The sequence below is a fragment of the Vigna unguiculata genome, chromosome 6 (assembly GCF_037176805.1).
Source record: "Vigna unguiculata cultivar grain cowpea cultivar isolate G323 ecotype 2 chromosome 6, ASM3717680v1, whole genome shotgun sequence".
NCBI classification, from domain to species: domain Eukaryota; kingdom Viridiplantae; phylum Streptophyta; class Magnoliopsida; order Fabales; family Fabaceae; genus Vigna; species Vigna unguiculata.
In genome coordinates, this window is record NC_140797.1 from 46,591,937 (window position 1) to 46,644,111 (window position 52,175).

Here is a 52,175-nt window from a genome sequence, read left to right on the forward strand (position 1 = left end):
TTCTTAATTTAAGTAAAGTAAGTTTTTTTTGCCGGCGTTTAAAAAATTGCAAATACCACCTACGTAGAAGAATTGATGAAGTTATTCTGAAAAAAATAATTAATGAAGTTAGTAATCTAAATATATTTATTATACAATATATACCGGTAATAATATATAATTTAAGAACATATTGTATTTTGCCTCGGCTATTTAGGTAACCCTTGCTAAGGTCAATGGTTAGTCCCTTTCAGATTGCAACATTTTGGAGTACCAAACTTGTTTCTTCTTGGCAACAGCTTCTGTTTCCCTTAAGTCATTTTCTTTCTTCCATTCATTGGTGTTGTACTAATCAATAATTCTCTATAAGATAAGGTTGGAAAAATTTTCAAGTTGCCATAGGTTGTCAAATCATGAAAGGTCAATAATCCTTGTTAATTATTGGAAGGATGAGAAAGGAATTCCTCCTAGTTTTGTAATTTATAGCTACAGATTTTGGTAATAAAACCTCAATCAGTACTCCTAGGAAGGAACAACGACATAAACATGAAGTTCCATAAGGAGTACCTGGATTTAATTTTGGTCCCTTCAGGTTTGCTAATCATGTTTGCTTATCACCTCTTCCTGCTTTACAAATATATCAATCAGCCTCACACCACAGTCATGGGATTTGAGAACAATGACAAAAGAATTTGGGTTGAAAGAATTATGCAGGCAAGTGATTAATCCTTATGACCCTTTTCTTTTATTTGATTGAAAACCCTTTGAATTGTTTTTAACATTGTAATGATCAGGCAGACAAAAGGGATGTTAGCACGGCTCTGTCTGTAATTCAATCAAACACCACAGCTGCAACATTCTTGGCCTCGGTCTCTTTGACTCTTAGTTCACTTATTGGAGCTTGGGTTGCCAACACTTCCAACATTTTCTTCCAGCGTGAATTGATCTATGGTGACACTACACCAACAACCATTACTATCAAGTACATTTGCCTGCTAACATGCTTCCTTCTAGCTTTCTCATGCTTTGTTCAATCAGCAAGACACTTTGTTCATGCAAACTATTTGATAAGCACTCCAGATAGTTTTGTCCCTGTCAGTAGTGTGGAAATAGCTGTCATAAGGGGAGGTGATTTCTGGTCACTTGGTCTTCGAGCCCTCTATTTTGCTCTTGATTTGTTACTTTGGTTCTTTGGACCAATACCTATGTTTATTTCCTCACTGGCCATGGTGCTTGTCCTCAATTATCTTGACTCTAATGCAAGGCCATTGCATCCTAATGTGTCTCAGGGAACCCAGATTCATATGGCAAAGAGGGGCTTTAACTTGTGAAGATGTACCCTATCCTTTCAAGCAAGGACCTGGCATTGGTTTATAATTTTTTATTGATCCGATGTCACAATATTGAGAGACACAAAAAGAAATAAATGTGATGAAAAGAAAAAAGATAAATGAAGAATAGAGTAAAAGTGAAACGGAAAAGGAAGTAAATATATAAGTTAATTATCTGCATAGTACAATACAAAATTTGAATAGGTGTTTAATTAGAAACATTAAGTAGTTAAAATCATGTGCTTTATCCACTCCTAATCTAAACTTATCCACGCAATTACGTGTTTTTTTCTTTAATAAATGTAATTAGAGTGATGAAAAAGCAAGAATATTTGTCTTACAAGCAAAGTTATGTTTTAGACTTGTAATTGTGAATGACATTAGCGTAGGAGCTGCTGAATGCCTCGTTCTGTGGCAAGCGATTAGTGCCACTCACTTTCTTTCTTGCACGCAATTCGATAAGAAAACTGAGATCATAAATGATGTATGCAAATACTGCAACTTTTTTCTTGTGTTTGGCCAAAAATGGAAATGGGAATGGAGATAAATAAGCCTGTCTGCTGCGTCTTACTGTGCAACTTATGTTAAGCTTATGTTTTATATACACGAAATCAGCATTGCTAAATTATTTTGTTCCTTAAATATATGATATTTAGACAATAGATTCGCACAGTTCACTTAATAAAATATAATTGTTGTATTAAATTCATACTACAATGTCTTAAAATCAACTGTATGGCACTCTAATTAAATTCTAAAGTTTGTTAATCTATTCACAATTTTAGCTTCATCAGTTTATTCCAAAGTGTTTCTAAACATATTTTTTAAAAGGTTTCACAGTTGATTAAATATACGTGTTACTGAGCGTGTACCATATCTTTAAAGAACAGGATTACATTAACTTTCATAAATTTCGTGGATCTCACAAGACATGTTCGAAATTTAAATTAGAAAGAGTAAATCACGCTCCCGCTTTTTAAAATCATGACCAACTTTAAGCTTTAGAAAAAAAAACATTTATTATCAAACATATTATATAAATTTCCATTTATATAGCCAAACACTTAGCAAATGAGTCTTGAAAAATATTAGTGTTGATTTTAAAATGAGACATTTATTTATTTTATTAAAAAAAAAACAACACCCCATTTTTGGTTCTCTAGTGGTAATCATTATGGGCCTTGTCGCTGTTCTGGGTTTGAGTTTGGGCTAAATGGACCGTGGAAGTGACCTACATTTCGAAGTTTTAAAAGTAATTTTGCAGTGTGTGTTTTGTTTTTAAGAGTTAAGCATATGCATATGCATGGAGTTAGTTTATCGAGGAGGAAGAAGAGAATGTGAAAATTAGAAAAAGAAGAAGAGATAGCAATGAATAATAATTTGTTTGCATGGTCCATGGGTCGGAAAGAAGAGAGGGAGACAGAGACTATGATCATAGGTGGTAGTGAGACATGCGTGTGACGTAGACTACTCAAGTTCCACAACACACAAATTAATAATTATAATTCTGATGACTGCAAAAGCTCAACCAGACCATTGAAAACGACATATTCTGTTTCTCAGAAAAATTTAAGAACATAACAATACAAGTGCCACAGGCAGTGGGAGGGACCAGTTCCTCAAACCAATTCGGTGAAAAACTCAGATTCCAGGGTGGGCCAACACCACCATATAAAATGGAAAATACAACGTCATATCATAAATTATCAACTGTCAATCTATTTATAAGATCACACAACTTAGTACAACTTTATCATTTACTTTTAATGTTTTTGTTTTTTTTTTTTCATTTCTCAATTTGATTAACTCAAAAAATACTACTGTTCAATTTTACATCAACAAATACTAAAAAAATAATTATACTTTAACATATTCTTTTTATCCAGTTTTAACTTATCATTTTTAATCATCACATCAGGTTATTATAAAAAATTTAAATAATAAATGAATAAGAATGATAAATTAAAAATGGATTAAAAAAATAGGTTAAAATATTATTTTTCTACTCCAAAATCATCTAACTAAACTAACTTTCTTTTATATAAAACATAGTCTTACTTGTCGCGATGAAGTTAATATTTAAAAGTAATACCGAAGAAACTTCAAACTAAACAATAATAATGATAATTTTATTATTAAACGTTAAATCATATAAAATAATTAAATTGTAATGTTATTTTTCCTTTCATTTTTATCTTTCTATTCTGGTGTCCAGATTTTTTATTGAATATTTTCAATTTTGCGCGCGCTTTATCTTTTATTCTAATATAATCTAACATATTAATTTGGAATAGTATAAAATAATATAATTAGTTAACATATATGCATAATTGAGATTTTGACAATATCCATGGATTCATTGACATGCATTGACCATAATCACACACAAAAACAGAAGGCCAGTTTTTCGGACAAAAAAAGAAAAGAAAAGAAATGAAAGAATAGCAAAAGAAAATTGTATTTTTATATTCTCTGTAAGATTCTAAATGAAAAAGAAAGAAAAAGGTAGAATTTGATTGACCGTATGAGCGTCACACAGCCAAACATGGTACATCAATCACAAATTCAATAAATTGTCAAGAAACTTTGCCCCTCTTAAATCTTGTTTTGGCAATTCAAGAAAATAAAAATAAATAATAAATCGTTTTCAAATGTGTTATATTTGGTAAATAACTTGATTTTTTTATTCATATATTCTTAGAAGTCATATTTTTCTAATGATTTTTATTAAAACATATAAAATTTATTTTAACGTTAGAAAGGAAGTAGCTTGGATAAGTATTGTTTTCAGATGTTGATAGGATTGTATTGCAAAATAGAAAAATAATGCATTAATAATAGTTTGAATTTGAAACATTATTGTGTGAATAAATGTGAAAGAGAAAAATTGAAATGTTAATTAGTTGTGATTCCCCTGACAAGAAGAGTCCCACCTATGGTGGTAGACCTGTGGCCGAGCCTTTGCATTGCAGTGTACTTCACTCTATTTCCCTATCTCAACAACCATCCAATCTTCAAAAACCAAAACAAAAATACAACTCTCAATACAAACATATAATAAATAAATTCAACTTTTTTGTATATACACTTTTCAACCTCTTTTGGGTTGGTGTGTTAGATTTTATAGATAAAAGAGAAATTGAGTGACTTCAAATTAAAATAAGTACAAATAAAATAAAGAGTTGAGATAAGATTTATGTCCTCACTTTATATATTTGTTTATAGTATCTATTAATTCTTTTACCTAACAAGTTAAATATTTCCATTATGTCTTTTCTTTTATATGTGTCGATATAATGTATTTTTAAGTTTAATCATATATTAATGAAAGCTATATCATGCATATTATTATATGGACAAAATAAGTACATGGAGTAAAATAAAAATTTTAAAAGTTACATATAACTAAATATCTAATTTACGAAATTTACTAATATGTAGAAAAAAGTTGTTGTATATTAATATCTTAAACTTATTTAAATTAAACAGAAATAAAAATTGTTGAATTAAATAAAAATGAATGAGAAATAGAACGATAAAGGAAATAGGTAAAAAATAATGTTCTGCTATAATTAAAAGGGATATATATATATATATATATATATATATATATATATATATATATATAGAGAGAGAGAGAGAGATAGATGCACAAAAAGTTACACAGAAATTAAAAATTGTTTTGGTGTGAAATAAAAAATAGAGTATTTTTTATAAGTTGTTTTTTAAAATATTACTGTTGCTATTATTATTATTAAGTGATTAAAATTACTACTATCTTCAATGTTATTATTTATGTATTGTAGTGTATTCTTTATTCAAATAAATTGATGCAATGTGCTTGGTGGAACATAAGTCATACACAAAGTGAGGATTACTGAATAAACTATTCTTATGCAATAATGGAACATCATAGCCGGTTAAAGATATCAAGTATATTAATTTAAGGGTTAAATATGTTTTTGGTCCCTTAAGTTTCAGTGAATTTTGGAATTAGTCTCTCATCAAAACTTTATATCAATTTAGTCATTCATCTTTCAAAATGCGTGAATTTAGTCCTTTTAACCAAATTTTATTAAGTTTATCTAAAGTTTCAAGCACATTTCATGATAATATTTAAGTTAACATTGAAGCAAAAATGTGTCAAACAGTGTAAATAATTTAAATACTATCATGAAATGCGTTTGAGACCTCAGATAAACTTAACAAAATTTAGTTAAAGGGACTAAATTCATGCATTTTGAAAAATAAAGGACTAAATTGGTCAAAAGTTTTGATGAGGGACTAATTCCAAATTTGGCTGAAACTTGAGGAACCAAAAACATATTTAACCCTTGATTTAATGTAATTTAAATAAAAAAAAAACTATATTTCTACTTCATTGAATCAACAATAATCTTTTACTTTCTATCTTTTCTTTTCCTTCTTTGTTTTTAACCTCCTAAACAAATGATAATGCTTTATATAATTTATGAATGAAAAAAAAAAATATATATATATATATATAGAGTCCAAAACAAGACTTGTTTCTATAGACGAAAATAAGAGTTAAAAATTATTTAAAAAAAGTATCCACATGTTTAGATGAGTAAAAACCGAAAAAAATAAATAAAATTAAATGTTTCTATGTTAATTAAAAATATAGTTATTTATTATTTTGATTTTATATTAAAATTGTAAATAATTAAAAAAAAACTGCTTTAATTCTATTTATTTCCTTAGTGTTCTTTTAGTGTTCTCTTTTACCTCAGTCTTATAATAAAGACCATACAAGTAGGTCTTAAAAGGGCATTTTTGTTTAAAGATGTCAAAATGGATTTCAATTCGTGAGTTAATCCCGCTCACCACGACTTCAAATTGGGTTGGATTAATGCAAAAATCAATTTTTTTAAAAGTGGATTAAATTCAACTCGGCTTACTTAATCCACAGGTTAAACGAGTTTGAGTCGGGTTGACTCACTTAACCCACTAACATTTTTTTTTATAATTATTTACTATTCCTAATTACATGGGTTCACATATTCATATTTTTAAATGCTAGAATGTTACTTAATAATATTTGAATAATTTGAATGTTTAATTAATTTGATTGTCAAATTATATACATCAATATTTTAATCTTTAACTATAATCTTTATAATAAATTACTCAAGCAACTGTAATATTATCAATGTTTTAATGTTTTCTTGAACTATATGGATACTTTATTGAAAATAATTTATCATATATTGATGGCTAGCATGATGAAAACATTGATTTTTGATTTTACTGTGATTGTCATTTTATGAGTTACTTAAAAATTATTTAAATATTTGAATACTTAATTAAATAAATAAAATAAATTTTTTTAGATGGGTTGGTGAGTCAACTCACATAATCTACCAACATCATATTGTGGTGAGTTGAGTCATGTTACAAAATTTATGATTCATCATAAAATAAACTAGATTAAAGTCATCTATTTTTAACCCGACTCATGATGAACCGATACGTGTAACTTTAATTGGTTTTCTTTTACATGTGTAATTTATTACACTTGGAAATATAGGGAAAATACGAAGGAGTGAAAAGTGTGGAATAATCTGCTTTTACCATATCATTTGGTTCCCTTCGTAACATAATGACCGCAAGTTTACTTGAGGCCCACAACAATCTTGATTTTTTCCAAAGTAAAAAGAAAGTGCTTAAAAGAAATTTTTTTATTATATATAAGACAAAATGGAGGTACATGCTTCTTTATTCTCTTTCTTGATACATCTGGTTTAGTAAATGTTTTCCCTTAACTAATTTAATTTTTTTTGTCTGTTTGTATTTTCTACATTTACTTGTTACACCAAATACACACATTTATTTCATGGAAAATAATGTTGCAATACTCTTATAACCACATGAAAACATGCTTTTAGATTTGAGAGGACCGAAAAATAATCGAAAATAAAATTCCAACATCCCCAATATATATATATATATATATATATATATATATATATATATATATATATATATATATATATATATATATATATATATACTTGAGATATTTTCAAATAATAAACTGATTTGACTTATTATAAATTTGATCTAATAGAGTTAAAAAAAATAATTTTTTTTCCTTTTAAATGTAAGTCAAACCGAACATAACTTACTTAATTCATGAGTTTAACATATTTGAGACAAATATATAATAACTTTTTGTTAGTCTTTTATCATTTGATATTTGAAATTCTGTAATATTGTTTAATAATATTTGAATGTTTAGATGTTTATTTTGTTTATTTGTCAAAGTTATGTATGATATCAATTTAAATTTTAACTATTGATTTTATAATAATATTTGGTGAAATAAATGATTATTTTAATTGTACAATTATAAGAAAAATAAATTGGATAAACCTACTTTGATTGAACTATTATGACAAAATTAGTAGAATCAATCTGTCTTAACTATACTTCAATAAATATGTAAAATAAATGAAAAGAACAAAGCATTATTAAGTGAGACAACTCACTATCCCATTAACATATTGTGAGTTGAGTCGACTACAACTTGTTTATAATTCAATATATGATAAGTCAAGACGTAAAAATCAATAAAAGTTAACATTTAAAAAAAAAACATATCAACATTTAAAAGGACTAAGAATTAATTTAGACTTTTATTTGAATAATAGAGTTTACTTATTCTTGAACTACAGTTGTTATAAAAAAATAACTAAATAAACATATAATACTAAACTAGTGAAATTAAACATAATATCATACACATCATCATTCATATATACGAAATTAACTAACATTTATGCACACAACATGTACGAACAAATGCATGTATGAACTCACATTTATTAGTGTTAATGTATAACAGAGAAAAAAATGAGATAAAAGTAAAATAAACTGTATATCTATTAATTATTGTAGTTTATTATATAATTTTTACAATTCCCGGTATGCATTGACAGTGATGTATATCTATTGTTAATTTTGCCCAACAAATAAAACAAGCTAAAGAACCCACTTAGTGGTATAATTAACGTTGACAAATGTCTGCTAAATTTATTTTCATAATTGATAATCTATTTTATGAATACTAATACTTTCTTAACTTTTTTTATTACAATAATAATTATTTTGTTTACTGCTATTTTAGATTTCGCATTTATTAAACATATGATTAAATTATAAATGGAATATAAATTTTACTTGATAAAAAAAAAAGAATTGATTTAAAAATTGTGGTGTTGATCTAAAGATCTAAAAATGGAGCTTAGAGTGAGGTGAGGAGTAGTGGTGGGCCTGGGCTAGGGCATGTGATGTGTGTTTGGGTAAGATAAGAAAATGAAGGAGGTTTTGGAAGATACATATTATGGTGAAGAGTGGTTGGGAATGGGAACCAGAGACTGTAACTCACTGTGGGGTTTCCTCACCTCATGTATTGTAATATCATACAACTTGCACCCAACCAGTGTGGGCCTCTTCACATTTTTCTTTTTTTATTTCTTTTTTTCATTTATATAATATTAAATATTTATAATATCTCAATAAACAATAATAATTAAATATACCCCTTTGTTTAGGGACAGACTCAAAAAAGAACCATGATGACAACCCTTGTATGCCATCTTGTTGGGTATTGGGCTCCCTTCCTATGTGGAGAAAAGGCCCAAAATTTGAGAAGCCCATGTCTCACTTAAACCTAGTGGAGAGGAGGCTATAAAATAAAGAGAGAGGCAGAACAATAGAGTCAGAATACACTGAAAGCCCTAACACATAGAGGGAGAGGTAGAGGGAAAATTCTGTTCACGTTTTTCATAGAGCTGTCGCAGTAAATTCGGCGCTGCGGATTCGTTCACCGTTGGATCGGGCTGAAATTTTTACAGCAGGTTCGGAACTCATTGCTCTTCATTCTGACCAGTCGGATCTTTGATACGAGGTCTGAGTTGGGAGATATTAATTTCGCACTGCAGCAGTGATTTGTAGAGGTTTTCCTCTCTTGTTCTTCTCTATTTGAAAGCTTTGTTGCTTTGTTATTTGGTTGGGTGTTGGCACTAATTTGTGCTATTGATTGAGACTCTTTTGTACTCTTGTTGATCATAGTGAAGCTATTTCTTTGGTCTGGACGACTCGTGGTTTTTACCCTTGATTTGAGGGGTTTTCCACGTTAAAAATCTTGGTGCCTTTATTTGTGCTTTTGGTGATTTATTATTGCTGCTCTTTGATTATTGCTCCTCATAGATTCTTGCAAGTTAGGGGAAATTATATCCGCTGCATTCTCTGGTATATTGTTTGTTGTTGTTTTCCCCATCAGAGTGGCATCAGAGCTCTTGGTTGGGCTATATTTACTTGCTTGAATGATGGAGGCAAATGCAAAGATGGTTGCTTTGAATGGTACAAATTATCATTTGTGGAAGGGCAAGATGAAAGATTTATTATTTGTCAAGAAATTGCATCTTCCGGTCTTTGCTACACAGAAGCCAGATTCTATGTCTGAAGAAGAATGGGACTTTGAGCACCAACAGGTATGTGGTTTTATTCGGCAATATGTTGAAGATAATGTTTATAATCATATTGCTAATGAGACACATGCCAGAGCTTTGTGGGAGAAGATTGAGTCTTTGTATGCTTCTAAGTCGGGCAATAATAAATTGTATTTGTTAAATTGCTTGATGAATTTGAGGTACAGGGAGAATTCTTCTATTTCTGATCACTTAAATGAGTTTCAAGGGCTCCTAGATCAATTGTCAGGAATGAGCATAAAGTTTGATGACGAAGTTATGGGATTATGGTTGCTTAATACTCTACCAGAGTCTTGGGAGGTATTTCGGGTTTCAATTACAAACTCTGCCTCGAATGGTGTTGTTTCTTTTCAGATGGCAAAGAGCGGTGCTCTTAATGAAGAGATGAGAAGGAAGGCACATGGTTCTTCATCTCAGTCTGAGATGCTTGTTACAGAAGCTAGGGGGAGAAGTCAGAAAAAGGAACATAAAGGTGGTAGAGAGAAGAGTAGGAGCAAGTCCAAGTCAAGATACAAGAATTTAGAGTGTCATTTTTGTCATAAAACTGGGCACATTCAGAAATATTGTTTTAAGTGGAAAAAGGAGAACAAAGACAAGAAGGGCAAACAGAGAGAGAATGATCATGATGATGATGATCGTGTCACTACTGCTACAGATGGTGATCTTGTTCTTCTTCGTAACTTTGAGTCTGTTAATCTTGTATCTGATGAGAGCATGTGGATTATTGATAGTGGTGCTACACTGCATGTTACACCTAGGAAGGAGTTCTTCACATCTTACACTTCTGGTGATTTTGGAGTGTTGAAGATGGGTAATGATGGTGAGTCTAAAGTGATTGGTGTTGGTGATGTTTGCCTGCAAACCAACATGGGAGTGCAGTTGTTGCTTAAAGGAGTCAAACATGCTCCAGATGTTCGTTTTAATTTAATCTCTGTGCAGTTGCTTGATGATTGTGGTTATGACAATCACTTTGGTTCTAGTAAATGGAAGCTCACTAAAGGTAACTTGGTTATGGCCAGAGGGGAGAGACAATCTAAATTGTATTGGACTAAAGCTTTGGTTGCTAAAGACAGTGTGAATGCTATGTATATGGAGGCATCTTTGTGGCACCGGAGGCTTGGTCATATAAGTGAGAAAGGGCTTAACTGCTTAGCTAAAAAGGATGTGCTTATGGGATTGAGAAATGCAGAATTGGAGAAATGTTCTCATTGCATGGCTGGTAAACAAACCAGAGTATCTTTTAAGAAGCATCCTCCCTCAAGGAAGTCAGAATTGCTTGAATTGGTGCATTCTGACGTTTGTGGCCCATTAAAGGTAAAGTCATTTAGTGGTGCACTTTACTTTGTTACTTTTATTGATGATTGTTCCAGGAAGCTATGGGTCTATGCTCTTCAGCGGAAAGGTCAAGTACTTGAAAAGTTCAAGGAATTTCATGCTATGGTTGAGAGGCAATCAGGTAAGAAGCTGAAATGCATCCGTAGTGATAATGGTGGTGAGTACCGTGGACCTTTTGATGTTTATTGCAGGCAGCATGGTATTAGACACGAGAAGACTCCTCCTAAAACTCCTCAGTTGAATGGTCTAGCGGAGAGGATGAACAGGACCTTGGCTGAAAGGGTTACATGTATGCTTTCAGAAGCAAAGTTGCCTAAGCACTTTTGGGGAGAGGCATTGCTTGCAGCTGTGCATGTTATTAATCTCAGTCCCGCAGTTGCTTTGAATACTGAGGTGCCAGACAAAATTTGGTTTGGTAAGAATGTTAGCTATGATCATTTGCGTGTCTTTGGTTGCAGGGCATTTGTTCATGTTCCTAAGGATGAAAGATCCAAGTTAGATAAAAAGACAAGGCAATGTATCTTTATTGGCTATGGTGAGGATGAATTTGGCTACAGGTTTTATGATCCTGTTGAGAAGAAGCTTGTTAGAAGTCGTGATGTACAATTCATGGAAGACCAGACCATTGAAGACATTGATAAGGTGGAGAAGACCACACCCGAGAAAGATAGTAATCTCACTGATGGTAATCCGATGAGGTTGCCCGCTCACAATTTGGAGAATGTTGAAACGGAAGCTCAAGACAATGAGCAACATGGTGATGTTGATGATCAACAGTTTGGAAGTGGAGTAGAGGTTCCAATTGATGATGCTCAAGAGGAACATGATGATGATGACGATCTTGGTGATATACCTGAATCACCTCAAGTCCAACTCAGGAGGTCTAATAGACAAAAACAACCTTCTACAAGGTATTCCTGTGATGAGTACATAACCTTGACTGACGGTGGAGAACCTGAGTGTTTTGAAGAGGCTTTGGATAGTGAAGAGAAGAAACAGTGGCTGGATGCAATGCAAGATGAGATGAAATCTTTGCATGATAATCACACTTACGACTTGGTGAAATTGCCTAAGGGCAAAAGGGCATTGGAAACTAGGTGGATTTTCAGGGTGAAACAAGATTCAAATTCTACGCTTCCAAGGTACAAGGCCAGATTAGTGGTGAAAGGTTTCAGACAGAAAAAGGGTGTTGATTTCAATGAGATTTTCTCACCTGTGGTGAAAATGTCATCCATCAGAACTGTGCTAAGTTTAGCTGCTACTCTTGATTTGGAGGTTGAGCAGATGGATGTGAAGACAGCTTTCCTTCATGGTAATTTGGAGGAAGAGATATACATGAAGCAACCTGATGGTTTTCTTGTTAAAGGCAAGGAAGATTATGTGTGTAGACTAAGAAAGAGTCTATACGGTTTGAAGCAGGCTCCAAGGCAGTGGTATAAGAAGTTTGAGTCTTTTATGTGTGAGCAGGGTTACATGAAGACTACTTCTGATCATTGTGTCTTTGTTAAAAGTTTTTCTAATGATGACTTTATTATCCTGTTATTATATGTTGATGACATGCTTATTGTTGGGAAAGATATTTCCAGAATTGACAGGTTAAAGAAGACACTTGGCGAGTCTTTTGCCATGAAAGACTTGGGAGCTGCTAAAAGGATTCTTGGCATACATATCTCACGTGATAGGAGAGAAAAGAAGATTTATCTATCACAAGAGCAATACATTAGGAAGGTGTTGCAGAGATTCCAGATGGAAAATGCTAAAGCTGTGAGTACTCCTCTTGCTACTCATTTTAAACTGAGTGTTAAACAGAGTCCTTCAAATGAAGTTGAGAAGACCAATATGAGTAGAGTTCCTTATGCATCTGCGGTGGGCAGTTTGATGTATGCGATGGTGTGTACAAGACCAGATATTGCACATGCTGTTGGTACAGTTAGTCGATTTTTGTCAAACCCAGGTAGAGAGCATTGGAATGCTGTGAAATGGATTTTGAGGTATCTTCATGGTACAGTTGATATGAAGCTTTGTTTTGGAGGTGATAAACCTACTTTGATGGGTTACTCAGACTCAGATTTGGCTGGGGATATTGATTCCAGAAAGTCCACTTCGGGCTATTTGATAAAGTTTGCAGGGGGAGCTGTGGCTTGGCAATCAAGACTACAAAGGTGTGTAGCGTTGTCTACTACAGAAGCAGAGTTCATTGCTATTACTGAAGCATGCAAGGAGGTGTTATGGTTGAAGAAATTCTTGCAGGAGCTTGGTTTTAGGCAAGATAACTATTCATTGTTTGTTGATAGCCAAAGTGCTATCCATCTTGGTAAGAATCCAACTTTTCATTCTAGATCCAAACATATTGATGTGAGGTATCATTGGATACGTGATGCTTTGGATGCTAAGTTGTTGGAGTTGAAAAAGGTTCATACAGATGATAATGGTGCTGATATGATGACTAAAGCATTGCCAAGAGGAAAGTTTGAAGTTTGTTGTGAGATCGCCGGTTTGGCGGTTATCTCCACATAGTTGTGAGGGGGAGATTTGTTGGGTATTGGGCTCCCTTCCTATGTGGAGAAAAGGCCCAAAATTTGAGAAGCCCATGTCTCACTTAAACCTAGTGGAGAGGAGGCTATAAAATAAAGAGAGAGGCAGAACAATAGAGTCAGAATACACTGAAAGCCCTAACACATAGAGGGAGAGGTAGAGGGAAAATTCTGTTCACGTTTTTCATAGAGCTGTCGCAGTAAATTCGGCGCTGCGGATTCGTTCACCGTTGGATCGGGCTGAAATTTTTACAGCAGGTTCGGAACTCATTGCTCTTCATTCTGACCGGTCGGATCTTTGATACGAGGTCTGAGTTGGGAGATATTAATTTCGCACTGCAGCAGTGATTTGTAGAGGTTTTCCTCTCTTGTTCTTCTCTATTTGAAAGCTTTGTTGCTTTGTTATTTGGTTGGGTGTTGGCACTAATTTGTGCTATTGATTGAGACTCTTTTGTACTCTTGTTGATCATAGTGAAGCTATTTCTTTGGTCTGGACGACTCGTGGTTTTTACCCTTGATTTGAGGGGTTTTCCACGTTAAAAATCTTGGTGCCTTTATTTGTGCTTTTGGTGATTTATTATTGCTGCTCTTTGATTATTGCTCCTCATAGATTCTTGCAAGTTAGGGGAAATTATATCCGCTGCATTCTCTGGTATATTGTTTGTTGTTGTTTTCCCCATCACATCTCCACATGCTCCCATACATACATCCTAACATTTCTTCATCATCCAACATTTTAATTCAAAATAACCCCACTAATCAATGCCTGGTGGGGAACTCTCTTCTTCAATAATTTCATCAATAATCGAATACATGGGGCTCATGTTCATCTTTCAAATCAATCTTTTTTTCATTCCCAAATTCAATTCCCACGTTCCTTTCTTTTAAACATTAGCATTGTCAAACAAAAAGTAAAAAATAAATAAATTAAAAAAACCCAATTTATTCCACTGAGTTCATGCTATTTAGAGTATGACATAATCAACATAGAGAAAAGTACCTGTCCTAAGGAATAATCATGCGTACTTTATTTCCTTAAAAAAATCTCATCCATACTTTCTTTCACATGTTAATTGATAGGGATGTTAATCATTCATTTAATCTTTATAATAATGCCCCAGATTTAATAATTCAATCAGATGGATTCCCCGAGTTCAAAATTCTATCGACAAAATATAATTTAATTCTTTATTTGTTTCATTATTATTTTTTTACGTAACATTGTCACATATATTATTGAACACTAATTTAGCCAATTTTAATTATAGTATCCCACGTGAATGTAATAAGTTTTAAAATATACAAAATGAAACATTTTTCGACTTATAGATATGAGATAAAAATATATTTAAAGTATACACTGATTTCACGAAAGAAAATATCTTGTTATGCAACAAACTAAGTTAAATATCTTACAGAAGAAATATCTTACACACTGCACTAACTTTATATTAATATAGAATGTCAAACCATTTTAGGGTTTAAGAAGTCGTTTTTCTTACGTAGTGGACATGTCACTAAGGCACGCCCTACTAATTACTATCAAACCAAAAGCACGTCCCACAAAACAATCCTACTTACATTTTTGGATATGAAATTATTTTCAAAAGTTTGACTTTAAGAAGTTTCAGATACAATGGTGGTTGAATAAATTTATATAGTTTCTGTGTTAGACTAATTACTTTGAATTGGTTCATTTAAAAATGCTATAATCTTCAAATATAAACTAGTGACGAATATATCTTAAATGATTAAACATTTGCATTTTTTTTCCCGAATAAATGATTTGGTATTAACGTAGTGTATTAAGATTGCTCACAACGAGAAAAAAAAAAAATCCAAACCATCAAATCACTTGAAAAAGGTGTTTGAAGACACTACGTACATTAGACGTATTTCTTTTCAAGTTCAGCCGATAAAACATCATTTAAAAAGTATGTTGCGTAGGTTGATTGATTGATTTGGTTTAGATTAAAGTATTGTTTTTTTTTTTTCAAACTCTTTTATAGATTCTTCTTGAAAGATCATTTTTCCACACGCGAATCAGACAAATGCTATGTATATTAAAAGAATGGTATAAAGGTATTAATTGCACATTATAATATATGTATGTACACGTGGGTATTTTTTTTTAAGTACCGTTAATTTATTTTATTTTACATTTGTATTTAATAATAATTCTCACGGTTTACCTACGAGAAGTTATTGAAACAAATTTTCCATATATTTTTTTCTATCACCTACGAAATGATATTGCATCTCCACCATCTTCTTTACATGGTTACCGTTATTTATTTGCGATGATGATTTGCTGAAAACTCAAGTGTCATAAAGTGTTTCACTAAAAGGGGAATAATTTTTGAAATTAATGTTTGGTATCTGTGTATTCCAATAACCACTTGATGGTGTCATGTGGATATGGGTAATCATCCATTTCTCTCTCAATTGATCCTTTTCTTCATTTTCTTTTTCACCATATAACGGAAACATTCCTTGCTAAATCACACACAATTTTGACAAAAAAAGTTATACGTGTAGTGGAAGAAATCTGAATAACAAGTTATATCAATGGTGACTGCAACTAATTCTTTGAACAAACATGATTCAGTGAAGTAGACAACAAATTCTCTAACCTAATGCTTCCAAGACACAACAATTATCTCAAGCCTTCTGAGATTTGAAGCATCGGCATGTTAATAATGTTGTCCTGTTGCAGTTGTTTTAGAAAAGAACCGTGGTATTGATAAACATAAGACAAGAAAATGTTGGAGGATTTGTTTATTAATAGTGAAGAAAATAAAGAAGGTTTGTTGGAGATGTTAAAAGCGGGAAAGTGAGAATTGAACCCACTTATATATTATGAATTTGTTTTATTTCTAATGTAAGACTTCCAATACTTCCTGATGTCAAGGTATATTTATCTTATAATGCGTGAGACAAGAAATTAGTTGGTTAGGATAGTTTTTAATTTGACTCTATATCATATTAAAAGTGAACTTTAAACCCAATTTAATTTTACAAAACCTACTTATAAGATGAGAATAATATCTACTTATATATCATAAATTGAATCGATGTGAAATTTCAAAATACTGAAAAAAAAAATAAAGGAAAATTCATGTAAACTAGGGTATACGAAAATAAAAGGAAGAAAGGGTAGAAAGGTTTATAAAGGTGGTGATTAATTTAGTGGATGCAGAATTGGTTAGGGAGAGTGATCTGGTTTTGTCATTACTTTTTGTCTAAGAAAACAGCTAATAATGATGACAAGACCCTAATGGCAAAGTCAAAACCTGAGCAGACAAAGCAAGTGGGCGTTTCAAAAGCCAAAAGATGAATGCTTAAAACCATTGTGCAACTTTCCATATAAAAACCCCTTTGTCTTTCACTTGTCTCTGTTTTTTGGTTAATTGTCAACATTAACTACCAAAGCATGCCAAATAGGACCAATTTTTTGCACCTGTAATCATTCACCCTCAACACCACCCAAATATTCCACACCAATGCTCTCTCACTCTTATTTTTTACCAAATTATTTTCTCCCTTTCAACTTAGCAATATCATATTTTATCCAATCTATTATTTCTTCTATTTTCAAATGCTCTTTCTTCTAGTTTGTATAATATAATCACAAAGTATTCCCTTTATTGTCTGTCTACACTTAAGAGTAACTTTTTTTTAATAGCACGCATATGTATGTACTCAATGATAAAATTTGGTTAGATTCGAGGTAATACGGAATGAATTAAATTATTCAACCTGTCAGTAGATTCTGTGTCAATCACCACCAATGTGGTGGGTTAATTTGCTACTCCATATTTATATTTAGTTTCTAAAAGAAAATATTAGTTTATTATACCCTCTCGTTACATTTTTCTTTTATTTGCATTAAGTCGGTTAAGAATTTCAATCAATGCAAAAGTAACTTTAAACTGATTTAGAAAATTGATAACTAATTAAAATTATTTTTTTATTAATTTGAATATTTTATAATGAACTGTTTTGGTTTTATTTGCTTTTTCAGACTTTAAAAACTATTTAAAATAAATTGAAAACAATTATTTAAATTATTTTACACTGTTTATTATTTTACTCATACACAAGAAGTGTATACGTAAGGAAAAGAATATAATTTGTCCAACTTGATTCCTGACAATATACTTGTGAGAGAGAGTTAAGATAGTATGTTAACATACGAATAATGTGGAAAAGATAGCTGTTTTTTGGGATGTGAATGTTAAATTATTGTTTTTGATGAAGAAAAAAACTAAAGTAAATTAAGAAATCATAGTAAGAAATCAAAATAGAAAAATTAATTTTAATATTTATATTTCAAATTTTGTATAATATTATACAGGTCTACGTGAGTTTTGTTAGACTTATGATAAGATATTTTACGAGTTTGGTATTTGATTTCTCTATTATAAGTGTAAATATTCGTTCTGTTTTTATATTTTATTTTAATTTGTCTTAAACTGTTCATCATAATATGAGAGCGTTATATAATTACAAACAAAAAAGAGAGGTTCAATACATATATTGATAAAAAATTATAAAATAAGACTGTAAAACCGATTCAAATTAATTCCAAAGAAATATATATTTTTTTTTAAGTTTAAATAATTTAATACAATTTTTATATTTAATTCAAATGCCTTATCTTAATGAACAACCACTCATAATTTGAATATTTTTAAAAAACAAACTTTATATTCGTTATTATTTTTAGTTTGTTTTCAAATTCAATTTCTATAATATTATTTGTAAAAATTCAATTAAAGAAGATGTGGTTTAGTACAATTAGTGAAAGTTGTCGATATAATTTTGTTTTATGAAATATTTTTTTTCTTACAGTTTTAATTATGAAATTTATTAATATTTAAAGTTGTTATACTTAGTTGGTATAAAATACGAGTTAAGGTTCATGATTACAGTCAATCACAAATTTAGTAATACTAACATTATAGTAATAGGGACTTGTAAGAAAGTGACTAATGATTTCTCACCATAAATCAATCACCGTGATTAGAAATTTTTTAGCAAGTGATCAAAGATCTCTTTGTAAGTGATTAAGAATTTTTCAGCAAGTGACCAAGGACCTCTCAACAAGTAAACAATGATCTATGGAAGTGATCAACTCAGCATAGACTACAAACCTCTTAACAAGTCATCAGAGACATCTCGCAAGTGATCAGGGACTTCTCAGCAAGTGGCCTAGGACCTCTCACTGAGACGTAGGACCAATCAACAAAGATTAGGAACATCTCAGCATAAACAGATATCTCTCAGCAAGTGACCGGAGACCTCTCAGCAAATACCAGGGACGTCTAAAAAAGGACTGTGGACCTTTTAGCAAGTGACATCTCAGTAAGTGACCACAGACCTCTCAACAAGTGACCATGAACTTTTCAGTAGAGACCAGTGACATTTCAGCAAGTGACGAGGGACCTCTGAACAGAGACTAGGGACCTCTCGACAAGTGACCATGGACCTCTCAACAAGTGACTAGAGACCTTTCAACAAGTGACTAAGGATCTCGTAGCAAATGATTAGGGACCTCTTAGCAAGTGACTAGGAATCTCTCAGTAACTGACCAGGACCTCTCAGCACACATTAGGGAGCTTTCAGTAGGTGACCAGAGACCTAAGAGTTTAGGAAACTCTCAACAAGTGACCAGGGGACCTCTCAACAGAGACAAGAGACCTCTAAACAATGTTTGTTTTAGTATTAAACGAGACACATATATTTGAAATGTCACGTAAATAAAAAAAAAATCATGTATTTATATAAAGTAAAAAATTAAATTTAACTAAAATTTCAAAAAAGACTAATTCTAACTCTTTACAAAGAAATTGAGGAACTAAGACATAATTATCTCTAAAAACATTCATGCCACTATTTTACTAAACCAACTATTTCCTCAAATATTTTTTTAATATATCTCTTACAAAGTTTTTGCAATAAATTATAGTACATTTATTTAAATCACAAAATCATGTTTATGCTATCACATGAATCATTTGAGTGTAGAACTATTGAGTTGTATAATAGTCATTTTAACATGCAGAATCACGGCTGGGAGAGACATCGAATGCTCATTTTATTTTGACAAAATTCTTGAAAAATATTTTATATCAATAACAGTGTAAGTTCATAGAATGAGATTGTTGTATGTTTTATGATGGCATCATGTGATGTATATAAGTTGTGAGATATGATGTGGAAGTAAATGGGTTTGCATAAGGGAAAATAGTGGGGTCTTGAAAGAGAGGGAGGGATTGGAGAGTGAGAAATTGAAGAGTGAAGAAGATTAAGCAGAGAGAGAGAGAGAGAGGGATAGGTGTGAGATTTGGTGAAGTAGAAGAGGACAGAATAGACATCCGCCCGGAAATACAGGGATGCCGTACACTCTTAAATACTTTTTATTCACTTCCCATATTTTATTGCCCTTTAACCCACACATAACCTCACAAACTCACCCACTACCACTACTACAGTCTTTCTTCTTCTAGCCTTGTTTCTTTCTCTTTCTCTTTCTCTCTCTATCTCTATCTCTCTCTCTCTCTGCCACACATCACACCCAACAGTCTCAGCATAGCATAGCATTGCATTGCAGCAGCGGCAACTGCACCACTGCTCCTGCTTCACCCCACAGAACAACGGGCAAAAAACACATAAAATAAAACAAATGGGGATGGAAATCTCCCATTTTTATATCACTCCAACTTAAATCTCACTGAAAGCTTGATTTGATGCTACCCCAAAATACACACACCTCCCATCCCAGCCAAAACATAAAGTAAAAGAAAAGAACCCCAAAAAGAAACAAAATAGCAGAGAGAGTGATAACTCATAAAAGGGTAGTGAGAGAGAAAGAAAGAGAGAGAGAGGACAGAGAAAGAGGGTCTCTTTCTTTTTGGAGTATTGGGTCACACCCTCTTTTAGCAATGCCAAAGTTACTCAACTACACCTCACGCTCTCTGAAAATGCTGCAGCAGGCATGAGACCATTCATTGAAATCTCCCCCTCCTCCCCTTCACTTCTTACATTTCTTAACATTGCAAACACCGCTTTCTTCCTATGGGGTTGATCGATCTGAACACCACCGAGGATGATGAAGCTCCATTATCTGCTTCTTCTTCTTCTGCTGCTTCGTCTTCTTCTTCTCACTCGGGGATAAGCACTTCTGCTTCAACCCTCGTTGGTCCTCCTCCTCCTCCGCCTCCTCCTCCTTCTTCCGTCTGCTTGGAACTGTGGCACGCGTGTGCGGGTCCTTTGATCTCTCTGCCCAAGAAAGGAAGTGTTGTTGTGTACTTGCCACAGGGACACTTTGAGCATGTTCAGGATTTTCCGGTCACTGCTTATGATATCCCACCCCATGTGTTCTGTCGTGTTCTTGATGTCAAGCTCCATGTAAGTGTGTGCTTCGGTTCGTCACTTTTTTACCCTTCATCGGACAAAACAAAACCAATGTGTCGGCTAAGGAGTTTTTGTTCCTTTTTCCCTTTTCTTGAATTTGGTTTCTTTATGGGGGTTTCTATCTGGGTTTCTGTTTGTCTGCTTGCTGATAAAGTCGATGTTTTTCCTTGTCTAGTTCAACGATTTACGAATGAAGGAGCGACCCCTTTAGTTTTCTCTCTGGTTTTGGTTCCTTTGGATGAGTCATCTGAAAAAGGGAAATATGGGGTGGTCTGTTTTTTGTTTTACACATATATTTTAATGAAATATGGTGCTTTTTTCTGGGCAGGCAGAGGAAGGGAGCGATGAAGTATATTGCCAAGTGTTGTTGGTTCCTGAAAGTGAGGTGAGGTTTCTTTATGATGTTGATTTTACTTAGGTGCAGTTTGGGTCTGGGAAGCTTGCAGAAAGAAAGGCATCTCAATCTGTCCTAGTCTTTCGGGTCAGATAAAATTTGACTAAGCAAGCTAGTTATGGTGATTTTGTTTGATTGAGTAAAATGTCATAGCTCTGGAAGCCAAGGGAGGAAAAAGCACACTATGTGGTTAACACATTGTTCTGTTTTGCTTTACTTCCGAGTCCATGTTACTGGCCCTTTTGTTATGATAAGATATGGTGTTATTTTATTATTAAGCGAATGGAGTGTCTTTATTGGCTGATTTTAATTTTAATTATGCTTGAACTCGGCATTTCGTTACAGCAAGTGGAGCAAAGTTTGCGTGAAGGCGAAATTGAAGCTGACGGGGAAGAGGAGGACACTGAAGCTATGGTGAAGTCAACAACTCCCCATATGTTCTGCAAGACTCTCACAGCTTCAGACACCAGCACTCATGGTGGATTTTCAGTGCCTCGCCGAGCGGCTGAAGATTGCTTTCCTCCTCTGGTAATTACGAATTACAATGCATTGTTTGTGCCCAAGAGTTTTGCAGCTTGTTTTTGTATGTATTTTGTGGTAGCATTTTGATTTTGTACTCTACTGTTATTTTTAGGATTACAGTCAACAGAGACCTTCACAGGAGCTCGTGGCTAAGGATCTTCATGGCCTGGAATGGAGGTTTCGTCATATATACAGGGGTATGTCACTTGTTAACATACTAGTGTGCATAGCATGTTGAACACTTTTCAGTTGGGGTTTTTATTTTTTATCATTATGCAAATGAACAGGCCAGCCACGCAGGCATTTGCTAACTACTGGGTGGAGTGCATTTGTGAACAAAAAGAAGCTTGTTTCTGGAGATGCTGTGTTGTTTCTTAGGTATCATGACCTGAATTTGTATCTAATATGAACTTGTATTCCTAGCCACAACTAACATTTTATAATATATATTAGGGGCGACGATGGAGAACTGAGATTAGGGATTCGTAGGGCAGCCCAGTTGAAAGGTTCTGGTTCCTTTGCAGTTCCTACTGGTCAGCAATTGAATCCTGGAACTTTCATGGATGTTGTTAATGCATTATCTGCAAGATGTGCTTTTAGTGTTTGCTACAATCCAAGGTATTTTTCTATCAAGTCACTTGTACTTTTCCCAGGAGCTAGTCAAGGGAATCTGTAAATACTTCAGTTCTATATGCATTTGTGGAGTGTTTTATGTTGGTATTAGATTGGGATGGAGTTTCATTACAATATCTAATGGTGAATTTCCCGATTCACCTCAGCTCTTCTATTTTAAGGTGCTAGAAAGGAGATTTGGTTTAATAGAAACAAAATACCTGCATTTAATTTCCTTGAAATTCCTATTGGTTATTGAATATTTTAATACTTTAAAATTTCCATGCATCCTTTGTATTTTTTAATAAGATTAAAGTAAAAACTAACAGTTCACTTGTTCCATGCACTGAAAGGTTTTGGCTGGAGCTATTCTTTAGGAATGTCATTTCTTTAAAATTACTGATTCTATCATTCTCTGTCGGTTTTCTTCCAATCTCTCTAAAGAATGTCTTCCATAATTTTTGCTGTTCCTTTGCAGGTTTAGCTCTTCAGAATTCATCATACCTGTTCACAAATTCTTAAAGAGTCTTGATTGTTCTTATTTAGTTGGAATGAGGTTCAGGATGCGTTTTGAAACCGAAGATGCTGCAGAGCGGAGGTTTGTCAAATTATCAACTATAATACGAGTTCATCATGCTACTTATTGATTACCTGTCAATAGCTGGTCTTGATCTAATTTCTATCGAACAGATTTACTGGATTAATTGCTGGAATCAGTGATGTTGATCCTGTCAGATGGCCTGGATCAAAATGGAGATGCCTACTGGTATGTCAGCTTTGCTCTTATGTCTTTCTTTAATTTTGTTATTGTTCATGTACACGTGATTGTGTGTTGTTAGCTTTAAGGCTTAATATTGTGATGTTTTTTGTCATCTCTAAGTATTAAGTCTATACTCATGGGATTTTCGGCTGGTGGTTCTCTATAGACTACATTAGTCCTGCACGTCTACATTATTGAGTTTTTCACATTTGTTTTGGACATATGAGTGAGCAAGGTAGAAGAAGTACTACATTTGATTTCATTTTCCTCTCCATAACTGACAGTTTTCTTATTTTTGTTTCGTTACCTTTTTCCTTTTCTTTTTCCTGAAGAAGCTTTAAACTAATATCAACTCCTTTATTGTTCCATCTGTCTTTATTTGATGATTTTCATTTTATTGATGGATATTACACATTTGTTTCATGGATGAATTGGGTTTGTAAAAACTTTCATGGATGGATATTGCTCTACAGGATGTAAGAACTTCCATGGTTCTGCCTTTGAACATATTTTTCTCTATTAAATGACAACTTTAGAAGAAACAATACACTTAGATTTATTTACATTACTCATGAATGTATTGAGTAGTCTCCCCCAGCCCTTTTATTGTGCTGCCTTTGTTCTGGCTATCAGCTTGACAATTATCTTTTGAAATTTGAATTGTAAATGATAATTTAACTATCTCTTTTTTCAGCCATAATTCATTCTTTATGGTATATAAATTTTCATTAGCGTTCCATGCCTAGTGGTGGAATACATGTTTGATATGAATCCGTCACAGCCAAAGTTGGTTTGTCTTTCAATACTAATAACTCGAGTGGTTCGTTAATTTTCATCTGCCTACTGCTAACAACATATCTGTATATTGCAGGTCAATGATTGATATTGTTCTTAAACTTGTTTCTGCATAAATCTCGAGTATTCCTTTTTTTTTTGTATGTCAATTTGTTAGATCTCAAAAGATTTGAATGTTCTCATCATTCATAATGGACACAACCGCGGGTTGCGCTGTCACTACCCCATTGTTGATTATGATTTGTTAAGCAAAGTCATTTCTATAGTAGAATATAATTGATTTGAGCCATTTGTTCTTAATGTTTTATACAGGTAAGGTGGGATGACATGGAAGCTGCTAGGCACAATAGGGTTTCCCCATGGGAAATTGAGCCATCTGGTTCTGCTTCAAGTGCTTCAAGTTCCAGCAACATGATGGCAGCTGGTTTGAAGAGGACCAGGATTGGAATGACTTCAACGAAGATGGAATTTCCTTCTCCCAGTAAGTCACTAGACCAATTTTCTTGAAAGACAAGTATAGTTGAGGCATGTTTCTCGATGCAATAACATTGATAATTTGTTACTCAGCAGATGGGATTGGAACATCAGACTTTGGGGAATCATTAAGGTTCCGGAAGGTCTTGCAAGGTCAAGAAATTTTGGGTGTTAATCCTCCCTTTGATGGTATTAATGCTCAGACTCCTCGGTTATACGACTTAGGGAGGTACTATATAGGTCCAAACTGTCCTGGGATTCCTCCAACAGGAAATAACATCAGGATGCCGCATGCAGCATCTGATTTTTCCTGCAATGGCACAGGCTTTAGTGAATCTTTCCGGTTCCAGAAGGTCTTGCAAGGTCAAGAAATTCTTCCAAGCCAACCATATGGAAGAGCACTGTCAATAGAGGAGGCTCGAGCTAATGGTCGCTTTGGACATTTTGATGGTTATCAGTTGCTTAACTCCAGAAATGGGTGGTCTGTGCAGATGCATGACAATGCTCCGCATTTGCATGCATCTGTTACACCTTCACAGGTGTCATCTCCATCATCCGTGTTAATGTTCCAGCAAGCAGTTAATCCAGTTTCTAACAGTGATTATAATACTAAGAAACATAGTAAGATGTACCAAGGTTTATGTGCATCTGAAGTGAAAGCTAGAACATTTGCATCTCCCCCATCTGATGATCTTGCTTTCTCTAGGCGAGCTCCAGAAAGGGCTAGTTCTTTAGGTATGTTTGATGTTCGTAATCAGCTGGGGAGTTCACAGTCACACAATTCTGTGTCAGCATTGAGAAACAATCAAGAGTTGGTTTCCTCATGTAAAAGTAGTTGTAGACTCTTTGGTTTTTCATTGACTGAGGACACACATGTTGCAACCAAAGAGGTTGATGCCTCTACCATCACTTTACCAATGAATGCTGGACCTTCCTTTACTAGAATTGTTGAAGATGAGTTTCATCCCAGCAGGGCACTGCAGAGCAAGGCGGTTGGAAGTAACTGCACAAAGGTAACTGATCTATGAATCTTTTCCATGCATGATGTAATTGTTCATCTAATGCTTCACTGTCTGTGGATAATTCTTCCTACTCTATGCAGGGTGTGTTGCAGTATTGAACTTAGAATCATGTGTGTCAGCTAATATGACTCACTGGAATTGATAAGCTGAAGAGTTGGTCCATTGTTTTGCTCTGGTTATGTGCTTTGTTATAATATCCTTGGATTTCAGTGACGAGGAAAATTGTTGTTTGCTTGATTTAGTTAATTTTACCTAATGTTGGCTATGACCAAAGTTGAAGTACTTGTGTATTTATGGTTTGTGCATAGGCAATGTGACCTGTACGAGAATGCTACTCGAGTAAAAACTATTGTGGTAATACTATGCATCTTTATCCAACCCTTTGAATGTATTTATTAAACATCTTTATCAAGATGTTCAACTTTCATATGGAAAAGGGTATGCATCCTTAAACGTCTCGAAACAGTAAGTGGAACTTTCTTCAACCGGTACTTGTCAGTGATTTCTGGTCACTGCAAAAAACCAAGTTGCGGAATGCTAATTGGGTCAAAATCCTATTTCCTCTCAAAGTCCAAAAACAACACTTTTTTAGTGACAGGGAAGTCTTTGGTTACAGGTGGATCATAGCCATGGACCAAACACATCACTCTGATTAATTTATCTCGTATATTTGTGGAAATCTTCAGTGCTGGTATTTGACTAGATAGTAGTTTTTCTCGTAGAATGGTTGATGAAATTGTGTTTGAAAGTAGAATTGGTCAAACTCAAGTGATATATTAAAAAATGTAAATTTTATACCGAAAGCAATATACTCTTGGTAAATTAAAACTTCTCAGAAGTATTTCATTGTATAACCTTATGCTTGGAACTATTTCATCTCTAAATTTTATTACCATTTAGCATGAAAACACTTATAAAAGCAATTAAAGATTATTAATTTAAAAATGGTCTTGTTTTCAAATATAAATTTGCATTTTTTAAATTGAGGAATTTGTGCTACAAAATATTATTTTAATTAATTAATTTTAATTATTTCCCCAAATTGGTGCACGGGTTGAAGTACAATTTTAGGTTTTTTTTTCTTTAAATTTAAGGTACACTTGTGCTTCTAAACTAGTTTTAGTGTGTATTAAACACCTAGGGGCTTGTTTACTGGCACTAGTTTTTTTATTTGTAATGATATAATTTTTATTTTATTTACTTATTTTAATTTAGGTTGATTGCAACCAAAGTTAAATTTTTTTTAATGTAAATTGAAAAGGTGAGAAAAGTTTATACAAAATTTTATCATAAAATAATTGTATATTGAAGAGAAGTAACTCTTTATTGTTTCATTTAAAACTGGATCATTCATTTCATTACTAATAATAGTGTTTTTTTATTGTTCTCTTTACATATTAGGATGTGAATAAATGTTAAAACTGTACATGACGATCAAACAATAATTGTCATTTCAAACTGGGCGAAAGAATTAATTTCATAAAATTTATTAATGGATTTCAATATGTAAACTTATAAATGCTAACAGAAACATACCAGAATAACTTTCATGTATGTCCTTTTTTTTTTAATTAACCATAATCTTTTTTTTTTCGAATTTGGTTTTGGTTTTGACAAAATTCGATAGAAGACTCGTGTTCCTTGCAAACAAAAGTTAATCACTCGTGTTGCACAAGAAATACGGAAACTTAGTCAAATCCCAAATGAAAACCCAAACGATAAAAATATGAACTTCTAGAACAAGGTCGCGTAAATATTTTTTTCCACTTTTGTTAACATCTTATTGATGTGTATTGAATAATATTTTGTCTACTTTCATATATTCAATAATTCAATATATTAATTAAAACATGTCCAGCTGGCTTTTTATTATCTACTGTCTCCCCCATACGTCATTATTTTCTCTATATACCTTCGAACTCATTTCCAAATGAGTTTCTTAAGATATTGGCTTTGGATTCTCTTGTTTTTAGTAAGTTTACGAATTCTGATTCGTTAGTTTCGATTCTGCATGCTTAAATTTGCCATTGTTGATGTAACTCGCTAGCATTTTGTGTATGTGTTGTTAGAAATTTTCTGAGTGAGCCTTTGTAAAAAAAAAATGGACCAAATATAAAAATCGGTTTAATATATTAGTTAAACTTTATTTAAATATAATTGCACTTATGATGTTTGATGATATTTAGTAGTTTTTATTTTCGAGTCCAAACCTTTTTTCCTTTTCTGTGTCGTAACAAATGAAAAATCTGACTCCAATAAGATAAAGTCTTGGTTACAGAGCTTCTTCAAGCCATCACTTTCAACTTTAAAGTGACATAATTTACTTACCTTAAAGTTTATGAAACGAAAAGTAAAAGAAAGTGAACGTAACAATTCTGGTCAAAAACAGCAAACCTTCCAACATCTCTAATTGCCAACAACTCAACGTTCCATTGCTCCAGAAAAAAACCGTCTTATATGCTGCCACACACGAAGTGCCAAACCTTCGTAAAAACATAACTGTTGGGTTAGATAGTATAGAAAAGAAAAATGTCACATGTCAAGTTATTTTTGGGACAACATAGAGATGAGAAAGGTGATTTACTTCCTAAAAAATGACATTCTTAACTTTCAGTTGGGACTTGGGACCATATGTCATTAATCTTTTTTTCGATATACAGGACCACATGTAATTAATGTTGCACTGATATCCCTTTTTTTCCTCATGTTTTTACCTCTAGTCAAATTTCTCATTCTTACCATAAATGCTAAAGTATTTATGGCCTTTAAAATATAGATGTCTTCTTAGAGGCTAGAGAGATAAGGTTGTTAAAGTATGAGAAATATATAAAAATAAATAAATTATGTAATCCATTTATTTTAATTACCAAAACCTATCTACTTCCTACATAAGTCATTTTTTTTTTTGGCTAATAATTAATCAATCTCCCACAGTCTTTGTTGAGTGCATTTTCTGAGACAATTTCATAATCTGTCTCCAGGGTTGATTACCTCACTTTTAGTCATGGATTCATCATGGTAATGCAAAATGTCTGATAAACAAGTTTGTGTTCATATAATGAAAAATCTAATTTATTACATTGGTTCCTATATATACTGTTATCCCATGCCCATTTTGCAGAAGGAAGTAACTTTGACTTCCAAAAGTATACAAAAGGGGCTCTGGAGAAAGATTTCAGAGTGGTAGTGGGATTAAGGTACTGACACTACCCACCATGACTTCAATGAAAGCGACTCAATATTATATCATCCATTCTCGTTTTGCAGTGCCAAAAATTCATCAGAAATATAATTGCATTCTGTGAGCACACTCTGTACATATATTCTTCAATTCAAATGGTAACAATTAAACTAGATAATTATGCTCAAAGAACTTGCATTTTGTTTTCTCTCTTTTTCCTTCTGCAGCATTCCACACCCCTCTAATGGTAAGTCCTTTTTCTTGGCCATGGCACTTTTTGGATATAATAATAAGTGGTATTCGGTTTTATGTTGTATAGGTGCTTTTATTGGTGGGAACAAAGCTATAAAGCATTATAACATACATGTGTTTGGACAGTCATGACATGACAAATCCCAGATGATTAAAGGGACTTTTCCCTATCAGACCCAGTGACCGCTTTTTCTGGTTTGGATGACCATAATTTATTTCTGCACCCCCATGTTTTCTTTCCCACCCCATACTTTTTAAAATTCCAATTATACCCCTTCTGTAATTAATAGAACAAGATATTTTAGATTATACCATCCGTAATACAAATTTACATTTGAATTGCACAATCTATAATACAAATTTGGAGACAATTAGGAGTGCAAATTTGTAACAAGGGTAACTAAGTCATTTCATCAAGACTGTGGGGTTGCAGGAAGAAAACATGGGGATGCCGGAAGAAATCCCCTTGGATGACCTGCTTTTAGGCTCCAATTGGACAGGCCCATCATCTATCTAAACTTCTTTTAACATTAGAAATTTTGTCTCTGAGCATATCAGAAGTCTCACTCACAGGGTTACTGCTACCGATTAAAACAACTTCTTCCTTTGATTAAAACATTTTATAAGGAAATATTTAATGCATGAAACCTTATGGATTGGTTTTTAGAAAAGAGGATCAAGTCAAACTTTTTATTTGATTCTTTTAAAAATGAAGACCGGATGAAGTATCAGCAGGTTTACTTATAAATGTAACGGATATAAGTTTTAATAAATAAAATAACAAATATCTAAGGAAGAGAAAACCATCTTCTCCTTCTCTTTTCGGATATTAGAATTATACCAAATTGTCTAACAGGACAAGAGAGTAAAGTTCTTTTCGGGTCAATTTTTTAACTGACACTAAAATATAAAATAATTTATAAATAAGCTATACAGTAGTGGAGAAGAAGTATATCATGGTACCAAATCAACTTGTAAACTCAACTACTTTCTTAGTATGAAAAAAAAAAAATACATCTTTTTGTTTCAAATTTAAAACAGCAATAGAACACGAATCTGGTTGAAGTTCATAATCTCACACATTTCTCTCTACTTGTTGAATTTGCCAAATGAAGTACGAGAAACGAAAACATTGTTATATAAATGAATAAAAAAGAGTCGTGAAAAGTACGTGTATAGTGATAGGAATGGTATTATATATGATTTATATAAGTTTGGGTTTGGAGTAGTAAAATATTAGACGTATAAGGTGAGAGTTTCGTCACTACTTACGTTGCAAGGGTCCATTAAAATGACGTGCATAAAATGTGGAGAGTGTGTGGGAGATGATTTGTGTGGGCGATTGATTGGTGAATATTTTAGTGATTACCCAATACACATCTAAAACCATTGGAAAGTCAAATTTTGCGTACAAAGGAAGTGTGGAATAATGTGGATACTGGATCGTGTGGTCCCTCTCAAGATTCTATATAATAAAAACTATGGTAGTTGATGGAGTACATGGTTTTAACCTTTCATGGGGCGAAAGTGACTATGGAGAAGATAAGTCATAAACCATGAAATCCATATATAGACGTATTTTATTTTATTTTGTTTTCTTTTGTTTCGACGCTTTTCAATTGCTGGCTATGTGCCACCTTTGCATTTCTCACTCTGCAATTGTCAAAAAATAATGGATATTTATGCATACACTCTACACTTGTATTGTATAGCTTTGAAGGTTCAAAAATAATCAATACGTAATTATTGTATCTTTTTTTTCTTTGAATTTGAATATTCAAATAAATGTGGTATAGAGTGAAGGGTGGAATGGTCACAATAGGCGTGTAACATGCACACAATGTAATGGTATAGGTATAAATAATTAATATGCATCTACTTTAGACTAAATAGAGATGTATATTAGTTGCTTCGGGTTCCATTATTTTCCTTTTTGGTGGGCGCGGGTGTTTATTACAAAAGGAAAATAGAATACTACCTTTTTCTGACAAATTATAAATATACCGAAAATCTAGTGTTTGCTTATTTTTGCCATTGTGTATAAAATAGGAATCTTTTGCTCCTGCAAGGAAATATCCGAAAGTTGAGTTGCCTTCAAGTTATAATTAGAAAAAACAGAATGTGAATGTCTCTAGGTGGTAAAACAATGCTCAACGTTGAATTCAATAACATATTAATACTTCACAAGCTGTCTAAGCTCAATAATGCCCAACACTGCATTCAAAGTATCCTTCTTTTTTGGAAAAAAAAAATTGCTTTTTTTTTGTTGGAATTCGTAGAAAATAATATATCTTCATAACTCGAATAATCGTATAATTTTAAAAAAATAATCCTTGTGTCCTAAAGTTTCTAACCTCAGTGACTACGGAAGTACTATATTACATCTGCCAGAAACCTGAACGGTCTTGTTCCCATGAGAATCTTTTGAAGGCATCACTGTCCACCTCCACCATCATCCAATATTGGTTGTTTGCTTATTTTAATGTCATAACGATGGAGATGCATATACATATTTTGAAGACTAGTAGTTCATTACACAAAATGCTATTACTTACCTGTCAAACACCTTATCCACAATCCTCTCTACCATCATTCTTAACCTTTTCGATGATTTAATTTTAACCATGAAACTGTGTGAAAAAAAAAACACGTAACTTCATTAAAAGAAAAGACATACATTTCGTTTTTAAATATGAAGAATTGAATTCTATTGTTAAATCTAGCACTACCTCGGTATAAATGACTTTGTAATTCTAAACCCGTACTTAATTCGCAAACAGCAAGATGTGTATATACATTGAATGGGACAAGGTAAAGAGGTATACATAAAGTGCATGTGCAAACTAGTCCAAACAAAAATCACGTTCAATTCTGAATTAAAAGACGTCGACAGAACACGATGTACCTAATAAAATGTTTATACACACGACTTAATCCAGCATGTTTCTTTTTTGTGTTAGATTCATCTCCAAGGATGTATCTCATTTAGAGGGAAAAAAATAAACAAAAACTGATGGGTAACAAAAGTTTAGAAAGTGAAATAGAAAGTAAAATTTATGACAAAAGTGGATGGGTAACAGAGTGTTTGAGTTCAGGACCCCATAACACGTTGTAATTGATGGGTTTGATTTAATGTTTTGTGAATGAGAAATGAATCTTATCTAGTCAACCACCTGTGAGAGACCATTTTATAATATTATTATTGTATTAAAAAATGAAAAAACTCAAGAAAAACGTGTAGTGGGACTGAACCACCCACACTCGCTCACTCGGAACACTCAGATTGGAAAAAACGACAGCTCCTGAACATATGGACGGTGAAGATGGTTGTGCTTCCCACAAGCACGTGGCCAGCCAATGGAGTTCCTTCAAATGGATAACGACGTCATCGCAACGTTGTCGTTTTCGCTGCACCGTCCTTTACTGTGTCTCACTCACTACAACAATGCTTCTCACTCTTATGCACTATTATATTACAGCCCCTCAAGATGTGTCTCTGGACGGTGCCACGTCACCCCTGTTTATGCAATTACCATTTGAATAAAAAAAACTATATTTTACTAAATTATTGCTCCCCTCACCAAAATATATGATTTCACCACCATCAATCATTTCATCACTTTTTAATTGTTCCACTTACCATATTTTTCTCTCAATTCAATGAATTAAAATCTGCATGCTTTACAAATATTTATATTCTACTTTTTTGGATTTTAATTCTGTTCAAACATAATCTTTGTTATATTCCTCGTTATATATGTGTCTGATTTCGGGGTGAGTAAAATACAACTGCCAAAATAAAACAGAAATATTTGTTGAAGCGTAAATATATTTAATTAGATGTAACAAATGATCATAGTTTTTTGTCCGAACCAAAATTTGAAAGGAAAAAAAATTGTTGAAATTTGAAACTCTAAATGATCTAATTTTGCCTCTTTCCTTCTAAGAAAATTACCAAATTTATTTTTATACATGGAATTTATTTTTCTTTTTAGAACTCAGTTCAATAAAAAATTTATTTAATATTATGAAATTAATATAAATCACAGCAAACTCATACGAGCAGAGGATTGAGCCCACAGAATGGTACTTGTAATTAAATTGTTTGAATATATTTATCAATGTTTCTCTGTTAAAATGAAAAAAAATTATTTGAAGTCATGTCACCTAATGCTGTCCTTCAGTTCAGGAAGATATTTTTCTCATGAAGTACAGCCTGTTAAGATTTAAAATTCAACAAACTAATTACGGTTGAAAATACAAGCGTAACTGTCTGTTTTTTTTTAATTAGGATATCTTATAATTTTGTATGAAAATATTATTTTTTATTTTATATAATTTTTGAATATATGAAAATAGAATAAGTAAATATTATTTATTGTGTGTCATATTTTAATGTTGGAATAAAATGGATAATATTTTAAATACTTATACCTTAAGTATACATAGAATGTGATTTTTTCTTTTAATTAGGAGTGGATTTCTTACGGCTATTCATTAATTTAATTTTTAATTTTTTCACTATTATAAATTATGTAAAATAACTTAAAAATATTATTAAAATAAAATTATATATATATATATATATATTGTTGGACAAATAAAAATAATATATCTTGAAAAGTCCTACATCACTTAGAATAACTAAAAAAATAGGTGTTAGTGACTATATAATGGACTTTAAGTCCATGATATTTTTTGCTCTGAGTCAAAGATACTTCAAGTTTATTTTTGACTCTTCTTATTTGTTAATACTCTTATAATAAGAGCGTTGTGAGTTTGAGTTAAATTTATTGCTTTGGAGAGTGTTGGTGCAATCGATGTATGAATGTGTTGTCTATGTATTTTCTTGTATTTATTTTATTTCTCTATTAATAAAGTGATTCTTGATGGATTTTTTTCAATATATATATATATATATATATATATATATATATATATATATATAAAGTTTTATTTTTTTTATACGTGTACTTGTTATGTTTATGTGGGAAAAATTACTGCATTTTCATCAAAATAGTATAATTATTAAAATCTACTAAATTTTATATATCTTAAAAGATTAAAATAGACAATTGTATTTGTCTGCAAGATTTATTTCAAATAAATTGTGCTCTAAAGACAACTTTTTTAACTTCTTTAAAAACATATTTGTCTAGAAATACGACAAATGTTATAAAAAGCTAAAATAGGATCTAGAAAAACAATCTTAGATAACCTTTATCCATAGTTGGATGTTTTATTTGTCCAAAATCAATTCAATAATTTGCCAATGCAAGTAGACCACACCACCTTCTTCTAATTTTAACATGTTCCATATCATTTATAATTGATAAGAAAGATACATAAACTTAATCAAACCTAAACTGATTTTTTGTAATTGAATTGTGATGGATTTGTTAAACCCAACCTTTTCCATATTTGAAAATTCTTCCCACTTGGGACAGTGATCACAGTTCTTTAACCTTACTATCACAGCATAGGATCATGTGAATTTATCTTTTGTGTTGCATCCATCTATTTTTTATATATGTGCAACATTGTTTCCAAAATCACATAGACAAAAATCAATACCAATTAAGATGACATTTCCACATAGGTGCTAATCACGGGGATGCAGAGAGGGTCATTTTAGTAAATATCATTTTATCTTTCTTATCTTTTCTCCTCATTCACCACACTTTCTTCCACCTAAAACCCACTCATCGTTATTCTTGTATTATTTAATTCTCCAACATTTTGTATGGAAAGAAAGAAAAATATAAAATTAAAAAAAAATTATGATGTGATGAGAAATAATTTATATAATTTATGAATTTTAAGGTGTGATATAGTTAAGATGTGAAAATTCACGATAGTATATATAAGATAACCTTATTTAAAAGTATAAGACAAAACACAAAATATAAATAACAATAAAAACGTTATACAAATAAAATAACATAACATGTTACTGTTGTTACTCTGTAACATAACAAAACTCATAAATATAAAAGAAGTTAAAGTGATATAAAAGTTTTAATTATTAAATAATTAGAACAATTAATAAAAACAATTATATTTACACAATTTTCTCTAATAAAATTATTTATAAAATGTTAATTTTTTTCCTACTAGTATGAAGCCTCCACTATCATTAAAAATGTCTAATAAATTTACAAAAAACAAAATATCTGTACCATTATCCATGGATATATACATTATTACTCCAACGTATATGTCTATTCATTTCACCTAAATAAATTATTGATATATAAATTGATAATATAAAACATTGAATTATTAACACGTAATAAGTTGTCTATGCAAAGAAGGAAGTTAAGCAGTGATATACAAAATGAGAAGAAGTTAGTAAGAAAGAAAGGTAACTGATTTATCGGGACAAAACAAAACATAAAACATTGGAGAGAAGCATCTCAGCATTTCATCATGTCATGGATGTAACTTCCCCGAATGTGTTGACCGCGTTGGTGACGTAATAGCGCGTCACCCGCAACAGCGGTGACGTACAATTATGTAACTGCCGTTGACGTTACAGTCCCCCTCCCTTCACTTTCTTTATATTTCCATCTCTGTCCTCCTTTACTCCTCCCTCTTCCACACCTTTCTCTCTTTCTCTTTTCTCTCTCTACCATGCACCAAGCCATTCCCTACAGAACTTGCATCCCTGCCGGCGGCGGACGTGACCAGTCACACGCTGGAGGGACCGTGGAATCCAATGGTGCTGATCCAGCCAGTGTGGCCACAGTGGTTTCAGAAAACGCCGTCGTCATCATTGGGAGACGGGACTGCTGCATGTGCCACGTCGTCAAAAGGTTGTTACAAGGCCTTGGAGTCAACCCTCCCGTTTACGAGGTTCACGAGGACCACGAAGCTGCCGTTGCTCGCCACCTCTCCCCCCAAACCGCAGAAACACTCCAGTTTCCGGCGGTGTTCCTTGCCGGCAAACTCTTCGGAGGGTTGGAACGTGTCATGGCCACTCATATATCAGGTGAATTGGTTCCCATATTGAAGGATGCTGGTGCCTTGTGGCTCTGACTAATTTACCTCTTTTTTTTACCAAATTTCTTGAGAGGGAAATTAATCACATATAGAAAAATTTTCTTTGATTGATTTCCTTCTTCTTCTTTTTTTTTTTTTTTTCCTTTTTCTAAAAGGCTCTTGGATGGGAGAGAGGAACTGCGTGGTGTTGTGAATAACTGCGTCATGTTGAGAAACGAAGAGATTCTGTACATTATGTTTCAGTTAGTTAAATTTGACCTACAAGTTCATCTTGAATCTTGAGAATCTCTCAGAGAATCATATTCTAACTGTGCTCGAGTCACCTATTTATGCTAAAAGGAAACAAATGAATCCAGAATAACTAAGAGGCAAATGTGCTGTCTGTAACTAGTTGTATTATGAATATGATTTGATATTTTTTTAATTACAATAGTTCTCTTATTTTAGAATTTTGGTTAATTTGTGTTTTTTTTTAATTACAAATAAGGTGCCCGATCTATATTCGTTTTTTTCTTTTGTACCGGATGAGAGAAGGAGATGTTTTTAATATATTAGTTTTGAATGAGTAGATGGGGACATGAAGTTGATGATGATATTGGATCTGAATGAGTTTGATTATTTGAAGCAGATGCATACGAGAAAACCAGACCAGGTCAATCGTACCCAATATATTGCGTAGAAAATACCAAATTTACATATCTTCTTTCTGTCAAGAAAAGTCTAACTGTGCATTATTTAGAAAATTAATTTTAAATTAGTTATTATTAACAAAGAGCGATGAAGATTTATTAAAGTTGAGTTAGAGATTACATTATGAATATGGTACGTAAAGAGCTTTCGAATCACCTGATATCCAAAAATCATTTTTTTTTATTAAATAAGATATCGATATTCTGACACCATTTTTTTATATTTTTTTTTCATTTTCTTATTTTTTCTTCATCTCTTTGTCATATTTTTGTCACCATTACCTCTTATTTATCCTATTTTTTTTTCTCTTTTCTACATTATTCTTCTTCTTTTTAATATTTTTTATTTATTAATAAATATTTTACTGTATTTCATAAGAAAACCGTGACCATATTTCGGATAGATAAAAGTAAATTTGAATAAAAGATTTTAAGGCGCTAAATTTGAAAATAATATTACAAGGTTATTCATGTTTAGAATTTTAAAATTATAAAATTAAAAAGCTAAAAAAAAAATATGAGATTACAAAAATTAACAAATTACAAAATTATATAATTTGAAAAAGATATAAATATAAAAGTTTCTAACAAAATATTAAGTGATAATATACGACTATGTGAAGATATTTAAGGAAAGTGAGAGTGTAAGATAATTACTATATTACAGTATTAATAAAAATATTTAATTGAATGAACTCAATGGAAAAATTTTAAAATATCAAACATTCAATCTCAACAATTTATTAAAAACTAAATTACATTTTTTTCAAATTTATTAAAAACTTAGTACATAATTAAACCTAAAATTTATCACTAATTTTCACAAGCTTTAATTACAAATACTTTCATTATTTCACAACCTTTCCTAATTTAGAGAAATTGACTTTCAGCTTACTTTATCCTAATTCATTCTTTCAAATTAAAAAAGAGAAACACATACTTAAAAGATGAATTAAACTTAAATTTAGTCCATCTTACGGATTTCTCGTGCCGCAAGGCTGTGAATTTTGCCGCTGAGATTTCGACCTTTTGAACGAGACAGCAAAAACTATGTTAGGATGCAAATGACCAGGAGGTCCTGGCGTGGATAGAGCTTTAAGGGTTCCGTCAGAACACATAGAGGGTTAAAAATGTCATTTCACGGTCTTTCTCTCCAAGTTTAAACATCCGCTCCTTTTGAATTTGCCGGTTCTCAACACAAGTCAGGCACCTAAGAAAGAACTTGAAGAAGATGATAAACTTTTTCAGTCGAAGAAGGGACAATCCCGCCGATTTCTCACCGTCGGCGACTCCTTCTTCGTCGCCGGTGACGGGTCCGGCGAGGCCAATTCGCCTTGTCTATTGCGACGAGAACGGGCAGTTTCGCATGGACCCGGAAGCCGTAGCCATACTCCAGCTCGTCAAGGAGCCCGTCGGCGTGGTCTCTGTATGTGGCCGCGCTCGCCAGGGCAAAAGTTTCATTCTGAATCAGGTGAACTTTCAAGTGAGGTCAATGAATGATTTTTCCTTTGGTGTTTAGGGTTTAATACCTTGTAGTTTACAGGCATTTTACGTAACCATTGGTAATGGCGTTCCGTGCTGTTAGAGATACTGTACAGGTTTAATAACTGGGGTTTTTAAGTTCTACCTATGCATGGATAATGATCCAGAGATGTAATTTAAGTTAATTGTTTTTTTACAAGTCTTGGATTTCATAGGGTGCCCAAGCCCTATGTATGAGATGCTCGGCAGAGTGGGTTCTCTAAATAAGCCATACTTAGCAATAGTTCTTAGGTTGTGTGACTTTTCTAGAATTATTTAAATGCTCATACCACTCCGTTAGTATGTGAATCGGGGACTGCTTTTGTGTGCCTAATGAGACGCTGTCTGTTGTGTCTGCTGTGTTTTATGGATTGTAAGTATGGACGAGAAAAGGTCGTGAACCACTTTTCTTGTTAGGTAAACTCTCTGGCTTTGACTTTAAAGTGAAGGAAAAGGGTGATGGATTCTATGCATAAGGTTTGAAGCTCATGCTATATGATCAATGAAAACACCCCGTCAACAAACCATTTTATTGTTGTTTTTAATTAAATATTTTGCCTCTTCACAAAATGTTATTTTCTCTAATGCTTGTATGTTTATCAGTAAGAATGATGAATGTTTTTTGGCTTTGCTTTTCCTCTCCCCTTCTTGGATATGATTTATCAGAGTGGAATGCGATTGAAAGAAACTACCTAGTATAGAGAGAAAATGATTAAGTAGAAGAAAACATCGGAGAATTTCAGAATAAAATGTGTTTGAACTTATTCATCTGAAAAGGTTTCCTTACAATGTTCCTATTTTATTCATCCGAGAGATTAATATGCCTTATTACACAATCTGTCAGGTCAGTTACAGTTGGCCTGCCAGACAGCTTTAATGCTAACTCACCATATAGTAACTACCTGCTGTCATGAGATGAGACTCGGTCATTCTCAGTAACTACTTTTTGCACAATTTCTTTATCAGTCTTGTGGTAAAAAGAACTGAGAATTTGCTCTCATTATGTTGTAGCTTCTTGGGAGGTCTAGTGGATTTCATGTAGCATCAACACATCGTCCATGTACCAAAGGGCTTTGGTTGTGGAGTACACCGTTGAAGAGGACTTCCCTTGATGGAACAGAGTACAATCTCCTGCTATTAGACAGTGAAGGAATAGATGCTTATGACCAAACGGTTAGCTTGGATTACACATACTTGTTTATTGTTTCTGTCTGCCTGGTGTTCCAATCACTGGATTTTGGATATTGATGCTAACTATTGTAGTATTACGTTAATAACTTTTGTATTCAGTTTCTTGTGTATACGTAGGTATCCCATTTTCATCCGTTGTGATGTTCTTTCCCTCTTTTTCTCTGTTTTTCTCAATGTACAGGGAACATATAGCACCCAGATCTTCTCGTTGGCTGTCCTTTTGTCTAGCATGTTTATTTATAACCAGGTTGGGTCAGGTTATAAAATCTTATATTTACGTATGATTGAGTGTGCTGTTACTTCTGCATACTTTTTGATTGATTATTTAGTGACCAATTCGTGGGTCCGCTCATGAACATACAAATTCATTCCCTATTATCTCTTGCATAGATGGGTGGTATCGATGAGGCTGCCCTTGATCGACTTTCTCTTGTCACTGAGATGACAAAGCACATTCGTGTTAGAGCATCTGGAGGGAGTAGTTCTGTATCTGAACTGGGTCAATTTTCCCCTATTTTTGTCTGGCTTCTAAGAGTGAGTTGTTTACAAACCTTTTGTCATTGTTTCACCTTATATTTTGGGAAACCTGAAATTCTTAATTTCTGACCTTGTGTTCTTATGTCATTTTAGCCTACTTCTGTTGTCTAGTTTCAGTCTTTACCCTATTTCTCTTTCCTCTTGCTGGCAGGACTTTTATTTGGACCTAGTAGAAGATAACAGAAGAATAACACCCCGTGACTATCTGGAAATTGCTTTGAGGCCTGTCCAAGGGAGTGGAAGAGATATAACTGCCAAAAATGAGGCATCTTTCTACTTCATTTTTTTTTTTTTTAATTTTCCACAGGAACTATTATTATTGACTTACAAGGCTTACCTGTCTGAACATGATCCTTAAATAAATTGGAAATACTCGGCTTGGTATGAAATGAAATTGGTAGAGACATGCAAAGGATGAATAATTTTATTGAATTCTTGGGAATAGAAGAAATATTTTTCCCCTTCACAAAGGGTTTCTGCTTTCTTTTTCTGATTATCTGAATGAAATGAATCCTTCAGTTCATGATTTAGTTTTGATCAATTACTGGAAAAAATGCACCCAGCAGGACATATGTTTTATATACATTTCAGAAGTAATTACATTTATGAAGAGTAAATGTATGGTAAGTGGAATCTTATGAGGACAATATAAACAATATTCATAAATCTCAATATTCATGAATCTAGACTTTAATGCAGCAATTCCCAATGGATAAAAGACCTGTTTTCAATCTTCCAACCGAAATATTTATTTAATTGATGTGCTCTAACTTTCCCTAACTGTTCTAACTGCCCCTAATCCTCTTCTGTTCAACTTGAAAACTGACAGTCCTTACCAACCAATACAGAACGCACTTGGTTTTTGCTGCATCTCAAAAATACATGAAAAAATATGGGAAATTAAATAATCGGATAGAGATGCATTTAGAAAAATACTTGGATGTTTTATTGGTACTTTTAGTGTCATTTCCCAATGAAAACTCATGTAACAATTACAACAAATTTTATATTTTTATTGATGAACTGTTATACCCGTGTTTTTCATTACAAAAATAGAACAATAATAAGAGTACCTATAAAACGTCGTTTGACTTTTGTCCATGAATTTTAGTATTGATCTGTCTACTTTCCATTTGCTTACTGTATTTTATTGTAGTGTATGCTCTCAATATAGTTGTGCACTATCATTTTAAACCTACTGCATTTCAAAGCTTTTAAGCCTGTAGGAAATTATGAACTTTGTTTGTTCTCTGGAAGTGCTAATGTTCTTACAATATCAATTAGTAGATTCGAGATTCTGTTCGGGCTTTATTCCCAGATAGGGAATGCTTCACTCTTGTACGACCTCTGAACAATGAAAATGACCTACAGCGGCTTGATCAGATATCGGTTGGTGACTTACCAGCTACCATATTCTTTTGTCATTCATTTTATTGTTTCTTATTTCATGTAAATTTTATCTTCAATTTGCAGTTGGAAAAATTACGGCCTGAATTTCGATCTGGCCTAGATGCTTTGACAAAGTTTGTTTTTGAGAGAACAAGGCCAAAACAAGTCGGGGCAACTATGATGACAGGTCCTGTTTTGATTGGTATCACCGAATCTTATCTGGATGCTCTCAATCATGGTGCTGTGCCTACAATTTCTTCCTCCTGGCAGGTTAGTGTGTCCATAATCAAGGCTGCACGTGAAAAATGAACGAGACTAACTCTTGTCATATAATAAAATGAATTTTTCCCTCCATTTCATATTTGCTGTCATTGAAAAGTATTAAATAAGTTAGTGAATAAAAAACTTTTACTAAAACGTCCGGACATTCTTCTTTATAAATAATTAAGATACTAAGTAGCTCTTCTATCTTATTAGTTTTCTCTCCAACCTATTTGGTTTATGGTTAACAATGAAAGAATTTAGATTTGTGTAAGCAATTTTTGTTATAATTCTCTTAACAGAAAAGAAGAGTATTATGAAAATGTAAATAGGAAGCTGAGACTACACGTATTACCATAGATTGGCCGCCTGACTAAAGGCTCAATAAGCTAAGTAATACCTATCGCAATAAATAAAAGAGAGCAAAACTGCTTGGTAATTCTACTATGCTCTCACTTCCTCTACGATGTTTGGAACCAAGAATGAAAATGTTTTTTCTATTGAATAGAATGAAAATAACAAGAAATAAGAGATCCCTCTCTCCTCCAAGGGTTTTTACAAAAGATTTCTCCTTTAACATAGAGCTAATTCTCAATCTACAAAATGAACATCCTTCCTCTCTCCTACCCTTCTTCCTCTAACACCTCAAGCTACTAACTCGTCAATATTTTAAATATCTTAACTAACTTTTTCTCCTCCTTATAGCCTAACATATGATGTCCTTCCTCTACTTATAACAGCCCTTTACTAATTATCTATTCTGAATGACTATAGGGCCAACTATGAAGTCTCAACTGACAATGCCTAATTAACAGAGGCCATCCTAACATGACTATTGTTTAAATAGCTTGATATTGTGACGTAATTTCATTATTTTCACAACCACCAAAAATTAGGAAATTTCTTCACATAAGTGCGTGTACTATATTCTTCTATGCCCTTCTAATATGAATGAGTTATAATTTTCTGGCTTGTGAACTTGAACCTGTGAGGATTTCCACTTGTGCTTCTTAACGTATATACGTAGTGGATTCATTAATGGATGTAAAATAAGTTGGGACAAAAGTGTTTGTATTCAAGCATAAATTCCTTAAATTTTACTTGTCTATGTTGATGTTACTTGCAGAGTGTTGAAGAAGCTGAGTGTCAGAAGGCATATGATTCTGCTGCCGATATTTATTTGTCCTCTTTTGACCGAACTAAGCCGCCTGAGGAAGTGAGTTATTCAAGTTGAATGTTGATTATATATTTTATCTATTTCCCTATTTAAATTACAACGCTTGTAGGTTTCTTTGAGGGAAGCACATGAAAAAGCAGTTCGGATTTCAATGGGAGCTTTTACTGCTAATGCTGTTGGGGTTGGTGTTGTAAGAACAAAATATGAAGGCATGCTGCATAGATTTTTCAAAAAGGAGTTTGAGGTATGGAATATTCGAAATTATTTGACTGCAATTAGCTGATTAAACTTTATTTGGGAAAAATTATTTTCTTATGAAAGGAGACATGAAACTTTTTTTTTTGACTCAGGTATGTTACAAAGCCAACAATTTAGTCTGAATTAATTCTGGACAGAGAGAAAAGAAAACAGAATTGTGAAGAAAAATCATTATGTAATATACAGTGAATGACTAAGAAAAAAGGAGAATTCACCTTCCAAGGGTTTCCCTTTCAAATAGTTTGGCCTTTTATAATTGAGCTGCTACTTAGTTCCCTTAGATGTTAACAATTCAAAATAAAACCTCTTCTAATCTGTCTATTATTTGAGCTAACTCCATATCCTCACAATGCTAACCACAATCAATTTTGTAGCTACTCTTAACGATGTGTCTATTCTTTTCTGGCTACTGCAATTCCTTTGGCTCATCTGTCTTTTATTCTTCTACCATCTTTTGTACTAAGGGTTGAAATTTGTATTCCACCCTGTTTGAGAACTTTTTATGTCCATCTTACATAATGTTTTTGCAAATTGAGTTTTGATAATCCCGTTGTTATCATCTGCCTGTTCATCTTCTACTATTACCAAGATTGTAGCTATCATACTTCTTGATAATGAAGCTTTTGAGCTCCTGTGTTTCTCGTGGGAATGTGCTAGTCTAGTGGTGGACTTTTTTGCTGACAAATTTGATGTTCTTTGTCCTTCTACACCCCTGTCTGAATTGTGTGTTGATATGAAGGTACTCCTGACTGGGGCCAGTGATGCTTGTATTTGTATAAGTTTGGATAATCCCATGGAGCTGCGCAGATGTCCTCCCTTTCAATTTTAATGTTTTCTTTATTCATTCATTCATTCATTCTGTGATTGCTGAAGTCCTTCAATACTGTCCTCGTTCTTTTGTATTTTACCTCATTTGAGTCCATATAGCATAACTACACTATTCTTCTTGGTTGTCTTTCTCAGAAACTCCACTGAGCTATCTAACGCATCTTTGTTCCATCTCTTCCTGGGTAAGAGTATGCAGCCAGGTCAATTGTTGTTTACTGAAAACAATTTTATTATTTCAAGGAAAGGAATACTGGAACAGAAAATAGTGAAAATTGAAAGAACATTTCCATGTAGATTGAATGACAAACAGAAAAAGGAGATAACTCTCCAAAGGTCTGCCACTTTCAAAGGCTTTCCTTTTTATAACTGAGACACCAGTTCCTGATGTGCATATTTCTCTGGGTGAAGCCTCCTCTACAATCTCTAACTGTTTATATATGCTAATCCCTTGTCCCTACAACTCCAACCACCCAGCTAGTTCTGTAACTACAGCTAATTAGTCTCATCTTTAATTCTTCTGTCTTGAATCTTATTAAGTTGGGTACAAATTTTTTTCCCATTATAAAGGAGTGCGCAGGCCTGTTATCATTTACTTATAATGCTAAACAGAATCAGTTGTTTTCTGTTGCCAGCATATTATGTGTAAACAGAAATCAGGATATTTGATTTCTACTCTCTACTTTTGTTGAGAGAATAAACCAGCTTTTGTATAATTTAGAGAGGTTTTAATTACTTAAACTCAAAAGCCACTTGTTCACATCTACTTGCAAAACTCTAGTGTGCTGCAGCTGCTCATTGTTGGATTAATTTCAAAGGATTTATTGGAATCCTGGCAGGGTTTATTCTAGTTTGCAATTAGAACCTTGAAATAAATATGCATGGTGTTGCATAGTATCCGTTGTGCGGTTTCTGTTCCAAATAGAATATTTCATATAAGGTGGCTAATTTTTTTTTTTTTGCTATATAATCCCTTTCATTATTAGTCTATGTTTCTATTTTAATCCCTTGGTAAGAAAATTCTCTCCTTTTCTGTCAATGTATCACTCAATCAAATTAGATTTGACCTCCCTTGTGGGTCTGTGACAGATACTTAGACTTATTTTCTTCTTTCTTATTGGCAAGCATCATATGGTGCTTGACAAGCACCCTATGATACTGCCTGTGTTCACATTTTAAAAACTGAATTCTGCTTTTTGATCTTTGACTAATCTAACATGACTAAAATTCTTACACTATTTATTTGCAACGGGCTTGCTTTTTCCCTGTTTGGGTTGTGGGCTAATATTGTATGTTGTGCTTCTAATTTATTGGCTTCGAGCAGGATTATAAACGGAATGCATATATAGAAGCTGATCTACAATGTTCTAATGCCATTCAGTCTATGGAAAAGAGGCTGAGGGCAGCTTGTAATTCATCGGATGCAAAGATAGATAATGTTGCAAAGGTAATTCTTGTTTAGCTAAATGCAAATATTTATTAATCTAGTTTTAATGCTCTGTTTGTTGGTTCTTGTTTAGTGATTTTTTTTTTTTGGTTTTAATTTGGAGATATCTTATGAGCATTGTTGAAGATATTTAGGCTGTATCTCTGCATGATGGCTTTGAGAAGGTGGGATAGTGATTATATAAAATTTATTTCTTCTGGGAGTTTCTTCCACCTCACCTTTCTGTTGCTTTCTGAATGACTTAAATGTGCTATATATATGAATTAGGATATTTGTTTCTGATTTCTAGATGAGGTTATTTTTTTGGTTTGAAAGACTTTGTTGGTGTACAACGGTTACTTATAAGCCACCGATAAGGGGCTGAAACATGAAACATACTTTTAGCAAGTTAGAAGTCTTGTGAACAGATAAGCAGGTTTTCTTTCAACTATACTCATAGCATGTTCGGATTTGATTTTTGTGGAGAAATATTCACATTTTCTTTCAAAAGCTCTCCTGTGAAGCTGGAACAAAATTTATTATTTCTCTAAAGCAAGGTAAACTAAACATGATTTGTATCAATTGTTTGTGAAAACATATTGGAAGCACAACTTTTATTAATTATATTACAGGATAGCAGATAAAACCAACTTTACATAGGGCTGTACTGCTATTTTCTTCTGTATTTGACTGTGCTTAGGACATTTTGAAACAATTTTTAAGCCACCACTAAATTTCTCCAGACTTGAGATTGAAGGAGGCAATTTTTCTAGACCGAATGAAAAACTTGAGTGAAAGTGAACTCTACCTCAGGAGATTTATAGTAACATGATGATTACAAACTCGTAAATACACAATGCAATTTACAAAATAAGAATAATTAATTCTAACTCTACTTCCCAAGTCACAATATACCTACGCTAATTTGGTAAGTGCAACAGTTATTATTGTGCAATTTCAAATGTTCAACCCTTCCTTCTTCTATATGATATCTGTTGAGGTTTAGCCAATAACGTTTTGGTGGTACTGCCACTGCTTTGATCACACTGTTGATTATGAACTTATTTGTGACATGGTTATAAAATTAGCGCATCCTTTGCACCACCGATGTGTCCCCCAGATAGAAAGAAACACACATATGACGATACTTTGTAAAATTGCATTTCCCATAATATTTGCTTTACAGGATGCATTTTTATATGCTTGGTTTTTGTCTTGTCCAAATTGAGTGGTTCACTTTGCAGTGAATGTGCAAAATCAATGGCTTAGATTCTTATAAGATTCATGTAGATATATAAGAAGTCATGAAGTAGTTAATTTCTTAGATTTTCGAATCATTGGCTGTAACTCTGCACTATTCTCCACTTCTCTCTTAGGTGCACTCACCCTCGCTATAGAGGGTCTAAATCCGTATGGTTCAAAATTGTTGTCAACCTGCGTAAAATGTTTTCATGTACACATCTTTTAGATTTCTTGATGTGAATGGTCTTTCGTATTTTAAGTTAAATACTTCATTGCTTCTGCTGTCCTCATGAAAACAGAAACAGTTATCAAGTGACGTATTCATTCTTTTGGCCTATCAGCTTTTTTCATAAAAGGAAAACAAATATTTAGCTGTAGATGATGTGTTCATTCATTTAAGGTTACCCTTTTTCTCTTCAATTGGAAGTATAATGCGGAGCAAATGTAATCTCTCACCTGACGGTTTGTAATTGCAATTCAAGGCAATCCATTTTATGTAATATGGAGATCCTAAAGGAGAAATATGAGAAACAACTTGTTTACATTGTGTATCTTCTTTTTTTGAACCATTTATAGTGTCCTTATTGAAATGTCAAATTGACTTGATTATTTATCTCTTGTGCAGGTTTTTGATGCTCTTTTATGTGAATATGAAAAATCAGTTCAAGCTCCAGGGAAGTGGCAAAAACTTGCAGTCTTCTTACATCAAAGGTTTGTCTGCAGAGATTTTTTTAGATTGTTCCTTAAAATTGACTTTTAATAATTTACTTGTTGGTCACACTAGTTTCGAAGGCCCCGTACTGGACCTGACCAGGAGACTAGTAGATAAAGTTGAATCTGACAAGAGTTCACTCAATTTAAACCGTCGACTGATTGAAGATAAGATGACCTTGCTTTATAAGCGGCTGGAAACCAGTGAAAATGAAAAGTCTGAGTATATTAAACGCTATGAGGATGCCATCAATGATAAGAAGGAACTAACCGATCAATATATGAATAGCATAACTGATTTGCGGACAAGCTGTTGCTCTCTGGATGAGAGATATTCTAGCTTATCAAAAACATTGGATTCTACCAAGCAAGGAACCATGGACTGGAAAAGAAAATATGAACAAGTTTTATTAAGACAGAAATCTGAGGAGGACCAAGCTAGTTCTGAATTAGCAGCTCTCAAGTCGGATAGCAGTGCTGCTGAAACAAGGTTGGCTGCAGCGCGGGAGCAATCTCTGTCCGCTCAAGAGGAGGCTGCAGAGTGGAAGCGGAAGTATGACATTGCTGTTACAGAAGTAAAAGCTGCTCTAGAGAAGGCAGCAACTGTGCAGGATTACACAAACAAGCAAACACAATTGAGGGAAGATGCTTTAAGAGAAGAGTTTTCTTGCACTTTGGTTGAAAAGGTAAGCTAAGCTCTCTGATGTTCTCTTCATTTCTGCAAATCTCTGGTTACCTAGAATTGCTATATAGCATAAAGTTCACTGTGAAACATTACCTTATTAATGTTGTATGTGATGAATGGGATGGAGAATGAACTTATTCATATCTCCTTCATGATTTATACAGGAAGATAGACTAAAGGAGAAAGCTGCTAAAATTGAGCACGGGGAGCGGTGTTTAACAACTTTGAAGTTGCAATTGAAGGTAAGATTCATGCCTGTTTAGTTAATTCAAGAAAACTGTTCTATAAACTATTTTCCTTTCACATCCGCCTTCATATCATTTTCGTATGCCCCACGGGGAACTTTAAATGCTCTTATTGAGACAACATTTATCTTGTATGTTTATTGACGAATTACATTATTTATTTAACAGTCCGACCTTCCCTTTTACATTCCTATTAACGCAAAATAAAATGAAAAACAAAAAGATTGTTTAGAGTTGATAGTTTTTGGAACTCTGTGCCACGGTTAGTATTTTAACCGAGTAGCACTTAATGTAAACAACAATGTACTACAGAGAATCATTTTTGAAACATGAATACAATTTGGATACTTTTGTAAGTGACTTTTGTTTTGTCCATTGAACACATGTTGACCTTATGGGACTAAGTACGATGTCTGACCCTAGAAATGTGTGCAGGCTGCAGAGTCAAAAATAAAAAACTATGAAACAGAAATATCGCCACTGAGACTTGAAATTATTAAGTTGACTGAGAGATTGAAAGCTGAAAATGCCAGGGCACTGTCATATGAGAAGGATGTGATGGTAATGCAACAGGAGATAAGCCATCTAAAGGAGAAGTACAAATCTGAGTGCAAAACATTTGAGGAAGTCAAGGAAATATGTCAAAATGCTGAAAAAGAAGCTGTAAGGGTTACTGAAGTAGCTGACAAAGCTCGGGCCGAAGCTGCCTTGGCTCAGAAGGAGAAGAGCGAGATGCAAAGGCTTGCAATGGAGAGACTCGCACTTATAGAAAGAGCTGAGAGGAAAATTGAAAATTTGGAGAGGGAGAAAGGTAATTTGGAAAATGAATTGCGAAAAGTGGGGGTTTCAGAGAGAGATGCACTTCTTAGGGTTTCAACACTAGAGGAAAAGGTGGAACAGAGAGAAAAGGATATAGATTCACTGTTGGAGAAAGATGGAACACATAGGCGAAATAGCACACAAATTCTTGATCAACTCTTGGAAACAGAACGTGGAGCATGTGCTCAGGCAATTAGCAGGGCTGATTCTCTCTCTCTCCAGTTACAGTCCGCACAAGTAAAAATTGATTCTCTGCATCAAGAACTGACCAAGTTTCGACTGAATGAAACAATACTGGACAGTGAACTAAAAACTGCCTCTCGTGGAAAGCGTTTGAGGGTAGATGATGATGATGAGGGTGCAGAATCTGTTCAGGACATGGATTCCAGTCCTAGAATTTTAAAGGGGACTAAGAGATCTAAGACTACATCTATTCCGCCTAAGTTTACAAGTCCGGAAGATAATGGTTCCATTGGGGGTGATGAAGACATCCATAGTCAGCATACTGACGTGGATGATTATAAGAAATTTACTGTCCAGAAGCTGAGACAAGAGCTGACAAAACATAACTACGGTGATCAGCTGCTTGAGTTGAGGAATCCCAACAAGAAAGCTATCCTTACCCTGTACGAGAAATGTGTTCTTCAAAAGTCATAGCAGTTCTGTAAGAACTCGTTACTACAACGAAGCACGTATATGTCCGTACACCAGTTTAGGCGTCTAGCATAGTTGTGGGCCATATAAACTTATGCCATAGTGGTTCGCATGTCTACCAGAGAATTTTAGTTTGCTTGCTAACAATGACAACACGTTGGCGAAAGGTACGAGGGTCTGATGTCTCATTGTTAAATTAAATGCTCTAGTTAGCTGTATGAGTAGATATTGTTTAGTTTTATTCTGTGTTTTTTTGTACGCCAGCACCACTAACAGTGGATGTTAGATTAGTTACAAACCATAAATTTAAATTGGCCTTTTTTAGTTTGGTAAATGTTTTCTACTAACAGTTGTATGCTTGATTTGTCGAATGAAATAATTTACAGTAGTTGGTTTTTCGTTCTATCTGTGAAAACGCATGTAAAAGACACCAAAACTAATTGGCATTGACCATTTCTTTTTATAGTGTTGGTTAAAAAATTTCTCATTAACATTAGTGAGAATGAGAAGTAATTTAATCTATTTTGTGATTAATTCCTTATGATATTAATTAAAAATAATTTATTGATTTTAACAATAATAACTAATGAGTTGAGAAATAATAACTAATCTATTTTGTGATTAATTCCTAATGATATTAATTAACAATAATATTTATTGATTTTTAACAATAATGTTGAGAAATAATATTGTCTTATTTAAAAAAAAAAAAAAGTAACATCAATGATGGCAGTTAAATGATAATCACAATTGATTTTACGTAAAAGATTTTTTTATCGATATCAATCCGGAGAAAATGTCAAACTAGTGACACCTAGACCTTATTTGAACTTAGTTATATTGTTACTAAATTTTTCCTTCTTATGCAAATTACGAAAATAAACAAGTTTGAAATACATTATGGGTCTGGACTAAGTCATGTGACTTCAAAAGTAAAAACGTATGCACCCACTCGACATTTCTGTAAAATTTTGAAAAAGTGTGGGAGGACGACTTCACGTAATCACGACTTTTGGACATCTAAAGTTGCTATAGTATTAAATCGAAAGTTGCCACATTATCTTATCAATTATCGGTAAAAAAATCCGCATACAAAAATTGAACTTAGTTCTATTATTAAAAGGAGTTAACGACATTTTAATTAACTAATGTAAAATAAATAAAAAAATACTTAAATTTAAAATAGAACATTTATAAATTATCTTTATGTAAAATTTGAAGTGATAAAATTTTGGATAGTTATATTATTCTTACAAAGTTTTAATTTTCCTTTAATTTTACAAATAACATACCTTATGATAATTTTTAATTTTTATCAAATATAAATTATCCTCTAATACTTTCCCGTTCAAACATAAGGCAAAAGAAAACTTCTTCGATGAATGTTTTTCTTCTTTTGCTATTTTGTTTGTACGTAATTCTGTAATTTCCTTTCTTCTCGCTATATAGTACGTATAATGGATAAGTTTTGTTGATATAAAAAACGTAGAAGGAATAAGATGCTAACGCACTCTCCGATTTCTGTTATTCAAAGTTCACATTCTACATCTTATCTTGTCGCGTAAGTTATTGGTAATTGGCCTTAGTCAATGAGTTAGCGCATAATGTTTCTCTATTAACATATTAACGTAACAAATTCTTAAGTATACCATTTGTGGATAAAAAATAAATAAACTACAATTTAATGCATAAAATAATTGTAATAACATTGTCTACCTAGTTGTCGTTATAATTAATATATTTTAAATGTAAAATAAATACATCTTAAAAGAAAAATATTAAATTTATACGTGTGTCATTCATGCAAAATTATTTTACATCTCAACCTTGCATAAAAGTAATATTTATCTCACTCATACTACAAAGTTGATACAAGAAAAAACTTTAGGTTTTCAAATATTTGAAATTAAAATATTTATTTTTCATGTCTGATTTATTCTTTTCAAGAGTATTGTTTCTTGACAATTTTAGTTTTTCTAGATAACTTTTCTAATTGGAAGGGAAGTTTCAATGTTATAAAAACTCCACTATCTTTTTTAAATATAAATGTGACATTCTTATATTATTAGTTCATTCAATACAATTACATGGAATACATTTTTTTTACAATAAATGAGATAAATAATTCTTTGATAATTAAAAAAATATTTATAAACATCCCAAAAAAAATGTTTATTATTGACAAAAACATGTTCAGTATGAATTATGATAAGTATATTTTTAGCCGATTTTTAGAATTATGATTTTGAATGTGATTTTTTGGTATCAAACGCACTTTAAAGAGTTAAATAATATTTGGTCCAAAAATCATTTAAAAAAAAAACTAGGGCATATCGTACCTCGTATTTTCTAGATTATTTAATATTGCATACGTTACCCTCAATGAAAATATGTTCCTATACTTTATAGGGTAGAAATTG

At 32.9% G+C, this 52,175-nt stretch overlaps 4 protein-coding genes across 7 annotated transcripts; all 4 read left to right on the top strand.

Annotated features, from left to right (window-relative positions):
* The first annotated feature begins 397 nt into the window (after nucleotides 1-397).
* LOC114187618 (spastin, putative (Protein of unknown function, DUF599)) lies at nucleotides 398-1,363 on the top strand. The gene is made up of 2 exons (XM_085674616.1): nucleotides 398-697; nucleotides 778-1,363. Exons 1-2 carry the CDS (start codon nucleotides 526-528, stop codon nucleotides 1,308-1,310), a joined length of 705 nt encoding a protein of 234 aa, XP_085530742.1. The 5' UTR covers nucleotides 398-525; the 3' UTR covers nucleotides 1,311-1,363.
* A 19,128-nt stretch (nucleotides 1,364-20,491) lies between these two features.
* Nucleotides 20,492-26,068, top strand: LOC114187969 (auxin response factor 3-like). 2 transcript variants are annotated; one of them, XM_028076423.2, is made up of 11 exons: nucleotides 20,492-21,105; nucleotides 21,440-21,496; nucleotides 21,851-22,033; nucleotides 22,140-22,224; nucleotides 22,315-22,405; nucleotides 22,481-22,645; nucleotides 23,118-23,237; nucleotides 23,330-23,405; nucleotides 24,507-24,675; nucleotides 24,762-25,681; nucleotides 25,771-26,068. In XM_028076423.2, the coding sequence occupies exons 1-11, from the start codon at nucleotides 20,773-20,775 to the stop codon at nucleotides 25,786-25,788; spliced, it is 2,217 nt and encodes a 738-aa protein (XP_027932224.2). In that variant the 5' UTR covers nucleotides 20,492-20,772; the 3' UTR covers nucleotides 25,789-26,068. The 2 variants fall into 2 exon arrangements, with proteins under 2 accessions (XP_027932224.2, XP_027932225.2); XM_028076424.2 differs by having other exon boundaries at nucleotides 20,494-21,105; nucleotides 24,765-25,681.
* A 9,623-nt stretch (nucleotides 26,069-35,691) lies between these two features.
* Nucleotides 35,692-36,401, top strand: GRX480 (Thioredoxin superfamily protein). The gene has a single exon (XM_028075282.2). It carries the CDS (start codon nucleotides 35,757-35,759, stop codon nucleotides 36,159-36,161), a length of 405 nt encoding a protein of 134 aa, XP_027931083.2. The 5' UTR covers nucleotides 35,692-35,756; the 3' UTR covers nucleotides 36,162-36,401.
* Nucleotides 36,402-37,795: 1,394 nt separating this feature from the next.
* On the top strand, nucleotides 37,796-50,143 carry LOC114188200 (uncharacterized). 3 transcript variants are annotated; one of them, XM_085674855.1, is made up of 15 exons: nucleotides 38,156-38,285; nucleotides 39,180-39,260; nucleotides 39,347-39,508; nucleotides 39,708-39,773; nucleotides 39,917-40,060; nucleotides 40,215-40,328; nucleotides 41,351-41,452; nucleotides 41,537-41,722; nucleotides 42,840-42,929; nucleotides 43,000-43,134; nucleotides 45,298-45,420; nucleotides 47,267-47,352; nucleotides 47,426-48,038; nucleotides 48,202-48,279; nucleotides 48,718-50,143. In XM_085674855.1, the coding sequence occupies exons 4-15, from the start codon at nucleotides 39,756-39,758 to the stop codon at nucleotides 49,756-49,758; spliced, it is 2,730 nt and encodes a 909-aa protein (XP_085530981.1). In that variant the 5' UTR covers nucleotides 38,156-38,285; nucleotides 39,180-39,260; nucleotides 39,347-39,508; nucleotides 39,708-39,755; the 3' UTR covers nucleotides 49,759-50,143. The 3 variants fall into 3 exon arrangements, with proteins under 3 accessions (XP_085530980.1, XP_027932560.2, XP_085530981.1); XM_085674854.1 differs by lacking the exon at nucleotides 39,180-39,260 and having other exon boundaries at nucleotides 37,796-38,297; XM_028076759.2 differs by lacking the exon at nucleotides 39,180-39,260 and having other exon boundaries at nucleotides 37,797-38,285.
* The last annotated feature ends 2,032 nt before the right edge of the window (nucleotides 50,144-52,175 follow it).

Bases quoted from the DNA above. Each gene is read 5' to 3' on its own strand.
- LOC114187618 (XM_085674616.1), top strand. From the start codon at position 526: ATGAAGTTCCATAAGGAGTACCTGGATTTAATTTTGGTCCCTTCAGGT. The intron at 698-777 runs GTGATTAATCCT...ATGATCAGGCAG, and splicing joins TGAAAGAATTATGCAGGCAA to ACAAAAGGGATGTTAGCACG.
- LOC114187969 (XM_028076423.2), top strand. From the start codon at position 20,773: ATGGGGTTGATCGATCTGAACACCACCGAGGATGATGAAGCTCCATTA. The intron at 21,497-21,850 runs GTGAGGTTTCTT...ATTTCGTTACAG, and splicing joins TGTTGGTTCCTGAAAGTGAG to CAAGTGGAGCAAAGTTTGCG. The intron at 22,646-23,117 runs GTATTTTTCTAT...GTTCCTTTGCAG, and splicing joins AGTGTTTGCTACAATCCAAG to GTTTAGCTCTTCAGAATTCA.
- GRX480 (XM_028075282.2), top strand. From the start codon at position 35,757: ATGCACCAAGCCATTCCCTACAGAACTTGCATCCCTGCCGGCGGCGGA.
- LOC114188200 (XM_085674854.1), top strand. From the start codon at position 38,046: ATGATAAACTTTTTCAGTCGAAGAAGGGACAATCCCGCCGATTTCTCA. The intron at 43,135-45,297 runs GTATGGAATATT...GGCTTCGAGCAG, and splicing joins TTTTCAAAAAGGAGTTTGAG to GATTATAAACGGAATGCATA. The intron at 48,039-48,201 runs GTAAGCTAAGCT...TGATTTATACAG, and splicing joins CTTGCACTTTGGTTGAAAAG to GAAGATAGACTAAAGGAGAA.